The 72089-nt window shown below is 37.9% G+C and overlaps 4 protein-coding genes across 6 annotated transcripts; 1 reads left to right on the plus strand and 3 right to left on the minus strand.

Annotated features, from left to right (window-relative positions):
• Nucleotides 1-12918: 12918 nt before the first annotated feature.
• LOC132124042 (transcriptional regulator Myc-1-like) lies at nucleotides 12919-15437 on the minus strand. Its single transcript, XM_059534790.1, has 3 exons — nucleotides 15193-15437; nucleotides 14242-14858; nucleotides 12919-13902 (listed from the first exon to the last, which is right to left on the minus strand). Exons 2-3 carry the CDS (start codon nucleotides 14849-14851, stop codon nucleotides 13340-13342), a joined length of 1173 nt encoding a protein of 390 aa, XP_059390773.1. The 5' UTR covers nucleotides 14852-14858; nucleotides 15193-15437; the 3' UTR covers nucleotides 12919-13339.
• Nucleotides 15438-19895: 4458 nt separating this feature from the next.
• LOC132124332 (progressive ankylosis protein homolog B-like) lies at nucleotides 19896-35682 on the plus strand. The gene is made up of 12 exons (XM_059535328.1): nucleotides 19896-20341; nucleotides 24013-24229; nucleotides 24315-24433; nucleotides 24887-24970; nucleotides 28371-28541; nucleotides 28620-28754; nucleotides 28830-28922; nucleotides 29511-29603; nucleotides 33713-33842; nucleotides 33928-34051; nucleotides 34415-34514; nucleotides 35200-35682. The coding sequence occupies exons 1-12, from the start codon at nucleotides 20246-20248 to the stop codon at nucleotides 35326-35328; spliced, it is 1491 nt and encodes a 496-aa protein (XP_059391311.1). The 5' UTR covers nucleotides 19896-20245; the 3' UTR covers nucleotides 35329-35682.
• Nucleotides 35683-36869: 1187 nt separating this feature from the next.
• Nucleotides 36870-55336, minus strand: LOC132124330 (FK506-binding protein 5-like). 3 transcript variants are annotated; one of them, XM_059535321.1, is made up of 11 exons: nucleotides 55076-55336; nucleotides 47566-47984; nucleotides 45967-47061; nucleotides 43966-44136; nucleotides 42090-42380; nucleotides 41599-41684; nucleotides 40113-40219; nucleotides 39852-39995; nucleotides 38625-38756; nucleotides 37523-37796; nucleotides 36870-37425 (listed from the first exon to the last, which is right to left on the minus strand). In XM_059535321.1, the coding sequence occupies exons 2-11, from the start codon at nucleotides 47715-47717 to the stop codon at nucleotides 37214-37216; spliced, it is 2664 nt and encodes an 887-aa protein (XP_059391304.1). In that variant the 5' UTR covers nucleotides 47718-47984; nucleotides 55076-55336; the 3' UTR covers nucleotides 36870-37213. The 3 variants fall into 3 exon arrangements, with proteins under 3 accessions (XP_059391304.1, XP_059391302.1, XP_059391303.1); XM_059535319.1 differs by lacking the exon at nucleotides 55076-55336 and adding an exon at nucleotides 51316-51666 and having other exon boundaries at nucleotides 36870-37429; nucleotides 37527-37796; XM_059535320.1 differs by lacking the exon at nucleotides 55076-55336 and adding an exon at nucleotides 51316-51666.
• LOC132123903 (protein YAE1 homolog) lies at nucleotides 52857-55186 on the minus strand. Its single transcript, XM_059534596.1, has 3 exons — nucleotides 55076-55186; nucleotides 54704-54825; nucleotides 52857-53289 (listed from the first exon to the last, which is right to left on the minus strand). The coding sequence occupies exons 1-3, from the start codon at nucleotides 55184-55186 to the stop codon at nucleotides 52857-52859; spliced, it is 666 nt and encodes a 221-aa protein (XP_059390579.1).
• Nucleotides 55337-72089: the final 16753 nt, after the last annotated feature.

The raw sequence follows: 72089 nt of genomic DNA on the forward strand, positions 1-72089 counted from the left end.
ATTCGGGCCTCAAGAAGTGGATGAGTTTTCAATTGCAGAATTGGAGGGTAGGCTGGAGCCATCAGAAGCAGATGACTCAGCTGAAGATGCACTTCCGGGTGCTACATGCCAGTCTGAGGCTGACGCTGAGATGGTGACCGTGCTTATCTGGCAGCTGAGAGCAACTGGCTGGAGTGGACTTGCCCACTCTGCCCTGAGTGCTCTTGACTGGATAATTGGTTCCAGCCACAATCCACCCCAGTTCCTTTCTTCTCGGAAGTGCACGAGAAGCTGATTAAAACGTGGAAGGTATCTTTTTCTGCCAGATCGCTGTACACCGACTCCATTCTCACCAAACCCATGGCAGTCCAGCGAGATGGTATACAGAGGTCCCCCAGGTGGAGAGAGTGATTGCAGTGCATCTTTGCCTGCAAGATGCTGGCACCTGGCAGGCCAACTGAGACTCCCGTCCAGGGCTTGTATGTTTACTTTGTCCCTTGTGGTTAGAGTTTACGCTGACTCTGGACAGGCTGCATCCACCCTGCATGCCAAGTCTGTCAAGCCAAGGTGTTGTAAGATCTGCACGAGGGAGGTCCTCACCCAGCACAGGCTCTAGGGAGGGCAATGTCCTCATCAGTACTCTAGGAGCATTACCTGTGGCTCAACCTGACAGGGATGCAGGATGAAAAATAATTTTCTCGACACCTCCTTTCCCTAAGTTGGTCTTTTTTGTGACACTGTCGAAGCTTTTACTCTGCAATTCTCAACAGTTAAAAAACAGACAGAGGCCATTAAACACATTCTGCCACAGTGTTGGTTGGGTTCTACCCCTGGAACCCTGAAGCAGCAACCTCTGCCTGCTCGACACCAGGGACGAAAGTAGAGGCTGAACGATGGCAAACTGCTCACTGGAAGGTGGCATTGCCATCTCGTCATCAGACTACTAAACTTATTTTTTTCCAGGAGACCAGACAATACCAAATACATGTAAACAGTATACACATGTGGCATTTGGCCACATTTTGGTTTGCTGCTTCTACCAAACATTAATAAACCATAGTATATTTATTTAGATCAGGTGTTCTCAATTCAAATGTAATCAAACATAACATGACACATAGATATAGAGACAATTGTCATAAAATGACATTATATGCTGCTTTGCTAAAGCTATAGGACAGGAGTGTCAAACTCAATTCCTGGAGTTTCTGAGCCATGCATAGTTTTGTTCCAATCCTGCTCCAACATACATACAGTACCATGTAGTTTTCAAATAAGCCTGAAATACTTAATTGGTTTAATCAGGGTTAAATCTAAACTCTGCACTGCTCCGGCAGTATATTCCAATGTCATTTGAAAATGTTGGGAAGTTCAACCAATCTTAAGTATGGTGCATTGGTATAGTTTGTAGGGGTGATTAGTAAAGACCAATGAGTGAATCTTTTACAGTGGGTGCATGCTTAAATTGGATTGATCTGTCAGACTTAGAGCTCTTGCATTCTCTATAGAATTGGGCACAACTGGACGATCTAAACTCATCCACCAGGATCTTATTACTTATATTTACCAGACACTTTTATCCAAAGCAACTTACAAGTGCATTCAGGCTATACATTTTTTTTTACCAGCATGTGTGTTCCCTGGGGATTGAATCCATAACCTTTTATGCTGCTAATGCAATGCTCTACCACTGAGCCACAGGAACATGATCAGTATCGGACTATCACTTATATCAGTAGTTCCCAGCCCTGGTCCTGGAGAACCACCAAAACTACACACTTTAGATGTCTCCCTAACAAAACACTTGATTAAAACTAATCAGCTTATTAATAAAGATTCCAAGACCAAAAATATAGACAGATAAGAGAGACGTTATCTGAGTGGGCCAGTGCCATGTTGGCCTTTATGCCTTGCCACTGATACTGAGGGAAATACTCAATGTAAATCACATTATTTTCAGTATAAAGCCGCAGTTGTGTTCCGCAGCTGTCAGTGTGAAAGCACAACAGGAGTCTGCTGTTGCAGTTAAACTGCCGCTATGCTTAAATACTGTTACACACACTCCCTTAGCAGAAACTAATCCCACAGTGCTCACAGTCAGGGCATCCCCAGGTCAGGTAGTCTACAGCCTACAACATCAGACTCCTGCATATTCCTCAAACACCAATATTGAGAGTAACTAGTATGGTGGCAATATATTTAAAATTAGCTTTTGTTTAAAATAATTAAACTGCAATCACAAATTAACTTATATTTCCAAGCACTAGGTTTGTTTTTTCCTGACCTGATTTCTTATATGTGAATATAACTGTGGAAAATATTCTGTGGTACTGACCTCAATCTGTTTTATGGGCTGAAGGTAAATCAAATAATTTGCTTAACTTCAAGTACAAATAGTTCTTTGAAATTTCCATTTTGCCTGGAATCATTGCATGTGTGGTGTGTTTGAGTCAGTTTGAGCTACATACAGTACTATCATAAATGTTAGTCTATAGTCTTTTGCAGCTTATGTCTTCAACAGTCATCTCTTACACTCAGTTACCTATTACATAAACAAATGTCCTTTCATTTAAGCCCGAGACAGACATAAATAGTCTCTACTGTAGAGTACTGGCACATCACACAACACATAGTAGAGTGTATATAACAATAATTCAGTCTGTAATTCTGAAAACAAGCTGGTTTTTGGAGTAGAGCAGCTAACACAGAGTCTGACATCACAGTTTTTCTCAACAGCTGTTTGAGAAGGCGGGCATGTGCTTTTGTGCATGTACATGTCTGCATGTTTATCTTGGGGAGGTCTGCTTAAATATTCACAGAGGTGCCTTACACTTCCAGACTGTAAATGATCAGGCTTACAGGGGGAGTCCTGAACTTTGGTGGTCCGAACATGTCTCTTTAAGTGTGTAAATCTGGATGGTTTAGTTTTTCCAGTGATGTTTTTTATGCCTAGAATGCACTCTGCGAAAACCAGCTAACATGGCCGAGAGAAAGCAGAAAGCCTCTTGGCAGGTTGACAGCACAGGGTCAGCAGGTCCAGGCAAAACACAGATGCCGCCACTTCTTGAGACTCAAGAAAGTTAAGTTATATACTGCTTTTGTGATTAATTTCAGTAACTAATACAGCTTTAAAGTTAGAAAGTTTATTTCTGAGTCACAGTTAAAACTGTCCATTTCAACAATTCTTTTGCACAGTCACTCAAAATGGTCCTGTGTAGCAGTTTTCATATATTAAAATGTCTTATTTAAATATATTTAGATAGGTGTTGCTATTTCTTAATACTATACAGGATATTGTTATATTGGTGAAAATGTATTTAAATAACAATTTTTTAGGTTAAATTAATAGAAACCAGCATGTAAATATGCTAGAAAATCTATCATTTTAAATATATATGTTAATTTTACATAAAGCATCTGGAATCTAATTGAGTAAAAAGGTTGTTTGATGATTTTTAAGCCATTTCAGAGTAAGTTAAATAAAAAATAGAAATTAGTTAAATTAAAATAGAAAACTCTCTTTTTTTAAATAAATGTTACATTTCGAATTCTAATAATTTTTCACAATATTACTGTTTTTACTGTTTCAAATAAATGATCGGTAAAAATAAGAGGCTTTTTTCAAAAACATAACCACAAACTTTTGAATGTAAATAATGTATATCGATATTGTTTTACTATATCGCTCAGCCTAACATGGAACATGGAAGCAACAGGAAGAAGACAGAAGAAGAGATCAGAATGTGAGTGAATGACAACAAACAGCAGAGAGAGTGTGTGGTAATATGGTAAAAGGCAGAGTGAAAAGTGATGTCATTATTTACAGGGGACAGAGTTGGGGGGGGGGGGGGGGTAAAGAGGGAGACGTCAAAGATAAAGTCAGACAGTCCTGCAGTGTGCTCAGATCTCGCTGCACTGGTGACCTCCATACCAAACTGGGGGAGAGATTACATAACGCAAGGAAAACTATCCAAAGTACGAAAACAGGTCGGCCTCTGTGTTGGAGCCTGTTCCACCCTCTCTCACAGCCTATAACACAGCTGAATTTATCTTAGAGTCCACTCTCAGAAGTCACACCAGAGAGCCAGAGACCCCACACAGATTTTGCTTGTGTTCCAGTTGATCAGTGTGAATTTGTTGTGATGACCAGCAGAAAGCTGCTTGGTTTAAAGTGACTTCTGTGTGAGCACTGCTTCTTGCATCAATACACTATGGACAATGGACCTTTTTTTGCCTGTCAAATTTTGCTAATGTGAACACACCTTACTGTGCGTTCACACCGCCGGTGTCGAGAGCGTCAAAGTGGCCGGAAGTCATTTTTTACATTTTCAATGTAAGCCTGCGTCGAGCAGCGGCGAGGAGCGGCGCAGCACAACTTGGCCGTTGAGAGCATCGAGGAGAGTTGAAATCGAGGGAACTTTATGGTAATGAGCTATGACACAGTTGGGCAGCAACCAATCGGAACGTAGAAGTCCACCGCTTGAGAGGATTCCAGAGAACGCAGCTCCGACCACATTAGTTCCCAAGCACAATGGAGGACAGGTTGATTATTGCTGTTTCACGTTTGCAATAATCTATGATGTGTCCCTGTTTGCGTACAGGGACATAAAAAATAAATTAAAAGTGATACGTGGACCAATTGTTCATTTTCCTGGTGAGTTGCTGATATGATGGAATAATAATCTAATGATATAATAAATAATAGTACTGTAGTCCCAGTTTACTTTTAAACAAATTTCCCTGATTATACTTATATTAAGTAATGTTTATACTTGATTATATTTACTTAAGTAGCATTTTCAAATCAAGACTTTTATTTGCATCAGAGTATTTTTACAGTGCTTTATACATTATTAGGTAAAGGATCTTAATACTTCGTCCACAACAATATTTAATGAGGTTAACTTATAACGTTACCTTCCTTGTGGTTAGTCTGCATGAGATCAACAAGCTTGTTTGCTTTGCGGCCGCTTTGAATACAAAATAAGCATTCAGTCTACATCAGAGTGTCTGATCGCTCACAAATCTTTCTGAACCAGCTCTGCAGTTCCAGTCACGTCGTGTTTAGTTATATAGTGCTTTATACAATATTTTATTTTAAAGCAAGAAGCTGTACAGTGTTAAACATGATAAAACAGTGTCACTGTTTATTCGAATTACAAATTCAGATTCTGCTATCAAGCAACTCCACACTGTGTTGCTTCTGTTAAAGTCTGACCGTGTCAAAGAAAATGAAGCCTCAGAGCACAATTCATCATGGACCAATGTTATTTTGAAGATGTTTCTGAGCCAGAGTGATTTTTTCCATTTAGTTTTCTTTGGAAAGCTGTTTGGAACTCCTGGAATCACCTTTTTATGGTCCATCGGCTGAAAGAAGTCAGTCTGATCAAATAGAATAGTAATGGCACACCTTTCCTCAACAAGCTACAGGATTCACGTCATCATTAATGTCCATATAGCACAAAGCCTTTTAATATTTCCAGTTAGGTTTGTTCAAAGTTTGAGAAAAAGTAATAGTGCAAGTACTACTCTTCATTATGTTTAAAAGGAGATATTCAAGTGACGCACCAATACACTAAATGTGCCAAGTAAAGCAGGTCACTTGAAAAAAAGTGTCTGCCAAGAGGTATTATCCACTACTTTGAAAGTCTATTAGAATAGTGAATACTGGTTCCATTTGTGGGTTGCGATAATTATATAATAGCTTACTATTTCAGTCCTATATCAGAGGCCCCATATATTTACATTTATATTCATAGCAAAAACATTTGACAATGTTAAGCAAGTTCTTCTTTACTGCATCGTATACTTTTGTCTCAGACCAACCCTGAAGCCAAGACAGACCTTGACTGTGTGCTAGTGTGTGGTCTACCTCCCTCAGTCAGACTTGTGCTGTCACTGCCAAGGGGAACCATGTGAACCTGGATGGGTCAGGCCAGGGGAACCAATTTCTTTTACTGCTTACAAGCAGCTGCTTACTTGTGCTGTAATAGAATACTTATGAAAGAGCCTTAAATGTATTAGATTTGGTTTTGCTTTTGCAGTCAACTTCCATGTATACAACTATGGAATTACATTTGTTTCAATAATAATGAACGAAACTTTATAAAACTGAACTTAACTTTTTCAGAAACTATCAAAAATATGCCATTACAAAAGAAGAAAAAAACAATGAAAACGAAAAAAATGAACTCAGTCGCACAAATTTAACAGGCTCTTCAAATATGCTTCATTCTTTGTTAATGTTTTCAAAGATTCGTTTTCGCTAATCGTGGATTCTGAATTCATTGCCACAGATTTCGCTTACGTTTCGCAGTTTTTCGTTTAGTGTTTTGACACAAACCTCTCGTGGGGGCGGGGTTACAAACTGTTGCACAGTAACACAAGCTTACTTCAAGCTGCCTGAAGGACAAGCGGAGGAGGAAGATGACGCTGCTCCGTGTCACCGTCTCCTGAAAGCTCATCTTCACTGAGACGATCGAAGGTCAGATATTATTGATATATTTAGTAACACAAGGCACGACGTATTGCATACAAATCACCGCGAGAGCTTTTTTTTTCTTTTTCTATGTTTATAAATGCAGAGAACAAAAACATACAAAGGTATAAACATACATCACATAATATCCACCACAAAAAAAAAAAAAACATAAAGAATAAAAAGAGGGCCAAAATCTAAACAAAATTAAACAAGGAGATCAAAGGCAGAGCAAATCTAACAGTCCTTATAGCTTTCTTATTAGACACTGAGATCACATTCAAATAATTTTCCATTTCTTTTAGGAAAACAGAAAAGATAGGTTTACAGTTGGAGAATTTGCATTTGTGAATGTGAAATTTGTTTAGGAATTTTTTTTTTAAATTAATAACAAAACTGTTATTTTCGTTAGTGGGGTCAGAGTCATAATACCCAAATATAATGTTTTTCATATGTGCTGAGAAGCCTGGCAAAATCTTACAGTTGACAAACACACCAATATCATCCCAAAGTTTCTGAGTGTAGTGACATGACCAAAATAAGTGTACAGTTTCTTCAGAACTCGAACAAAAAGAGCATGTAAGATCAATGTCATATTTAAATTAGGGATGGGCATTTTCCACAAATATCACATTCGAATATTTGAGCTCACAAAAAACGAATATTCGAATATTCGTTTATTTAAATTAAGTTTAATGAGTCAGACGTTATTTTTCAGCAACATTTGTTTTCGTCATTTTGAACAAGCTTACAATAAGCTTGAACATTACACATTGTGTTTTGTAGCTGAAAACCTTTAACAATGCGTGCAAACAAACAAAAGTACAGATTAAAAGCAAAAAAAAAAAAAAAAGTGAACAAAGACAAAACGTAAAGCAGCCTGCAGCAATTAGGCTATTGTACAGAATGTAGCTTACACTTAACTTTTAAACTGTCAGCAAATCTTTTTTGCTTTTTTTCTATTGTTTCAAATGTTCTTGTTAAGAAATACGGGCATGTAAACATGATTGGGGGAAAGTCGGCTCCTTAGTCTGTTAACAATAAGGCCGATCACGGAGAAAACGCGCTCTGACGGCACAGACGTTGTCGGGACTCACAAATAACGGTGTGCTAAGCGAATACGTTTTGTGAAGCGCTTCGTGTTTTCGTTTCACCACTGAATGGGATCTTCATCTGGTGGAATACATGGCTCCAGCAAGAACTGTTCCCACTCGTCTCGGCTGGACTCTCTGTAATCATCGCTGGAGAACATCCGCACCACTCGCATCAAGGAAAATGTTCTGATAATGTTCAAAAAAGTTTTTTTTTTCTTACTTTCGTTGCTTGAGAGATGCTGCAACAATGTTCTTGGATCACTTTCTGTGATTCTCCACGGCATATTTGAAGTACTGTAGAAGACCGCAGTTCTTTTAGGGGGCGTTCACATATCGCGTCTTTTGCATGCTCAAGTTCGTTATTTCCAATGTAGGCGAGCGGTATGCGCACTCATAATGGAAGCGACGCGGTCGCGGTGCGCACGCGGTGCGACGCGGTCCCGTTTTTTCCAGGCACGTCCGCACAGCATCGAGTTAAAAACATCTCAACTTTCAGAATGCCAGAAGCGCACCGCTGGTCATGTGACAAGAACTAAACATTCAGCTTTATCCTTTCTTGTAACAACGTTGAAAGCTCAGCCAAGATGAAGGAACAGCTGATCATAGCTGTATATGGATTGCCATTTTGAAATAAATTTAGTAGCAGAGCTACAGAAAGCGATTTTTTTTGTGCTGCAAATCCATTTATCCTTTGCTGAAATTTCCGCGTCTTCATAGAGAGAACGCGTCGCCTCAGGAGCGCTTCTGCCCGAGCGCTTTGGAAAGAAGGAGAAAGCGGAGCGCATAGCCTTTTCCACGCCTTATTAGGCGCGATATGTGAATGGCCCCTTAATCATTCATTAATTATTTTTTGCTTGCATACACCTTCAAATATGCCGTGGAGAATCACAGAAAGTGACCAAATTAGGTTTTATTGTGAACTTTTTTTTTTTTTTTTTTTTTTTTTTTTGCGAAATTCGAATATCATTTTTATTTATCGAATAATTAGAGCAGAACGAATATTCGAATGTTCGACTATCCGTGCACATCCCTAATTTAAATCTTTGTATACACTTCTTTACAGGGTAGAACCTATGAGCTTAAAATAAATGTCTTTCACTTTATCTGTGAAAAAGAATTTTTTGTGGTAGAGACCAGATTTAATCAGCGCGAGAGCTTTCCAATATGTGCGCCACTGGGTGGTGTCTGTACTTCAGTCTGTACGGTCAGAGAGCATCTGTCCATCAAGAGCTCACTATCCAATCAGAGTAGATCACTGTTAACCCCGCCCCCACGAGAGGTTTGTGTCAAAACACCAAACGAAAAACTGCGAAACGTAAGCCAAATCTGTGGCAATGAATTTAGAATCCACGATTAGCAAAAAATGAAGCATATTTGAAGAGCCTGTTAAATTTGTGCGACTGAGTTCATTTTTTTTTTCATTTTCATAGTGTTTTTCTTCTTTTGTAATTGCATATTTTTGATAGTTTCTGAAAAAGTTACGTTCAGTTTTGTAAAGTTTCGTTCATTATTATTGAAACAAATGTAATTCCATATACAATGGGTGTTTAATATTGCATACATTGCATACTGAATATTAAAATGTGTTGTACATACCAATCTGAGCTGACCTGTGCCTTAGCAATGTACAGCTGTTTGCAGAAAAAAAAGTCTCTGCATACATTTGTCAGGTGACAATACAAATGAAAAAATAAAAAGATAGCCTGTTCGGGTGCATCCTATATGTTCTGCAGAAATATTATCCCCTGGGCTGGAGACGAAACATGCTTTGTTCATACCTTATAAGACATATATTTACCAATGCAGAATGCTTTCAACCATTTCTTGCAATAGTTGATGCATGCCTAATAAAGGTATAAGTTAGGAAGGTTTAAAAAATAAATAAAATCTGCCTATTGAGTTGCTATTGGAATAATATTTTAAGAGAGGGTGGACCTTTTATATAAAACATTTAAGGTGAAGTGGAGCAACGTGGCTGCACACAATCTCTATGTGAAATACAGACAAAGGAACTCAATCTGAGCGAACTCATTGCAGCTGTTTTCTTAAGAACAATGTGTGCATGCATGAATTATGGCAGTTAAAAGATACAAAAGTACTTTTAACATTCTATAATATAGACAAGATGATACGTAATGGATTATACAGTTAATTCATCAAATAGATGAATTACTTGATGAATTACCAGACATTAGATAACATAAAATGTAAAATAATAAGATAAACTACATTTCAAATATTGTTACCAGAATAATAGCCTTTCTTTTATATTTGGCAGGTGGGAATATAACATTGTTCTTTGTTTCTATTCAAGCAGACTTACATTATTACTTGATTCATAAACGATGCATTCCTAGTTGCAATCTGTGAATAAGCATTATAAAGCCATTAACGTCAGCATATATGTAATATATCTAATACAATGCACATATGCCCTATTGACAAGGCATCAATTTTATGCTTCATTAATAAGATGAACACATGTGTTTTTCTAAAATAAAATCAAAATTATAACGCAAGGTAAGGAAAAATAATACAACACCTACCCCCTTTACTCCAGATTTGAATAATTTGTTAATGATATTCCATTTCAGGTGTGGAGTATTTCTTTGGGCACTTCGTCTCGAGCCCTTTTCCATGTGCTCAGAGCACGCGCTCCGCGGCACGCGCTGCGTACAGTCACTTACAGTCCATGACGTCATATTGCCCTAATACAGCGGCGTCGGGAAATATCACAGCTTTGTTTAGTAGGCATGGAAATAGATTCGTGCAGAAGCCAATCAATGCATTTAATTGCACTAAGCACTGAGTATTTTGAGTAGACAAAACATGCAAAATGATTAAATGCAAGAATTGTCGTTTGAATTTGCAAAAAATATCATAATCACATATAATGTAGATTTAGATATGATAGCTATAATAATGATATATAATGGGCTAGTTATAGACGTTTAGATCAGCATGGGACTAGTAATTCGCTATTAAAAACACTTGTGAAGATGTGTCCACACAGAGTGTCTGACCAGGCTTGAACAGATCCCCCAACGGAAGTCAGTATAGGCTATCTATCTATCTATCTATCTATCTATCTATCTATCTATCTATCTATCTATCTATCTATTTTTGCACATATGCATGCCCTACTTTACCATATGCCCTATTTTCAAAGCATCAATTACAATGCTGGGTAATGGAAAATAATACCATGATGCGATTTCTGTTCGTGATGTAGGCTAAGGTCTACAAAATGTTAACAATGATTAACGAAAATGTGACGATGAAAGAAAGAGGCAACCCAAAGGCCCACTTGGAATTTGTGCTCCACATTTAACCAATCAAAGTGCACACACACACAACAGAGTGTTGAACAAACACACACTCAGAGCAGTGGACAGTCTTGCTCAATGTTTTCACATCAGTCATGGTATCAGGGGGTTTTCTGCTTGACCTGAGACTCAAACCCACAACCTTCAGATTGCAAGTCTTACTCGCTAACCATTAGGCCACGACTGCCCCAATCCAATACACGCGCATCTACCATGTTTGTTTGTTTTTTTAATGCTTTTTATTCAATCATTCGACAAAGCACAATGGATTGTGGGCAATATTAGCCATTTAGAGTGTGCACGGATCCACACTTCAAATATCAACCTGAAATAGTAGACCATCCAGGGTTTTTTGGCATAGCCTATTTTTTCAACATAACATGCTTTGGGGGACACCGATGGACCCTTTTCACAAGACTGTGATGATGCACTTAACGGTCATCAGCATCATAAATCCTCAAAAGTTTTTGGTAACACTTTAGAATAGGTAACACTTGTTAACTATTAACTACAACATTTCACTCAATAAATTCTTAATTTGCTGCTTATTAATAGCTAGTAAGGTAGTTGTTAGGTTTAGGTATTGGGTAAGATTAGGGATGTAGAATAAGGTCAAGTAGAATTAGGCATCAATATGTTTTTAATTAGCCCTAATACATGGCTAATAGTCTAGTAATATGCATGCTAATGTTACCAAGTTTTTCATATTTGTATATTTGAAAAAAGATATGTACATTTATAACACTATTATTTGCATTAAATTACGTTTGCATCAAATGACTTATATATATATATATATATATATATATATATATATAAACTAGTTTACGCTAATGTGCAGGTGTTTCTAATACAGTGTCTATGGGAGGGACAGTAAATTTGACATGGTTCTCTCAGTTTTTTCCCTTTTATTGAAAGACAGGAAAACATGATCATGGCATTTTTCTATTGCTTTTTGAGCAAATGGGAATGCAAAAAATATATATATTTGTGGTACTCTCCCATTCACTGCTCTTCAAGTTAACCCAACTATGATGACTTGCTGAGAAACACAGAAATGTTAAAAAGAGTTAATTTTTTACCCCAATGTCTTGAATTTAAGGGGTTTGCATTCATGGAGTTGTTACCCTGCATCGTGTTTGTCAGTAGTCAACTGTAGGAAATGTAAGATAATGTAAAGGTCTGGGGATGGGGCCAGTGCAATAAACACGTTAAAAAATTTTAATCGCGCTATTTTTTTAACTAATTAATTTAGATAACGCGTTAAACTGACAGCCCATATATATATATATATATATATATATATATATATATATATATATATATATATATATATATATATATATATATATATATATATATATATATATATATATAATATTTGTATAACTTTTTATAGCTTTAACATATTGGACCCTTAAAAATTATTTGAAAACACACCCTTAAATTCTAAAAGCAATTGTATAATTCAAGTCAACAATATACCTGATACTACACTGATTTCTGAGTGGTTTGCTTCTATGTGAACACAGCTCTATGAGCAACATGAGCCCAGCATCTAGACTAGATTGAGGACTGAGAGTCATCACTTATAAAAAAAAAATTTGGTATATCACCTGAAAGTGTATCTTTTGCTGTCAAAATCCCCTTTGTTGGGTTACCTGGCAGCGGTCCTCACAATAACTTTGCAATGCCTATTATTTTTGGGCAATGCTGCTTATTATCTCAATGCCAAATATGAAGGAGTTCAACTTTCATCTAGATGGGGATGCAGTTGAGCATTTTAGTCTTTTCTAAGCTTTTCTTTACTGATATCATGAGATAAAGTGCAATAACAAGCAGTTGAAAACTCAAACTGAAATCTACTGGGAAAATCCCTGAAATAAGTACCAGTTTGTCAAAAAAAAGTAACAGTATCATGCTTCCTGGACTAACAAGCAAATATCAGATTTTGCTGAATATTCCCCAAACTTCTTTCAAAAGTGTCTAATCTATATGTGTTAGGAGCTCAGTCCAAATAAACCAAGAGACCAGAGTCAAGTTCAGAAAGAAATTCATTTATGATTTAGTGAAAACATGAAGAAAACCATATGAAACCGAATATGGTTTATGAGAACATGTAGCTGATACAGATCCAAAAATATCTTTCTTAGGAAATATGAATTCATTATGTACAAAAACATACAAAAATGTTTTACTTTAGGGTTGTGCAGCCCTATTTTTTCTCATTTTATTAATAAAAATAAACAACTTAAATACAAATTATTTTAACCACCTTAAATTTTAAACTGTGGCAGTTTCAAACATGAAAAAAACTGGCAGTATTCAAAAGAGAGAGAAAAAAATGCATTGGACATGCAACATCAACAATACACAGCAACAGTCTTAAACTTGCATAAAAAAGCAGGGGGAGGGGGTTTCTTAAAAAGTTTTTTCACTTTGACTCTTGTGTAACAGATCCATTAATGTGAACTTCGCAGCAGCTGCAGCTTGTGTTTTAACTGTTCACTCTTTCGCCTCAGGTGTTCTTTGATGGACAGCAGTCTTTGCTCATCCAACCGCATGCTGCGGATGCACTCTGTCGCCTTTTTTAGGATAACCACTTTAGCAGCTTTCTCATTATTTGCAACTTCAGGGATCTCATCCCGTAATGCAAAAAAGCTGAGTTTGAGTTCGTTTCTGCGTTGGCGCTCCAGCACATTGTGAGTCCTGCGTTTATCATTGTCCTCAGAATCCGATGTCCGGGGACTTGTGCACTTGCGTTGTTTCACATGCCTGCTGCTGTTGTTGCTGCTGGCCTCCAGTCGTAGCCTCTTGACAGCCGGCTGGTCATGCCGTGTAGAGGGGTGGGCGGCGTAGTTGTGCTGGTGGGTCGAGACATGACAGCGTTTCAACACCAGAGGACTGGGGTACCTTGAATCCGGCACCTCCGTCTCGTTCTTTTTCTGTCGCCTTTCCACAGTCACCACATCAATTTCTTCCTCTTCCTCGTCTTCATCCTCCTCTTCCTCCACCTCTTCTTCTTCTGCAATTGAATTGAAACAAGAAAAATAATTAACTTAATTAAAACATCAGCTCATTTGACAGCTACTTTCCTCGTCAGATGATATTTGAACATTGCAGTTTTTCATACAGATCTGACTAGGGGCAAGCAGAGGGGAGGTGGAGGGAATTTTGTACAACTACAACTTGTTGCAGCAATCAGTGCATCAAGTTTACGAGGATACAGTCAGGTGACTGGTACTCCACCTCACACCGGTGTGACAAGTAAAGGTCACTTAAATAAAGCAAGCACTTGCACATGTAGTAACCAGATAAATCAAGATAATGCATGTCATAAATAACAAAATAATTCATAACATACCAGAATCGCTGCCACTGCTGCTGCAGCTGTTAGGTGGAGTGTCCACGACAAGCATGGGCTCTGATGGACCAACCTCACTGGATTTGCCGGACTCAGGGAGGGGATACGGGAAGACCACAGAAGGGTCTATGCATTCTGATGCAGAGGTGCTCAGATCCTGCAAATAACTTGAATTGGGTCGATTTGAGCTGCTATCAGACATCAGTTCCTTCCTTGCAGCGTGCAGGGACGCTAATCTCTCAGAAACCAACTTGGCAGCAGCGGAGAAGCCGCTCCACATGCAGTCTTGTATGATGATGGACTTGATGAAGGACTGGGAATAGTCCGCGTCGCAAATGAAGCTCTGGTTGACCACGTCGTCTCCCAGGAACTCGCTGACCATCTCCAGCTGTTCGGCGGTGGAGAGCGACTGTCTCCGGCTGGGAGAGAGGGGCGGCGTGGGCAGCAGCTCGAATTTCTTCCAGATGTCCTCGCTGGGAGCTGGAGGTTGAGTCTGTCCTTGCTGATGGTGATAAAAGTCCTCATCGTCGTTGTCGAAGTAGAAATAGGGCTGCATGGAGTCGTAGTCGTAGTCGTAGTTTTTATTCGCCAAACTCGCACTCACCAGCATTTTGACACTTGTGAATAAAATACACATCAGATTTATTATCGTGCATATGCAACGTCTAACTATACATCACAACACAACGCTTTACTTAAAATGCACATATTTAAACTATGCATAACATGCATGAGGTGGATAAAATAGTTAAATAGTGGAACTAAGTTATATGACAGCATGTGTAAAAACGGAGCGATTAAACCCCAAGGCAGGGTTACTGTTAAAACATTAAAAAACAGCCCTGCTTCAAGTGTATTCTATGAGCGTGCAACATGCAAACTCCCATTTAAAAACAAAGAAATTTGCATTCATATTAAAGATTCATGCAGCATCAAATGCCGGATCCTTACCGTGTATTTAACAAAAGCAGTTTCAGAATGATTTCTTTCGAGACGCAATGCAATGAAAAGAGAGCAAAAAATAAGGAACAAAAAGTATAATCCAACAGTTTACTCCGGTCTCTTGCAGCATAAGTGGGATCGGAGTCCTGGCCAAATGGAAAATGATAGAAAACGTAATCGACGCTACACACTCGTGCAGCCCTCGGATGCTGGACAGACTAATAGCCTGTGTGTCAGTGTATGACGAATATATTCTGTAGCTCCCGCGAGTTGAAGCAGCGCCCACTGATAGTATGACTGCGCGTCTGATGTTTCCCGCTAAAAAAAAAAAAACGAAAAGACGCCACCGCCAGGCTCACACATAAGAAATAAAAACACAACGAAATATTTTAAACTATAATTAGTCTTTAGTGGATTAGCACACATGTTACATCTATTTTTCTGCATCGATACATGTGGAACTATTTTCTCGCGGATGCACCGGTTTCTGTTCTCGCCTGAGCAGAAACCGGTGGGCGGGGATAACTTTTTTGAAAAAGATTAATTTTCATTTTAGTAAACAACGATACAACAAAATAAGATCGTTCATATTAATGTATGTCTTATTCTTTTTAAATAGGACAAAGATAAGCAAAATAGGTTGAAAGAAATCACCCTTTTATTTAAAATATTATATATATTATAAAATATTATTTATATGTTGTTGGTTTGAAGAAACCAAACCAAAGCAATGAGCACTGTTTTAATGTGAAAATATATATCTTCTTATACACTTGTTTGTTTATATTTCCTTTGTTTATTTTTATCTTATATTTTCTGACTAGAAATTATTTCTGTGACAAAGCATATAAAAAGACCAGTGACAGCATTGATTGTAGAAACCATGTTCGAAGAAATCAACAAGTTTATAAGCATGCAGACGTAGGCTATGGATTATGCTATTGGCAACAAAACAATCAAGAAATGTAACCATCATCAACTACCAACTCAGCACGTCACAAAATGTAAATCACCCAGAGCAGTGTCTCTGAGCCAGGGGCCCGGGATCCACTAGAGGGCCTCAGTAAACATCCAAGGATGTTGCAAAATGAATTAAATTATTAGGCTATATCATAAGAATACAAAACAATCCATTACTGTCATAGAAAATGTGTGTCCTTCTAGACAAAGAGTACAAAACCAATGCACTATATACAGTGTGTGAATGAAATTTGTTTCAAATAAATGAAATAGGCTAAATGAAATAAAATAAAGTCAGTAATGGGAAATAACTTTTGGGTTTATGCCTAAAAATTATAAAGTTAAATAATGCGAAGACTATTATGAAATGTGAGAGTGATTTCTAGGTTATACATTCAGACTGATTTATGGTGCAATTTTTTTTTTACAGAAATTATAAATTAGGATTTTGTTTTCAGAAACCATGATCATTTAGGAAAAGATTACATATGCTTTAACTTCTAACTAATATGATATCAAAGTTTTAGTTTGGTATAGTGATCTGTGGATAGAATAACCAGTTGGCTATAATCGGGCTACAGAAGGTTCTTAGGATTTTAAAAGACCCCACAACAGGACGGTTGGTATAATACGTTGGTATGTTGCGCCATCTGCTGTTAACTACTATTTTGAACACAGTGATCAACTTGATAATTTAATAAATGAATAGTCTCCTTTGTTTGAATAGCACTTTATTCAATACAGATTGTCAACGCAGCCTTACAGTGATAAACAGGAAAATAATGTTTCAATGTTGCAAACAAAATTAAATTCTGCTGTAAAGAAGCTCTAAAAATAGGATAATAAACGAGTCAATTCAGTTCAATTAATAACTGTGTCAAGTCCATCAATTATGGACTGATTTCAATTAATCTATAAAGCAGCTGTGTAGAAAACAGTGATGTCATCCAGCTCAGTTTAGCTCTCGTCCAATAGTGTCCGTGTAGTCAAGTTAATAATATAGGCCTACCAAAAGTCCCCAAAGAAGCAAGCCAAAAGGTAACAGTGGCAAGGAACCCAAACTCCATCAGTGGCAGAAAAAAAAAAAACCTTGGGATAAACAAGGGCCAGGTCTTGTCTAGTTCCTGAGGATTTGTGCCAATGACCATCTGGTTGATAAATATATATACAATCTATAAATACTTGTTTTTGTCTGAAATATTGTTAATATTCATTGCTCATAATTTGAAGGAATATATGCTGTAGGTATATCGCTGTCCAATAACATGTTTGACAAAAAAACAAGACATTTCAACAAAAACAAAAAACAGTAACCACTGTAGCACAAAATATGTTTACAGATTAAATTCTGAAGGGTTACAGCTGTCAGAAATTATTAGGAAATGTAGAAACCCTTGCTTTTAATGACAGCACATCTGCGGCTGCTGGACATCACTATTTTCTCACACTGCGCAGGTGTGATCCTGGTCCACTCTTCTTCCAGTCTCTTCCATAGTTCAGTAACTTAAGTGGGTTTCTTAGCCATAACTTTGCCACTAAAGAATTGTCCAGAGATTTTCAGTTGGGTTTAGATCAGGATTCTGAGCTGGCCAATTCATTATTTCAATATTCTTGACTTCAAGGAACTGCTTTATCCCTTTTGCAGTGTGACTATAAGTACCTGTATAAATGACACTTGGCATTATTTTTTCCTCTTGTGCACTTGTCTAACATGGACAACCAGCCCTTTGATACTAGAAAGTCAGATGTCAGATGTCTAGATGTCAAAGATACTAGAAAAGCTAGTCTCCTCAAAACTATGTTCTTTCTTAGAAAGAAAAAAATGTCAATTTGACGATTTCCAGTCAGGATTAAGAACATAGTACAGACTACTTTCATCAGAAATTACCTGCTCTTATCATCGAATAATGGTTGTATCTCTCTATTAGTGCTACTGGATCTTAGTGCTGCATTCCACTCTATCGACCATTCTTTTCAATAGACTAGAAAATTTTGTTGGGATTTGTGGAATTACATTGCCATGGTTCAAATCATACTTATCTGACCATCATCAATTCACAGTAGTGAATAAAGAAGTATCATATTGTTCACAAGTGCAGAGTAACACAAGGCTCAGTACAAGAACCGTTGTTTTTCACGTTTTACATGCTACCCTTGGAGGATATCATCAGCGTTCACCGTTATGCTAATAATATTGAGCTCTATATTTATTCGTAAAACTGAATGCATAGTTGATATAAAAAAAACTTGATGACTAATAATTTTCTACTGCTTCATTATGAAAAAACATACAACCCCCCCCCCCCCCCCCCAAAACAAAACAAAACAAAAAACAGATGTGTTAATTATCAGACCAAAAATCTCTGCTCTGTGTGTTATAATCTAGAACACTATCTAACACTTGATGGCTGTGCTGTTCATTCTTCATCATCAGTTAGAAACCTAGGTGTGCTATTTGATAGCACCCTTTCATTTGAAAGTCATGTTTCTAGCATTTGTAAAACTGCAGCTTTCCATCTTAAAAATATATCTAAATTACGACCTATGCTCTCAATGTCAAATGCAGAATTGTTAATTAATTTGTTCATGACCTCAAAGTTAGATTATTGTAATGCTTTTATTTGGTGGTTACTCTGTGCAACTGATAAAAATAAATAAATAAATCCAGCTATAGTCCAAAATGCTGCAGCTAGAGTTCTTACTAGAATCAGGAAGTATGACCATATCAGCCTGGTTCTGACAATTTTGCACCAGCTCCTTATTAAACATTGTATACATTAAAATCTTACTAATTTCTTATAAAGCTCTGAATGATTTTAGCTCCTCAGTATTTGAGCGAGCTCTTATCACATTATAATCCTTCACATGTGCGATCTCAAAAATCCACCCATTTGATAATACCTAGAATATCAAAATCAACTGCGGGCCCAACCTGGAACAATCTACCTAGCATTGTTCGGGATGCACACACATTCTGACAGTTTAAATCTAAATTAAATACCCATTTCTTTAAAGGGGTGGTTGACTGTTTGTTTGTTTGTTTTTTTCATAGGCTTAATTGTGTTTATGGGGTGCAGTGTAACATGTGTTAATGCTTCGTTTAATTTATTTTTCACATTGTTTATGCACAAACAGCTTTATTACAAACTAACTAATGTTAAAACAGTGAAATTTCAATCAACCACCCCTTTAAACTTGCATACAGGGGCGTCGGACTGGGGGTAAAACCAGTACTGATTACCAGGGCCCCAAAGGAAGAGAGGGCCCTTGAAAAGTCTGGAATATATATTTTCAAGGGGAGGGGGGCCCATTAGGACTGCCTATGCATAGGGCCCAGGATCTTGTGCAGCACATACTTGCAAATGCTGTAATAAGGGGACTATGCATTAATTCACTTCTATGATATTTTATGAAAATGTTGAAGGTACTGAAAACCTTCATTAGAACATCTAGGCTGTGTTTGCTTACACTTGGGATGGCAGGTTGATTTATAGTTGTCTATGAGTTGCCCCAGTCTGTCTCTCCACATAACATCCAGAAGATGGAAGCAGAGATTAAAAATAATATACACATAACTTTTCATTTTAACTTATTAAACCATTTCCGTTGACATTATAAACCATTATTCCGTTGATATTATAATAACATTGTGTTAAGACGAAGACAAACTGATGTTCCATAAGAAACAATGAATCAATCCTCATCATTTTTGGTTCCATCCCAGCAGACTGACGCGAACAGCTGGAGAAGGGAGAAGGGCTTGATGTTGTGACACCCCACGTGTGTTCTGCACGAGAATAAATAGCACACACTGGAGAGAACATACGGCCGAAAGCACTTCAGCCTGTTAGACACCAAAATGCTGAATTTCAGCGGTTTCCTGCTTCAGCACTTCGTGTCAGTGAGATTTGATTCGCGGGTGACTGACATAATGATATAATGCGAAATGTCTGGATGACCTTCTCATCGGAAGCACTGGGAATGACAAGGTCTCCAGTTTTCCAGTTTTACTTCAGGCAGCTGGAATCCGCAAACCATTAAGCGACTCTTAGGTGCAAACCGACACGGACGAATGCCTTAAACATTATTGTCATAATTTGTCATGATGGACTGTCTATCACGCAGTGCTTACTGGCCTCTTATTCGCTTTCTGCTGCCGCTAGCCATTACTAATATAGCCATCGACTTCGGAGAACAGGTGAGTTATGATGTCTTTGAACCTGAACACTCTCATATTTTGACCGCTTTTTTGGCACGAACACCAGTGAAATGTTTGAATATACACGTCGGGCGTGTTTAAATAACCATGGTTTTATTATAGTAAAACTGTAGTAACCCATGGTTTTTTGGCGTGTTGACTACCATTTGTATAACCACAGATTTACTACAAATACCATGGTTAAACCATGGTTAATATAGCAAAACCATGGTTAATTTGTGGTTACCATGGTTTAACTATAGTAACCATGGTTTTTTGGTTTTATTTGTAGTAAAACCATGGTTAATTTTCGTAAGGCATGGATGTCAGGTTGAGTAGCCTACAGGGTTAGTAGCTACTGATCATTAATCTTAGGGTGGCATGGCATAGCGGTGTACTAGTCTAAAGGTTTTAGGTTCGAATCTTGCTAGGTTTGATCCGTGACGTGTCCTTGTTTCCGGAGTAGGTTTTCAAAGTTGATCTGTGTTGGTTGTTTTGTTGTTCTTGTAGCCTTTGTTATCTTGTACATTTGTATTATTAATTGTTTTGTCCTTGGTACTTTAGCTGAATAGCTTACAATCTAGAATTTTGAAAGTCTAGAATTTCCCTAAATGCAGCTGGTTTCAAGTCTATTTTTCTTTGACTTAAAAACATACCATGATAAATATGAACTTGTTTAAAAGTGTGACAACTAGCCCAGGCCTCCCATAAGTTTAAGTTGCTTTGAAGCATCAGCCAAATTATTAACCAAATTGACATGTTGTCCAGATGCCTTTTGTCAGGAATCATTTGGCACTTACTGCATGGATAACCATTTGCTTTAAATTATTGATTGAATTTCTCTGAATGCAATGGGCTTTAAATCATTTTTAGTGTTCCTGTAGCTCAATTGGTAGAGCACTGCGCTATTAAGCACAAGGTTGGGGGTTTGATTCCCTGGTAACACATGTTAGGTAAAAATTGATACCCTAAATGCACTGTATAAGTCACTTTGGATAAAAGCGTCTGCTAAATGCATAAATTTAATTTAATAAGTCATTTCTCAAGAGCGTCATCTCTGTGTATGAGTATTCCATTTGCATAACGTTACCAAGACTGCCACTCTTTCTTAAAGTAAAACACTCTAAAATACAGGTTACGATCTGGTTATTGAGTCAGAGGAAATACTTGTGCTTAGAATAAAAACCAGTTACAGTAGATTCCCTAAGTGAAGTATGGGGTCAAGACCGACTTTTATCTTTAAGGGGTGTGTTTTTTACATGCATTGATTACAAAAGAAAATTCAGGTAACAACAAATACATAGTGCACAAAAATATACATGCATATATATATATACGTACATACAAACTTGCATACATACATACATTATGCATAATCTTTACCCTTTTCAAACTACAGTTAACCCTGTGATAACATCATTTTGAACCTGTTGTTAGGTCCATAAATGACACAAACTGTCCTTGTACAATGTCACTACTGTTAAACCACCATGGAAATATGTGGAAAGGCATGTTAGGAGCTCTGTTATGTCTTTGATTATATAGATGCCACAACTAGATGCTTCTTGTCATACAGTAATTTACAGTGGGCCATATTTAACTGAAAGACTGTGTAGATAATCTCTGGAATTTTTTAAAGATGGCCCAGGCATTCAGTATTAGAGGATATTATTTTTATGCTATCAAGACGTTCTGCAGATATACACTGAATGGTTAGCAATCAAAGGACGGTTCATCAAGTTCATTTGGGTGCAAAGCTCAACCAAGTTGGGTTTGATAAATAGTTTCAGGCAATATTTTATTTTTGCTCTTTCAGTCTGTGGTACACATTGAACTTAACCATGTGTCTAGGTTTGTGTCCTTTAGTGTTAGCAAAGTGACAGTCTTATAAAGTACCTGTGTGTGTTCATTTGAGCGAGGAGTAGACGGGGTAAGGATTAGTCTTATGTAACTAACGTGTGAGTGTATTTATAGCAGCACTCATTATCTCTTTTGTTCTTGCTCCGCTATAGGCAGCTACACAGATAAAACTGAACAGAAACTGTTTTCCATGAGTTACAATAAAATTTGAGTTTTTATATATACACTGCTCAAAAACTTAAGGGAACACAAGATTCTCAAATTGAATCTTGATTACGAAAGAAATCAAAGTATTACACTGTGTAATTTGTTGAGAACAAAATTGTGACAATAGTCAGTGTAAGCCAAAAACATTAACCCATTGAGGGCTTGATTCAAAATCACACTGAAAATCAAAGTAAAAAGTTACAGACTGAACCAACTTGAATGAATTTCATTATGGCAACTTAAGTCTGTATTTTTTTTTTGGCCGTATGTGTCTGCAGTATGCACTCCTGATAATGGCTGGGCATGCTCCTGGTGAGATAGTGAATTGTTTCCTGCAGGATCTCCTCCCAGACATGGATCAGGGCATCACTAAGCTCCTGGACAGTCTGTCGTGCTAATTAGCAGATTTGGATGTTCCAATACATAACATACCAGAGGTTCTCAGTTGAATCCAAGTCTGGGGAATGTGAGGGTCATTCAATGCCCTCGTTATCCAGGAGCTGCCTACACACTCTTGCCACATGAGGCCACATAAGATTTGACAGTGGCTCAAAAACATGCACACAAGTAGCCAGCTGGAGGTCATTTCAGAAGGCTGTGCTCCTGCTGTTCCTTCTTGCACAAAGGAGCAGATACTGGTCCAATCGCTGTCCTGCTCTCCTTGTGTAGCAGCCTGTCTCCCGACTCCCGGAATTTCCTCCACAATTTCTTGTGGGCATTAGTTATATTATTATATTATTTATATTATTATTAGTTATATTGCTGCCATAACTGCTGTAGAACTGCATTTCTTTTAACTACATGCAATCCTGCACCACCATGGCCAAATAATAATAAAGTCCAAAGTATGTACAATGTTGGCAAAGATACATTGTTGGGTTTTCTCAGGTAAATGTTTTGTTAAGACTGTAACACCGATGAAGGTATTTTATTGACCTATTTTATTTTTTTTCCAAACCATTGATTGATCAATTACATGAGACTTGATTACATTAATTTTATTAAATTGTTCAGATTTTTGTCAACATGCCTGATATTCATTAATGTTTATTTAGTGCTATAACTAGTAGAAAAGAGGAAAAGATGATTGATTCACCGCTTGAGATGAGGTGAATACAATGATCTAAAAAGCATTAAAACACATTATTTGTTTGTAGTTTGTGATAAAATTGACAGAATTTGCAATTTTTGGGTGGCTGACGCACTACTAATAATAAATGGATTTGAAAAGGTTAAGTATTATTTCCAGGAATTTATATTATCAATAATACAGCTTGTGTCGATAATTTATATACATAAAATACATAATTTTCCAAAGAAAAGACAACAATAAGCTAACTTAAGTCAGGAAGGACAAGAAGAGGGCAATTGTCTGTGACCACCACCTGCAAAACCATTTCCTTTTTATTGTCTTGCACCTGTTGTCATTTGCACTAAAGAAGATAAAACTGATTCAAAATCACTTCTGCTTCCTTTGCCTGTTTAATTGTCTGGTGTTATACTGTGATAATTAGATGTTCTCTTAATTTTTGAGCTGTCGTTGTACATGTACACACACACACAGGAATGAAATGTACCCTTTCTCTTTCTCATGCCTGATTCAGGCACTAAACAGGGGCATCGCTTCTGTGAAAGAGGACAGGGTTGAGATGTTGGCCAGTTATGGTCTGGCATACTCGCTTATGAAGTTCTTCACTGGACCCATGAGCGACTTCAAAAATGTGGGACTCGTGTTTGTCAACAGTAAGAAGGAGAGAACCAAGGCGGTTCTCTGTATGGTTGTGGCTGGGGTCATTGCCATCATCCTCCACATCCTAATAGGTGTGTCTGTCCTGTGAATACAGTTTCTAGATTACTAGGTTTCGTCAATGGAAAGCCTTTATTAAAAACTGTCACATGTCTCCAGCTTACACAGATCTGGGCTACTACATCATAAATAAGCTCCACCATGTGGATGATTCAGTAGGAAACAAGACGAGAAAGGCATTCCTGTACCTCGCAGTATTTCCATTATTAGATGCTATGGTGAGTATGAACTTCATATTATAACTTTAATATGAGATTCAAGATCATTGTTTGGATTAGAATTGGGATCATTTTTTCTGCATAATTTGCTTACAGACAGTTATTTAATGAAATAGCATGGGCTATGCGAAGATAATGATTTGTTTGATTCGTGTAAAAATACAGTTAATCCTGCAATCAGAGGTGTAACAGGAAGTGTAAAAATGGCAGCTAATATTACTTTTTTAATTATAAAATGCAAACGGAGGGTCACATTGAGTGCATTGCATTGTGGTATAGAGAATGTTGAGTACTATATTGTGTATACTGCAATTGTTGGCAATTTTATTATAGTATAGTTTTCATGTGGTATTCCATGCAGGCAGATAAAACAGAGTATGCACACTGCAGAAATAATCAAAACAGAATGGTGCATACTTTTTTAATTTGTCCTAATTTGATTTTGCTCCAAAGGCATGGATTCATGCTGGAATCCTCCTGAAGCACAAGCACAGCCTGCTAGTGGGATCTGCCTCCATCTCTGATGTTGTTGCACAGGTTGTAAACTCTATAAATGTTTGTATGCTAAGTTCCTGTCATCACCCCTTGTGACACAATTGAAAAAAAAAAGTGTTGTACTGAATTTTTTAATTAAAAAATTTTGGTCTGATATTTAAACGTTAAACGTTTATTAAGTATCTTATCATAAGAGAGGCAGAGAAAATGAATTAACTTTTATTTTTATATGCTCACACTGCAGAATATAGTTTCTCATTGTTTGCACATAATAACCGCTCTCCTTCATGGTTTATTTATTTGTTTATTTGCGCACACATCAACCCAATCACTTAATTTAGCGTTCATGTAAACACTACATTAAGATTCATCAATCAGAATGAGTCAGATTGAACCAAAAATTTTGCATGTAAAAGATCTCAATGGCTTTATCAATGCCTAGAAGCATAGTAAAGTTTATTATTAAGAAGTATAAGGTATTTGGTACAACATAGACCCTCCTTACAACATAGAAACACACCTTGAAGATTCTGTGGCAGATGAGACTAAAATTAAATTATTTGTTCTTGACACCAAATAATATATATGGCGGACATCCAGTACAGCTCACCATCCAAATAACACCATTCCTAAAGTGAAGCATGGAGGTGGTAATATCCTGTTATACAGTGTTCCTCTGCAGCAGGGACTGGAGCACTTGTTACGCCTGTTTCACACATACTCCATCTGCAGTGCGTATGCGTTGCGTGTTTTTTTACGCACCCATGTTAACGGATTCCAGCGTTCACGCTGCACACGGTTGCGTTGCATTGCGTTGCGTTGGATTTATGGTCTGTGCGTTCCAGGAGCAGTGCATCTGCAGCAGTGCAGCGATCGTTTACGTTACGAGTCTATTTTTGCTGTGCTGCACGCGCTGAATTAAAGTGATAGCGCATTGTTCGCGGTATAAATTAACATGGATTGACACGGATTGAAATTTTTGAGGAAAATCTGCTGCCCTCTGCCAGAAAGTCACCAATGAGAAGAAGGTTTTTACCTTCCAACATGACAATGACCCAAAGCACACAGCAAAACTAACCACACAGTTTTTGAAGGAGAAAAAGGTGAATGTTATTGCATGGTCTAGTCAGAGCCCAGACTTAAACCCCATTGAAATTCTGAGGACTTGAAGACTGCACAAACAGTCACCATGAATTTTAACTGAATTTTGTGTAGTTCTGCAAAAGTCTAGATGTGTAAAATTAGCAGAGACAAATCCCAACAGACTAAAGGCTAGAATTAAAGCAAAAGGTGGTTCAACAAGGTGTTTTTTTTTTTTTTTTTTACTGGTATGTTGATGTTTAATCTGTCAGTTGGATGATAAGTTGCACTGAGTAAATACAGCTGGATAAAACAAAAACTGTTTCCATCTTCAAAATGTGTGAATCAACAAAATGTGATTATTTTGAAGGGGGTGATATTTTTCTATTACTACTTTCATATTTACAGAGCTCAAAAGAAAACACATACGTTTAGTCGTTTTAGCTTTTATATATAAAAAATTATTTATACAATATGTATACAGCTGAATTAATTTAAATGCAAAGTTTAATATTAAGGGTGCTTTCACACTTGGTTCGCTTGCTTGGTCTGAAGCTGAGTGCGATTGCTCCTTCCTCCCCTGCCCACACTGGACTGGGTTCATATTTTATTTGGAACCGAACCGCATTTCATTCGCATCATCAAGCCAGCAGCTGTTTACCCCCTTGCTTAGTAACAGCAGGAGAAGGCGGCAAGTGCATAACATTTCTCTCTGCACTTTTATATATTTTCGTTTTTTAACCATTCGTTTTGTCTACAAAGCACACTAAAGGCGAACAGAAAAATATATATATATACAGCACTCTGTTTGCAGCACGTCAGTCACGCTCATCAGGAATCGAGTGTAAACACACGGGTGCACACCCGAGTTCGGAAGACAGCGTTCACAATATCCAAATGAACCGAATTCTGATGTCAGTTGAATCCGGGTGCGCACCAAAAGTGTTAGTGTTAAAGCACCCTTGTCATTTCATACAAATGAGTTATTATAATTCGAATACCATAGATATTATAATAAATAATTAACAGCAAAAGAAGGGCAATTTTGGCTGCGTTTACACTTGGCATTGACATGCAACCTGTTTTCGGATATTGTCCACATACACATTGAAAAGACAAGCGTAAATGTGCTTCTAATCATAATTTTATAAGATCAGCGTGTCCTGGTCCAGAAGAAGTCAAGGACGCATTGTGATCAGATCTCAGTGAATTGTAAACTCAATCCAGCCGGTTGGATGTCACACAAAACCCCACCCCCTGTCTTGCAAACTGTCCGAAGAAAGACATTGAACACCCATGTGGAGCACTAGTTACACTCCTACAATTGTCTTAGATTTGCAGAATGTCCCGCGACTGAAAATGCTTTTCAGCAGAAAACCCATACTTCAGGTATGCAGGCTTATTTAAATACTGCGTGGGAAAGACAGATCCGAAAGGTTATCTAGATAGAGAAGTCAGCTGATGTTGCCAAGTGTAAACGCATCGTGTTCTGATTGACTGATGATCCGATCTGCTTCATCAGATAACGGTGATCGCATGTTAATGCCAAGTGTAAACGCAGCCTTTGTCTCTAAAGTTCTCTCACTGTAAACTGCTTTAATTTGAAGCTAAATAAAATATAATTTATTCCTTTGATAGCTAAAACAGTAAAATATTTATCATCCATTACTTCAGTCGTCAGTGTCATATGATTCTTCCAAAATCATTCTAATATGCTGATTTAGTGCTCAAGAAACATTACTGTTATTCATTTTGAAAAACGTTTGCTTAAGTTGTTGTTAAATTCTTTTGTAACATTATTAATGTCTTTACTGTACATTTTAATGCATTCTTAAGTAGGCTATTCATTTTAAAAAATTATGTACTGACCAAACTTTTGAATGGTAGTATAAATAAGTAAAAGTTCAAATATGACATTAGTTTAAAAAATGGGTAATTGTAAAAACAAAAATGTAATACGACAGCAAAATACGCACAACACAAAAACAAAACAAAAAATAAGACATGGCATTGAAACATTTTAATGTAATGTAGCGTAGCTTAAAAATAAAGATTATCAATAATACTACTTAACCAACATTATTTAATTAAACTAATATTAAATAGTTTAAAATACATCTTTTGGCACATCATGTATATGCAAATCTGGCAGTATTTATTATTTTTTTATGTAAATGTGCTACTTGCCAAAGGGCTATTTTGAGCACTCATTTTGCATTGCAGATTTGCATAGCATGTAGCAGCAACAGTGTATCTCTTTTTTAACTATTGGATACATAAATATTTGTGCAGGTCATGCCTTGAAACGTACTTAAACTTGCCCATTTTTTAATTGATTCTTGACTCTTCTGTTCGCCTGCAGATAATATTAGTGGCGATTCTTCTCCAGAGTAATCTGGAATGTTTAGAGCCTCTTCTTATTCCCATTCTGTCTCTGTACATGGGAGCTCTGGTGCGGTTCACTATCGTGGGACTGGGTTACTACTGTAATGTCCATGACAACATTCCTGAGTCAAGCAGCCTCGAACAGGGAGTATGTTTATCAAAAAGATTTTTGCAGACAGATCAGAAAGTTGCTTCCTATATTCAGAGTACTTTTGGTCACTTCCAGGGCGATATCACCATAAAGAAGATGCTTAATTTCTGGTGGCCACTTGCCCTCATTTTGGCCACTCAGCGCATCAGCAGGCCCATTGTCAATCTGTTTGTCTCTCGGGATCTCAAAGGCAGCGCCACATCAACTGAAGTGAGTACTGGTGAATTACAGTATGCACTACAACACACAGCAGCCAGTTCTAACCAAATAGTTTGTGTTTGCTAGGCGGTAGCAGTACTCACAGCAACATATCCGGTTGGTCATATGCCCTATGGGTGGTTAACAGAAATGCGTGCCATCTATCCAGCTTTCGATAAGGTAGGTGAAGGTTTTGACTAGCAATTGCATAGCAGCACCCTGGCAACCATCATGAATGTCACATGTTTTTTTTTTACAGACAAAAATAAATAAAGAATGTGTATGTAACTATAGGTCCTATCCAACTTCTTAATGTATATTATTCTCTTTTGTTGTTTGGTAAGATATTTATGTAAAACCTTAGTAGCTTTTTTTAGTTTGGTTTGTCCTGAGGCTTTGGAATGTTTTTTAGTCAACACCCTATGGCTAGATTTCACAATAAAATGCCTCGTCTTCCAGATAATTATGTATCATTCAAAGACCTCCAACTGTCAGACTAACATGTTTCGGATTCAATGTGAGTCGTTTTTGCTGATGCACATAGTTGTGTAGTGAGTGTGAAAACATCTTTCTCGTTTTCGATGGCTTGATGGATGGTGCCAAATTAGTTTTTTAAGTATGCATTGAATGTATTACATTGTCTTATTTTTCAATTAATTCTTTAATTTTTTATTCGCTATAATTTTTAGCATAATGGCTTAGCTTTATTACCTTAAGCTGTATTACTTGGAAGATAAACAATATTATCTGTATTTCTTTTTTTAACAGAATAACCCTACTAATAAGTTAGCCAGTGGTCTGACTGTCACCAAATCACATATCAAGAGGTTCACACTTTGCTGTTTTCTCCTCTCCTTAACGGTAAGATCTATTAATCTTTGAATTAGTCATTACAAATATATATATATATATATATATATATATATATATATATATATATATATATATATATATATATATATATATATATATATATATATAATATATATATATATATATATATATATATATATATATACACTAAAGTGCTCAATATCACGGCACAGTGGTCACTGCTTAAAAAAACAACTAACAAAAACAAAACAAATACTGAACCTGAATTACATGTAGGCCTACTCAGAGGATATTTTCATAATGTTTTGCATTTCAATTGGTATGTCAAGTCTGAGTCTCTTCAGATGAGCTGCTCAAGTTCCAACATAAAACATGGATTCTCTCCTGCACATGAAAACAGCGTGCATTTTTCACATTCCATACAACCAGTAAACACTGTTTTCAGTTCCCACGTTGGTCGTAAACCCATTTTTCTTCTGTTTACTTGTCGTTTTCGGATCTCAAGACCTGCAGACAAAACAAAAAAAAATTAAAAAACAACAGGTTAAAATGAGTCACAATTTATGTACTGCAAGTCCAGCGATTTGTGTCTCAAAACACCAGCAGGTTGGTTGGAAAGCAGATGTCAGGCATATGGTGAAAATTTTACTTTATCACAGACAAAAGATTATGTAAAATCAAAATTATTATTACTTTTTTAAGATGCAATGAGAATAAACAATGTATCCATGTTGGAAAGCAATTCTCAGAAAAAAAGAAACTGACAGGCTTGGTTGGACAGATTGCAGATTTTACCATTTGTTTTTTTATTCCTTTCACATGATTTATAGGTGTGTGTTGTGTAATTATGGGTTAGAGTAGTGATCCTCAAATCTGGCTAACGAGATCCATTTTTTTTGCAGAGTTTAGCTCCAACCCTAATCAAACAAACCTACCTGTGATTCTCAAATGATCCTGAAGACACTGATTTGCAAACTCAGGTGTGTTTGATTAGGGTTAGAGCTGGATAAGAGGAATGAAAAAAATGTTAATTAAGAAAAATATGTGGGTAGATCTTACACACCCACTTTTGTGAATGGAGATGTTAACACCTGTGCCACCTGAAGAGCCTGAAGACAGTCTCAAAACAGCCTGAGGATCTTTGGCAGCTTTCCTGCTTTTGTTTCATAATGACAGTGGAGAAAACAACAGATCAACTCACAATGTTTGCATGTTTGTCTTTATAGCTCAGGTTGAGTATGCACTGATGTGCTGGTCCTTGTCACATTACACATTTTATTGTTTTTGACAGTGCAGAAACATCCCTCCACACATCCATCACCAGTCCATTCAGTAAGATTGGTTTGGATTTCAGTATAGAAGGCAGAGAAAAAAAAATAAAAGTACTAAAGTGTTTGTGGCTTGGCCTGTGGTGATGAGTAAGCAGTGAAGGTCAAATCCAAGTGTACATAAGATGACTCAAGCCCATGGCCTTTAACTTGGTCAGATGTGGAGGATCGCTGTAAACAGGCATGCTAGGCCTTTGTCAGACTCTATTGTTCCAGAAAAGAGGAATGTCTGTAGGCAGGGCATCAAGCGTGAGACAATTACATAATCTGGTCTTGCTGGAATTTGAAGGATCTCATAACAAAGACACAGTCAAAACTGACTGGCACATCCAAGATTAAGGATAAGATATACTAGACGTAATGAATATGGAATGATATTGCGGACTTTATTCAAAAGGAATTGCAAATTGTATTTGCAATTGCGTTTTCAATTTGTGGACGCATAAAATGTGACATAATCCAAACGCAAATGCAAATCGCGCATTACCATTTTCATTTTCGATTAAGTGAATGCACAGTGTCTGCCAAATTTAAAATGGAAATGCAAAGTCTGTTTGCAATTGTGTTTCCCATATCTTACAAGCTATGAGCCTGTCATATTTAAATAGCAATATTAATTACCACATTTGCCTTTTCACTCTCTCTGCACTGTGCATGTAAACTGCCAAAACTCAAATGGAATCGCAATACCTTTTGCATTTGAATTTCCAACGTCTACACGGAAACCTGTCAATCAAGTGACAGGGGTGGGGCCATTTTATTGGGCGTGTTTGCATTGGGAAGTGACGATCGTACTAAAATGTACCATGTTTTTACTAGGGTAAATATGAGTTAACGATAGTGTTTATAATTAAGCCACAGTAGCCACAAATGTACAGTTGTCTGAGACGTTATGAAATGTTCTTTAACATCATGAACCATAAAATGTAGTCAGTGTTCTGCTATTGTTTATTTTCATAATAGGTAAACACAGGCCACAAGTTAACACGGTCACATTTCCTTGATTCAGCAGCTGCACGATGTAAAGAGTCCTGTGTTGAATCTAGACATCTGGTGCTAATTCAGTGTATCTTGGTAGCTCAGTGGTTAGTGACTGTCATCTCTCACGGCATACTGTCTTTTAGCGCGTGTTCGAAACCCGGGCCAACACAGACGTTCTTTATTTTTTTTTGTTTATCCTACTAACTTCAGCCGCCAAACGGGCAATCATACAGTGAGGAAAATTGCAGTAGTCAAGGCGAGCTGACATGTTATCAAGTACGCTGCTGTTTGCAGAATTACCGGACCTGCGTCCTTGTAGACATCACACTCCCGAGTCGAATGCACAAAGTCTGAACTACTGAGGATGCAAGTCCGAAATCAGCAGCTGAAGTTAGTAGGATAAACAAAAAAATAAAGAACGTCAGTGTTGGCCCGGGTTTCGAACACGCGCTAAAAGACAGTATGCCGTGAGAGATGACAGTCACTAACCACTGAGCTACCAAGCTACACTGAATCAGCACCAGATGTCTAGATTCAAGACAGGACTCCTAGCTGCTGAATCAAGGAAATGTGACCATGTTAACTTGTGGCTTGTGTTTACCTTGTGCGTTCACTTAATCGAAAATGAAAATGGTAATGCGCGATTTGCATTTGCGTTTGGATTATGTCACATTTTATGCTTCCACAAATTGAAAACGCAATTGCAAATACAATTTGCAATGCCTTTTGAATAAAGTCCGCAATATCATTCCATAAATGAATATGATGGTGCACATCTCAAATAAGCATACTATATATATATATATATATATATATATATATATATATATATATATATATATTTATACATACACATTTCAGTTTCTTTTTTTAAATTTAGAAAATCAGATAGGAGTTTAAATGTCAATCAAACATATTTTCAATACACACTTTTCAACAAATATGAAAGAAGGCATTTTATTTCCCTATTTCCAGGGTATCAGCAGAATTAAAAAAAATTAATTAAGGCAATTTATGACCCATTTTAAGAGCTGCACAAGGAAAATGAACACCGTATGAATGGTGTTGTCTATAGTAACATACACTATTGAGCCATAAAATTATATGATTTATAGTTCAGATACAGATTTTCACAACAAAAAAAAAATCCTATACAACAGAATTTCAGCCTTTATACGTTTTTTTAAGGGATAAATCAAGCATATAAATTATGTCAGTTTAAAACTTAAAATAAATATTACCGTCTTAATTTTTAGAAGGCACATTTAACTTCTTTCTCATTTACAGCTCTATGTGTTTGCTGCGTAAAAACATGAGCTGATATTTGCATTGATCATCTGTCCATAACCATATATATATATATATATATATATATATATATATATATATATATATATATATATATATATATATTTCTATCATGACAACTCTCAGAGGGATTGGTATGTAATGAACATGACAATGTCAATGTATTTGTTCTTTGTGGAATAAATCTGCTATGCTGCTGCTGCTTCCTATGGCAGAGCAAGTACCGAGACTTGCTACTGCCAGTAAATCCACAACATGCTGCTGTGAGCATGTACGAATATGCTGCTGTAAATATAACATACATGAATCACCTCGTAGCAGATCTATAGGTGGAGCTGGGGAAGGTGGAGGTTTTCTGAAACAAGCTGCACTTCTTTGGCAAGCTGTAGTCATATTTGAATGCTGAGCAGCGAGCTCATTGGCTACCAATACAGGAGAGACATCTATCAGACTGCACCATCAGATTGTCATGCCAGAACTCTGTATATATATATATATATACCTGTGTCTGTTTTCCAGATGTGTTTCATTGTATTCTGGACCCCTCATGTTTCTGAACGCATCCTGGTGGATGTCATTGGGGTGGACATGGCCTTTGCACATCTCTGTATCATTCCACTGAGAGTCTTTTCCTTCTTCCCTGTGCCTGGTACCATAAATATTTTCTTTCATATGACTTTATATGATTTACAGTGCATTATATCTATGTGACCTTGTGTCTGTGTTGCTATCAGTTACAGTTCGAGCTCATCTGACAGGCTGGTTAATGACGTTGAAGAGAACTTGTGTGCTGGCACCTAGTTCAGTCCTGCGCATCGCTGTGCTCATCACCAGCCTTCTAGTGCTGCCGTACATGGGGTTAGTAGTATACAGGAGGAATATACAAATATGCTAAATACATCTCTTTTAAATATCTTCTGAATGTACTTCTCTGCTCAGTATGTGATCTGTGAAGTAATTAGCTCTCATGCTGCCTCGGAATTTTTAGTGAGTCTAAAAATAAACCATTTCAAATCCCTGTCTGCATTTTGTGAATGAATTATGACTCCGCTCCTCAGCTAATGCAGACTGCTGCAGCAACTTTTAATATAAGCTCAGAAAGTAGTTATTTAATGGGTGTTTTGATCATAGCAACACTGCGCTTCAACTGTACAGCATTAAATTCAGTTGGTATTATTTTGAAATCACATTTACCATGTTGAGGGTTTTGTCTATGTGCAGAGTGCATGGTGCCACACTGGGAGTGGGGTCTTTATTAGCAGGATTCATGGGGGAGTCCACCATGGTCGCAGTGGCTGCCTGTTACGTATACCGAAAACAGGTGAGGAGCCATCGGACTGCAGAAGTCAACGGTTCTGCAAAACTATTAAAGCTAGTGTCATATCTACCCTATTTTTCAGTGTGAAAGTAAGCTATTTTCTGTGAATGGGCAAGACTTCAGATTCATCAGGCTCTATACATAAATAACCAAAAGAATAAGTGCAGTAAACATAATGCTGTTTGCTGTTTACATGTTTATGATAATAACAAGTCAGTCTGCAACATCAAGCAGCATAACGGACTAAAATATCTAAAAGCAGATGACACTGGACGCCTAACGCATTCAAGTTAAAAATTTCAACAAGATGGTTATATTTGTGTGTGGATTTTGCGATTCTCTTAATACTAGAACAATTACTTTAGAATTACAAATACTTTAGATTACACATATTCGCTATTAACTATGAGTTTTCCCTCAGTGAAATCCAAATTTTCTGTTAATTGATAGGAAGATAGTTGTTGTTGTAATAATTGTGTTTAGGGTTAAGTGATCTAGAATATGGTTATGCAGAATAAGGCTATTATGTTCTTTATAAGTATTTATTACCAGCCAATATGCTAGTAATATGCACGCTAATAAGCAACTAGTCATAATGAATAGTGATCCCTAATATAAAGTGTTACCAAAATATGCCTTTTGATCTTTAAACGCTTCGTATCTATTCTGAAATGCGGTCTGTTTTCAGAAGAAAACCCCAGAAGCAGAAATGGTTGTGGAGGACAACTCTTCCCCGATGAATGAAGTCACCTCCAGGACAGAGTTAGATGTCATTGAAGAGGCTGAGAATGAGCAGATGGAAACAGAAGATGAATGAATCTAGGAATGAAAAAAAAAAAAACAAAGTGGAAGATGCACATTTTCCTTTCATTTGCAGTACAATGTCTTGGTTTTTTGACAACGAGAGTCTAACTAGTACTAGTACTTTATCATTATATAATTATTATTAGTATTTTTTTCTACAATCTCGCCGTTACCCCAGTGGGACTGTCAGATTGATCGATGCTTGTTTGGGGTAGTAGAAGCAGATTTGCATGTCTACATGAAATGCACTCCTGCAATTTTTTGCACTGAGGCATATTTACACAGATGTCTTTCAAAGATCCTGTTCTGCAGCCTGTTAACATTTTTGCCAAAAATAGACCCTTAACAATCAGAAAAAAAAAAAAAATTCTAGGACAAAGAATGCACCAATAACGGGCTTGAAAGATGTTTTAATAACTGTACTGTTAACTTTTACCCTAGGAAATACCATCTGCTTCCTCTTGCCTTGAGACGCACAATGAATAGTTACACTTTGAGTGTATTATAACTTGTTCACAAAGAATTAATTTTACTGACTTTGGGCACGGAATAGATTTGATTGTAAATGTCAGTTGATTTATTTTTGTATTCACTGCACAAATTCAGGGTTTGTATACTTTGCAAATATCATTATGGAGACATTTAGGTCTGAAGATAACTTTTATATAATATTCCATATTCTAATCAGATCTGATGTGATCCAGTATTTTGAGCTGGGACCACATTATAGAATCCTTTTTTTTTTTCATATCTTAGAAATTTATGGAACGCTTCACTTTTAATGTCTGTTTTGCAAATTACTTAATGGAATGTAGTTTTGGCAGTTTTTAGGTCCTGTTTATTTTAGGTGCTCATTTTACTCAGTGCTTGTGGTCTAACTGAATCTCAGCACATACAAATAAACCAAGCACATTAAGAATACATTATGGCTATTAAACAAATGTTGTGCTAAGATATTCTTTTAAGTATTTCTTGTTTTTGCGCATATTACAATGAAAGGCTGAATTGAGTCATGTAATATTTTATTCATATTTCCTCAAAAGATTTTGTCGTCCAGTTCTTGAAAAATGTGTATTAAACATAACCAATACTGTATAACATTGTATGTTTGGCAATAAAGGAAGTCAGTGTTAATCTGTCGGTCATAAATACAAAAACTCAGATGAGCAGAAAAAAAAAATAGTTTTGCTTCACTCCACAAAGAGCTAAATATGAAGCTGTCTTGAACTCTTCTTGGCATCTCACCAGTAAGTTACTCTGACTTCTAGAGTCTAAGTGCTCTAATTTTAAAACTGACAGTAATGTGTTCAGAGCCTCATTTAAATATTATGGCCAAAAAAATATATATATTTGCCATATAAAAAATAAAAAATAAAAAAACAATGCTTCAAACAGTGCCCAAGGCTATTTTCTAGACGTTTTATATTTAGAAACAACATAAATTTGATGTAACGAATTAACTCACAGTGAGTAGACCACTATCTTATTTTCCCATACTATACCCACAATACATTCTTTTGAATTAAAAATTCTCTGAAGTTATTGTTATTACTCTTTAGTATTTTTTTTTTTTTTATATTGGCAATGTAGATCAACACAATTTCCAACAGTCCATAATACAAAAAAATAAGAGGGTTAAAGTAAAAAGGCAGTAAAGGTTGTTCTTTTTTTTCCCTTTCTGAACCAGTGTTGATCACAGAATTTCCTGACAGTCTGATGTTAGCTCTGTGATTCATTTAGGGGAAAAACCTGAGCTCTTCTGCTTGTAATTTGTTCTTTTTGTAGATTGCTGTAAATTCCCTTCCTCTTATTTTTATTCACGGGATGACCAACAGATCATTATCGAAAAACAAACATCATGCCACTTTGTAGATCAGATTTGTTCTCTGCGGCCTCTGTTAGGTTATCCTGATATCTTCTCTGTGCTGGTGTTGAACGCTCCTCCTGACAGGGACGTTATAATGGCGATCGTCCTCTGTGACGATACACACGCAGGGCCACTCCTGCTTGTGGTCGTCTGGGTAATGTGTCACAAATTCCTCTGTGTCAGTCATATATAGACGGAAGGCTTGAATGGTGTGCTTTAAGGCATAGCCCAATAGAAACATCTCTACCTAAAACAAAGCAAAATATATATATATTAAAGCAGGAGTCTTCAAATTGAAGAATAGAGAAACCGAGTCGTAAGTTTGTCAATGTCATCATACTTGCCTGTTCTACCCCTCCACTGAAGCCGATCTGGCTCAGGTGATTGGCCAGAAGGGTTTGGGGGTTTTCTGATGTGTCGCGGGCAAAAAGAAGCCAGCAGAACACAGGCACTTCTTGATCTACCATCATGTTTTGATGAAGCTCAACAGCTTTGGCCAGCATTAGAAACTTTAGTGCTTCCAGAAGACCATACTCCTCGTCCCCACCTTGAAACACACACTCACACAAATTGTGCTTCTCCTCTGGGCTCTCACAGGCCACTGCTGCCTGCCACTGAAGAAAAAGCATATAAAATATAAAAATGCATGAAAACAGAAATTATCATATTTTCTCTAATTAAACTAAAAAGAAACATAATTTTACTTGGTAGAGGACAATGTACACTAATTGCTGTAACTGACCAACCACTACCAGCTGTGTAATACTGTAGTGTATATGTAATAATACACTACTGTTTATTTACTATTAAATTAATATTTTATATTATTGCCTATCCGATGCAACCAAGTGATGTCTGAAATCTGTATAATACTAAATCAATAATGAATCATGAATACATTTTGACTTCAAATAAATGAAAGAGGAGTTTGATTTTCTTGAATTTGGTAAACAAAAGGGACTGTATCAATTACAAAATCCATTTCATGAACAACATATTCATTTTTTGAAAGTAATATGAGATTGCGTGCATTCCATTTGTGAATACAACATGGAATGGAATGTACAAAATGTCCGAAAACTATTCTTGGGCGTAATGCATTTGTGATACAGACAGACCCTTTTTCCATGAAATCAGGCACCCTTCAAAATATATAAACAATATAATTTTAGAATTGCCAGATGTTAACTCACAATGGTGAGCAATATAAAGTCAGAATTGTGAGCTAAATGCTTTAATTACCTTTTTCCATGGTAGAAACTGGCTTCCATAATAAAGTTTAATACGTTCAAAACCAGCATTTATTTGAAATAATATATTTTTATTACCAATATTTTAAATGTCTTTACTGTCACTTTTGATTAATTAAATAGAAAATTACTCATTTTGTTTGAATATTATATATTTAATGTACGTACAGCACAAAAAAAAAAGAGATTCACCTTCTTCTTAAGGAGATCCAAATAACATTTCAGTCTCTCCACAGAACTTTCCTTTTCATTCTCTGGCTTGCATTCTGAAGGAAACACCCATCTAGCAATCAAATGCTCCTGAGCTTCAATCTTCTCTGGTAACTGTGAGAATAATCAGCAGCTGTTAATCTGAGCTAGAAAACAACACACACATTAGCTACATTTACACACATCCAAATAATCTGTTTCTAATCAGATTGATAGCTATACTATATCAAAAATATAGTACCTGTGTCACAATGTGTGTTTACTTACGTTTTATGTTATACAAACGTGTTCATTTATGTTTCATGTCTTTTGAACTGCTCAAGTTCATGGAACTTAATATTTACTAAACATTTGTCAAAAAAAAAAAAAAAGTTCACATATTCATCAGCTTATTTTTTTTTAGCTTTGTCAAGGGAAAAGCTCATGTTCACATTCACTCTGGTGACATTATATGGTGACCTTCTCTGTTTCTGCATGCAATGACTGGGCAATACGCATGCAATTTAGTTTTGCATGAAATACAAGTAATGCACATGTAAACGAATATGTGAACCGGATTGCAATGTTTACAGTTCATATAATCAGAACTTTAAGAATCAGAACTTTAAAATCAGACTGGATTTATTCTGACTGATGAAAATTGCATGTTAACTTATCTACTGTCAGCTTATAAAACTTAGTTTGGATAAAAACCATAACGAACAATCAGTACTCTTTCTCCATGTCACCTGCACCCAGGTTCAAGTTGCTTATTTGTCAGCTAAAATCTACAGAATGTATTGCAGTCCAAATTCAAAATATTGGAGAGGGTTTTGTTCACCCGGCCCCTCCTCCTCAGACTAGATGCGTACACAGGTTGCAGACACCAACAAGAACGAGCGCACTTAACGATGAATGAAATGAAATGCACTGTGTTTTCCTACAACTGGCAACCCGGGGAGCCAAAATACAATTGGGTAAACTGGCAGTGGGCGGGTTTCACAAACCAGAACAAAATTCTGGCCCGGAACGCACATTTTCAAGGGAGAATAACTGACTGTAGCATTGTTTACTTAGTATGTTTCTTAAATATCTGCAAACATATTATGGTATTTTTTATGCTTTAGCAGTCAAAAACATACATACAGCACCTTTAAAGTCACTTTAAAGTCGACTTACATTTGAAATCTACTCTGACTGAAGTTATTACAAGTACAGAGGTCTCCTCACCAATAGAAAGTCTTCATCCTGCAGCCAGGTGGGCATATTTGTGCTGTTTGCCAGCACCTGAAACAGTGTGGCTCGTAGTGCACAGTAGTTATCGCCTCTGACTCTTCTCAGACCGCTAAAGCTACGGGACATCTCACTGTAGCCCTTAAAGAAACACACTGAAGCAAGTCAGACTTCTTAAACAAGCATGTCAATTAAAATTGCAATAGCATACTTTAAACACATTTTGGGGGAAAAATATGAAAAAGTTAGTTAGGTCACCTTTCTGATGCGAGTGCTTTTGGTTGTGTTTCCTTTCCATTCTCTCTCACTGTAGGCCAGTATGTCCACAGCTGGTGCTACGCTACATTGGGTCTCTACACCAGGAACTAGACAAGAAGAAAAACAAATCATGACAAATACCCAATGAGATGTTCATCTGGATGCAGAGAACCTTTGGACCTTTCACATTTTCATTATGATTTGATTGTCTGTAATCCAATTACTTGAAGTGATAATTTACAATAGCTTGTTTGCAATCATGTTTTTCTGATGACACGTGAAATTCAGAAATTCAGAGGGCAGGAAGTGAAAAGCAGAATGGATGAGATGGAGGAAAGTACTGTACTGGTTTAGACACTATTACAAGAGAAAGGTATAAACAGAAAATCACAACATATGTTGGACATGATCCTTATGTTATGAAGAGGAGACATTTTTTCAACTAAACTGAAATACTTGCCTGCCATTGAGGCAGTGGATACAGGCCAAGCAACTAACCCTGATTGCAAACAAGATATTTCTAAAGTGAATCCCGCATTTATACGAGGCATGCAGGATATATGTCACTCCTGAAACTTTGCTGCATGTACAGGTATGTGGTTCTGTTAACAACACATTTTACAAAACAAAACTTTTATTCAAATTCTGAATTGATTATAGCATAGAAAGTTAGCGAATAGTGCTGCTTACATATAATCATTAAAAAGCTCACTCACTTGTCGCAATCTCACTATGTTCTGCTTTCTAATCAATGAAGCTCTATAAGCTGCACATACTGTATAATATCTAATTTACATCGCGTCTACGTGTGCTGTTTAGCATTGAGTATATTCTGACTGTCTCATGCTGATGTCTGAGAGTTGACAGCCCTGTATCTATTTATATATTTCTTTATTAATATCTTATATTAACCATTTGCACACACGGGCATTATCCTACTCGGTTCCTCCCAACTGCAGACGCAGGTTTAAAAGCCACTTTTTCCTGCATTTTTCAGTTAATTTCTCGCCTTTCCCCTCCCTTACGAACAACACATTTTCACATTATAATATGAAATATATTAAAATATATAAAATAATTGCATTTAAAAAAAATCAAATAAAAAAACTGTTTAAAACTGTAAAGCTGTTTTAGCACAGTCTGTATTGTATAAAGCACTATATAAATACAAGTGACTTACTTGAAAGTAAACGATAGGGTGAAAAAACAAAAAGTACAGATGGACCCAGAACTCCATTTGTCAGAAAAGTCTGTATTGCTAATAAGAGTATCAAAACTGCATTACACTGATAAGCCCATTTTTAAGGAATTCAGCTTTTGTTTTTTTGTTCCAAAAAATAAAGAAGGGTATATGGCATTAGATTAACACCAGGGGTGAATAAATGATGACTTCATTTTCAGTTTTAGGTAAACTAGTCCTTTAACAGCTATTAGATGCGATTAGATGGTATTGATACCATGACATAAACGAAAAAATCATGAATACTTATGAGCTCCAGCAGTGGTTTGGATGGCTTGTTATTGCTGGCTCCCATTTCAATCTCCTCAGCTCCCAGATATAGGTCTGCACTCCTATGGGATTAAGAGGAACTATCATGCATATGATGTTAAGTATGATGAATAGTCATGAGGAGTCTAGCTGGAAGAGCTAAAACTGTTATATTAACGTACAACATCCCAGATGATAATGATTCATCATGCAGGGCAAGTCTTACTGGACCTAAAGAGGCTTTGTGATGATTCTTTAGCTCTTTTATGTCAGTTGTTCACATATCTTTTGTGAAAATCACACTATTATAAATTTTATGGTTCGATTATTGTAAATATAATTCTGGTTGAAGGGGTTGCAAGACTAAGCATATTCCTGTCTTGTCATTAATTTGTCTAATTAACAACTGATTCTGGTGTCCAAATGCTTTGACCGTCTGCTTTCCAAACTAAAGATATTGCTGGCAAAAAAAAAAAAGATACACATACTCATCCAATGTCTCGTGCACTTCCTCCACACTCTCTTCCGTATCTTTCTGTATCAGCTTCACCTCTACTGTGCTACTGCTGAAAAGAATCTCTGATTTTGGGGTGGCAGAAGTGTCTTCTTTTCCTTCGTTTATCTGTGCAACACTAGCTTCCTTTTCCTGCTGCTCCTTTTCATCTTCTGTTTGTTGAGGACGAGTTTCTGCATCATTTACAACTTCCTCCACTAATTTTGCCTCTCTCAACACGGGAACATCACCTATGGCCTCAGTGTCTTCTACAGCAACTGAATCACTGTAAACGAGAAATGATAGAGTGGTTATTGGGCAATTCTGACATATATGTGTGTGTGTGTGTGTGTGTGTGTGTGTGTGTATATATATATATATATACGTATATATATATATATATATATATATATATATATATATATATATGTATATACAGTACAGACCAAAAGTTTGGACACACCTTCTCATTCAAAGAGTTTTCTTTATTTTCATGACTATGAAAATTGTAGAGTCACACTGAAGGCATCAAGCGCTATTTGACCAAGAAGGAGAGTGATGGGGTGCTGTGCCAGATGACCTGGCCTCCACAGTCACCGGACCTGAACCCAATCGAGATGGTTTAGGGGTGAGCTGGAACGCAGACAGAAGGCAAAAGGGCCAACAAGTGCTAAGCATCTCTCGGGGAACATTTCAGGTGACTACCTCTTGAAGCTCATCAAGAGAATGCCAAGTGTGTGCAAAGCAGTAATCAAAGAAAAAGGTGGCTACTTTGAAGAACCTAGAATATGACATTTTTAGTTGCTTCACACTTTTTTTGTTATGTATATAATTCCATATATAATTCCACACGTGTTTATTCATTGTTTTGATGCCTTCAGTGTGAATCTACAATTTTCATAGTCATGAAAATAAAGAAAACTCTTTGAATGAGAAGGTGTGTCCAAACTTTTGGTCTGTACTGTATATATATATATATATATATATATATATATATATATATATATATATATATATATATATATATATATATATATATACACACACATACACACACACACACACTTATACACATTATGTATTCCTTAAATGTTGCTTTCTTATTTCAGTCTTAAAAATTAGGCTCACAATGCTTTTGGGAGTCACGATTTTCTCTCTAATTTCAAAATGAACACAAGCCTTAGAAACCTCTACAGAGTGTGTGTAGAGGCGTCATTAACCTAGAAACTCATCGATGACCTTGATGGTTCCAGGCTTGAAACTACAGTCACATCCTGTAGCAAACTCTGGTCTCTACCGTTAGTTTGATATGACGCTTCAGCATGAGCTCTAAATGAATAAATATATCTGGAAATAAATACATGTTGGGAGTATATATATATATATATATATATATATATATATATATATATATATATATATACACAAACAAATTAACTATATTTGTTTTTATCAAGTCATGTATTTCTATATTTACTCTCGTGTTATATTATCTATCTATCTATCTATCTATCTATCTATCTATCTATCTATCTATCTATCTATCTATCTATCTATATATTTTTTTTTTATTATTATTATTTCTGTAGACTTTGAAAATTTTAACCACTGGCCCTTAGCATTGAGCCCTGTAAACTTTGCCAAAGGTCACCATAATCTAAAATCATAAAAGTGTTTCCAAAATAAAGTTGAAACGAATGTTGTTCAGACAGCAATTGTCTTGAAGAATTGCTTGAAGAACTTCTGCATAAATGCAACTTAGACATGATTGACATGATACACCATATATATATATATATATAACTCTGTAATGAACATGAGAGTTTTGCACCACCTAACGGTAATAATAATGTATAGCAGGAAGTACTAACCTTGGTTCAGTGAGTCTAGTTTTCTCAGTGGGGCTTGATGACACTGAGTGACTGGAGTCCAGGCCATTCTGAATGGGTTCTGAAGTCTCGTGCTCTTGCTCTGCAAACTTTTCACTCTTCTCTAGATCTTCCACAGAATTCATTACTTCAGGTTTGTCCATATCAGTAGTGCTTTATTAGAATTGAGAAATTAACTAGGGTTATTAGTTAACTAACACTAAAACCATTATTTAAAAAAACAAACAAACAAACAAACAAACAAAAAACTTATTTAAAATAAACTGAAAAATAGTTAACGGAAATAGAATAAAATATAAAAACCTAAACTTATTTTAATTCACTTAGTTGCCAAAGTAACATCTCTCATTTTCATTTAGATTATAAATAAAATCAATTTAAAAATCCAAATAAAAATAATAAAAAATATAAAACTAAAACTATAATAGTATCTCGATGATAGTAAAATAAGACATACATATATGCCATATAAATATAGTCCGACCCGACTCGACTGCATTTATTTTCGAACCCCACTTCACTGGACCCGAACGACAAAGGTGCAGTAGTAGATCTTGGAAAATGCTAACATTAGCCTGTTAGCGCTGAAAGCAAACGTCCCATCCTCCCTGAAATCGCTGTCCAAAGCCACGCCCCCTGAACACATTTATGCTTACAGACCAGAATACCAGAGACAACATTACTACGATATGCTACTTCAGCGGTTCCCAATTCTAGCCCATGTTCCAAAGTGAAGTAAATGCTCAGGGAGTATGGAGCAATGAACACGGCGTAGGGATCATATCAATCGGAACAAAGTTCATTCATATAGCTCACTTCTAACAAGTTGCTAATCTAAATTAATTAAGTGGGACATCCAAAATGTGTCATTCACCCGTGAGAAAACTTTACAGGTACTACAATACCAGGAAGGAAGACCGGGTTGTTGATGTTTGTCTGCCATTCTAGCATTTTGATTGGATGTACATTTCTTGGTCCTACACCTTCCACAGAATATATAAATACAGATAAATACATTTAGACCACTTAACTTAATGATTGCTATTGGGATGTGAAGAGACTTTCAACCAGCATAACAAAAAACCTTTCTGAAGACAATCAACTATTGCACCTTTAACAGGAATGTGGCCGTTGCAGTCAGTAAAGAAAAACCCTGGTGTCCTGCTGACTGATTTGGCAGCTTCTCCATTAATTTTATTTATTTAACATTTATTTAATTTATTATTACTTTAAGTTATTGTCTACCTGAAGCCGCCTTTCCACTATCTCTGACAAACCATCGACCAGAAGTCATTCATTTCCAATAGAGAGTAGTGCGGGAACTGCGTGGACTTCCGATGCGTATGTTGAAAATTCTGATCCAATTTGAGATTTGGATGCATTTAGCTGCCTTTCCACTGCACACGAACATTCTGACACAACTTTTTGCATTTCTCCCCCTAGTGACAGTCGCACAGAACTTTCAAACTGGTTGTGCAGCAACCGTTACCACAGCATATTCACCATTGTAAAATTAATCATTTTAATGAATATAAAAAAAATGCACTTAACACCAAATTGCGAGAAGTAGCTACATTAAAGTGATTGAGTCTTATCTTAAAACAAACAAACAAAAACAAAAACATTTATTTTAAATTACCCGAGACACAAGGCAACTTAATACCAAACTCAACCCGTGTTCGAGGCATTTTTCGAAGTTTTGGACCCCAACCCACTAGGGTTTCAGGTCAGACCTCAGGTTTTCGGCTCTAAGTAGCCCCGTAAAGACATTTATGCAGTACTTCAGTGTCACATGATCTAAAATTTCTACTGGTTGCTAAATTTCTTCTAGTTTTTATTGTGTCTATCTGTATGTCGCCCACCCCTAATATGGACACTCAATTCCAGATCTATAGAAAAATTCTGTGGAATTTTCCAATTTTATTTATATTTTAATTTCATTTGCATTTAAATAATTAATTTACTCATTCATTCAATCATTACCTGTCAATTTGTGTAGAGGGTTTAGATGACAGTTGCTCTTGACTCTCAGTTTCCAAGGCTTCTTCATTCACTTCCTGGACTATGTCTTCTTTTTGAGGCAGCTTTTCCACCTCCATGACACCAGCATTCATTTCGTTCTCAACATTCAGACTCCCAGGGTCCTTCACTAGACCATTGTCTATGGCAGGAGAGAGTCCATTCGTAATATCTACATCTGGAGATGAAGCTTCCTGTGAATGTTCCTGAGTTTGTGAAACTTCAGATGCCACTTGTTTCAGCTCTGTCATCTCAGAATGAGTATCATCTGAACTTTTGTCCTCTACTTCATCTGTTTGCTCAGTGATGGGTTCCTCAGCAGTCACTTCCACTACGCTTTTCTCAATAACATCCGACTCATTAGACTGACCTAAACTGCATGGGTCAGGTTCTGTGCTGCTGTTGTCCATCAGTGAAATATCCCTAGTGTCATTAAGACCAGCCTCTTCATGTGTTAATTCATTGGTGTCATTCAGATTTAGTTCCTCATTACGGATCATTTCCTTCTCATCTACACCTATCATCTCCACAAGTGTTTCTGGCTCTGGTTCGGAGGAGTTCTTCTCAGATTCTACCTGAGCAAGCGTCGTTGCCTCTTGAACAGGTGCTTCCTTAACAGGTGTCTCCAGAGCAGGTGCGAGTGTTGAGTCTAAACTTGTTGGGGTAGCACCTGCATCATCTGTCAGAGCAGCTGTGATGTCTAACTCTTCAACTGACTTGTCTTGACCCTCTATCTCCCCTTTCACTGAGGCAACATTCTCCGCAAGTGCTTCATCTGGAGATGCTTCTGAGACTTCGGCTGCAATGTTCTGGATTTCTTCAGTGATTTCAGTCTCTGTTTTTGGTGGTTCTGTAGCTAAGATTACAGTTTCTGTTGGAGCCGTTTCAAGAGAAACTTTTTGATTAACTTCAGCTGCAGGAGGGACTTCAGTATTTAATATTGACATTGTTTTAATTGTTTCAGAGTAAGAGCTCTTTGGTTCAAGAAGTTGGGCATTTGCATTTGGCTGTTTGGTTATAACTGATTCACCCAGCTGTGGTTTTGTTTCATCTTCATGCCTGTTGAGAAATTTGAAATGCATTTATAAGTCAAATGTGGATGTTATGGAAAGAACATGAAAAACAGGATTTACTAGTTTGATGTACAGCACTCAAACATTCTCAATGAAATGTTCTCTTTAGCCCATCTATGTAAAAAATAAGGCGTAAAATTAGTTGCAAATGTAAATAATTCAGAATTTGTTGGTACCGTCGTCAGTATTACGAGGACATAACTATATGACTTTTGTGTTTGCATATAAATACCTATTCAGAATTATAAATGTTGCCCATCCAAAAGAACAACAGCACAAACTGCACCAAGTGTTTAGCTTAGCTAATCAAAAGTAGTCAATTACATATAGACGTCTTAAAGCAAGAGTACAAAAGCACCCTGCTTAATTCAAGGTGTCAAAGTGACATTGTAGTGGACTACAGGCAAATGCGTGATCCGGGATATTTTAAAATTAAACCATCCACAATAGTTCTGTTTCATGCCACGTTAGTTAAAAAGTAAATCATTACCTGTGCTCTTCATCTGGAGTTGGACTGGTGCAGACATCCGTTCCTGCCTTGGTTGATGTCTTTGATGCAGAGCTATGCAGTAAACCTTTAGTCTCGTCTTCTGTATCGTAACAAGGGTTTTTTTGTCCACAACAATCCCAAACGCTCCCCATGCTGGCATAGGCTGAAGTGATAGCTTTCAATAAATCCACTTCTCTGGGTTTAAGTTCAGACCAAAGGATGTGCCGTTATCTAAAGCAAGCCGCTTCCACTTCCAGAGGGCTAGCCATATACAAATATTATTTCTCCAGACAAGATTCTATATACCTCGTACCAATACATGTGAGCAGTTTCTGTAAATATTGTGTATCTGTAATGACTTGTTTCTACATGAGCTGACCATAAACTGCACTTCGGAGTATCTGGTCATCTGCTCAAACCTGGAGATTGAAAACAAACACAAAGTCCCACATGAGTCTTAAACATGCCATTTCTGATCATCTAAAGCAGCGGTCCCCAACCTTTTTATCATCAAGGACCGGTTTAATGTCAGACAATATTTTCACGGACTGGGCATTAAGGTGTGAAGCATAAATACAACAAAATAAAATGATACGACTGGCATAAAAACTGTGGTATATTGTAAATATAATAATAAACATGAAGCCACTGTGTATTCGTATGTAACTTTATTAGCAGCATCCTCGTAACATCGCGCCAACATAACATGATTAATATATAATGAGTGAGTACATCATGAATCCATTTTCCAAACAGTGTTTTTGTCTTATCCTTAATCACTGTGGTACACCTATAATAAGTGTTTATATTCGGACTATTTTAGTCTGGTTGGGGTCGGCAATGCTGCAGAGTAGTGCAGTACCTGCGTGACTCGCCATATATGTAAACAGAAAGAAGTAGCTCTGGCTACAATGTTCTTCCGCTACACGTGAGCACCAAAAGTTACCGACTGCAGCTTTAATGTAAGTTATTTATTCTTTCTTCAGCGGCCCGGTACCAAATGAGGCACAGACCGGTACCGGTCCGCGGCCCGGGGGTTGGAGACCGCTGATCTAAAGACACAAGTTGCAGGAAAATCAAAAAAATGTGTAAAACTCTAAAAGGTTCTTACATTTAGGGGATCTTATTTTAACAAATTGTAATTTTACAGTTTTAACAATAACTGTAGTAAATATGGAGACTATGTTTTGGTCGAACAGGTGTTGTTGAACAAATCTTTTAACTGAACATATCCTTGTTGTTCACTTCCATGCATTGATTCCTTTTTCATTCACAGAATTCTATTCATTTTGATACTGTTTTATAAGCCAACTATTATGAATTGTTTTATCTTCACAGACAAAGCCTACAACACTAGCGAATAGCATTCATGGCTTAATTAAAATCCCTATTGGATTTTTTTCCCCCAAAACCAAGGCAACTGAAAAGTTGACAGGCACTTTTGCACTCTGTAAAACTTGTTTCCATTGACTCTGGATTTTGTGCCCTATTTGAGTGGTAAGCCATTAGTGGTGGTATCCAAAAACATAGTGGACATTATTGAGGCACCCTCAGTCAATTTGCTGACTCACACTCACTTCCAAAACATTAGTGCTCCTCTTGCTGTATCTGTCTGTTGCTTTGGACAGTTAACCACCAGGCCCTTCAGGGTGTCTCGGAGGGGTGAGATGTCTAAGCCTCAGCATCTAACTACTGGGGTGCCTCAAGGCTCAGTACTTGGACCAATTTTCTTCTTCATCTACAAGTCATCACTTCAATCTGTAATTCAGAAACATGGCTTTTCATATCACTGCTATGGTGATGACATAACTCTACTTTTCATTCCAGCCCAGATGATCCAACAGCAGCTGCTCGCACCTCAGCCTGCCTGTAAGCCATTTCTTGCTGGATGAAGGGCCATAACCCTCAACTCAACTTTGCATGACACAACTGCTTGTGGTATCCGCCAAACCCAACACTTTTCCACAACTTCTCCTTCCAAATAGACGCATTAACCATAACTCCTTCCAGGACAACCCGGAACCTTGCAGTTGTAACTTGTGATCATTTAACTCCTTGTCCAAGCTCTTGTTCTATCCAGGCTGGACTATTGTAAAGTAATCATTTGTTTTATGTTTCATTAAGTTGTGAGTTCATATTAACGGTCATGTTACTCAAAGAAATGTTTGCAAAGAATCGCTAATATTTGCTAACGTCATATCATTACAGACTGCATGATAGTGCCACAGCATACAGTATGGTAGACATTGATGGGGGCTAATCCCCCCAATAATTAGAAATCGCTAAACCATTTTCTCTAATATTACCTATTCGAGAGAGAGAGAGAGAGAGAGAGAGAGAGAGAGAGAAATGGAAGTTGCGTGTATTCGCGTCTGTGCGTTTATCTTTTTAGAGTGAGTTTACTTAAAAACAGCTATTGTATCCTCTCGTCGCTGGAAAATATAATGTAGCGATTCAGTATTTAAACTGTATTTAATAAAAGTCGTGGGGCAGCATTGACAAGTTTATTTTTTCCTGGATGTGAGAGCTGCACGATTTCTGATACAGTATGTGTGTGTGTCAGTAAGCAGCTCATTAATACAGAACGATAATTAAAGGCTCTAATGCACACCAGCACACCAGTATATGTGTGTATTGTAAGAGCTAGACGACGAATGATGGCGTGTGACGTCATGGTAGTGGTGCCCCAATCCTTAGGGGAATATTTTCTCCCCTACCCCTTGACACTCTGTTTCAAGGGACAAAAGGAAGGGGTAGGCGGAGGGGTAGGGGAAGGGGAAGGGGTATAAAATAGAATTGGGATTGGGCCTTGGACTTGTCACAGCACTTACAAATTGTTGTCCTTTTGTTTGCTTAATTGCTTCTATTATCCTCATTTGTAAATTGCCTAAGATAAAGGTGTCTGCTAAATTATTACATGTAAATTTCAAGTTAAATGAGTTAGTTGAATGAATTAAAATCCCTAGTAATGTAAATTTGTGAAGAGTGAAGAGTTTCCATTCTTTGCTGAATTTATTTGAAATACTGTAACTGTAAAATAACCCAAGAGCAAATTCAAATTTAAGTTATTAGCTTAAATACATATTACAAAATATTGTACAATGTACTTTCTTAACTTCAGTAGGTATATTATTTTTATAACAGTAACTGTGTCATCCTTGCACAGCTCAAGAGTCACTCCATGAGCCAGAATGACACGAAATATAAACAGGCCATTTATATCAATAAGGTTTGTAGTTTTCTAATTGACTTTGATTACTTTTTAAAACCTCCAGTATACTACAGCTATTTCAGAAGGCCGTTCGCAACACAAATTGACTTTAAATTTTACGTAGATTTTAACACTAGATGTTATTTTTCCGTGCCGTACAATATATTAATCTTAGTTAATGGTGAGTTATAGTTTGTACATTACGCATGCGATTTAAGTTGTTTTGCGGCGCAAGGCACAAGTGTCCACAACACTCAGAATTATGACATTGTTTACCACAGATACTATTGCAACACTCTGTCTGTCCAACATGTATCTATATCCAATAAAGCACTGTTATTTCCCTAAAAGAAAGGTCCACAATATTCCTTTAAGCAAACAGAATGTATTTAACTTAGATTCCCAAGCTCAGCGATTTTTAACAAAATCCAGCAAGCACATGTGAACTGTCAACACACTGCGTTAGATTAATTGATACTTTAGATCGCCAACATTTGTATGGCATGAACTTTGAAATACTCTAACATCATAATTCCTACCTAAATGTGAAGAGTTCTCCATTTGCTTGTCAAGACAGACGACCACTTTTTGCGTCCAGGAAGATCGACGTGTATTAATGGACGTCTGCAGTTTCACTTTCGTCTAAGAATATACTCCCCACAGGAAACCGTGAACGTCAAGGTTCTCTACTGATAATATCGTTTCTTGTCTAATAACGTGCTTTGAACCAAAAGAGGGGCGGAAAAGTCAAGCCAGTTCTTCCTTCATAGCACTTGAAGAGGGCAGTGCATGGTCTCAGATTAACGGAATGTAGTGAAATCTGATTCTAGAGGTCTCCATATCCATTAAACGGACATCTACACAGTCCACAACTGTCTTGAACTCGCATTAACCCAGTCTGTCTAAACATAGCTAAGTTTATTTATTTATTTTTTTTTTTTACACCTTTGCATACTTCTGTTAAAAAAAAAAAAAATAATAAAAAAAATATTCTTAGTTCAGAATTAACTTAACTGGAAAAACAAGTAAACTTCAGTGTGAACACACATGCAATGTTTTTGGATACTTAAATACACTTAATTGTTTTTATTTATTATTATTTAAATTTCAATGCAATGACGTAAATCACAACAAAAGATTAAAACAATCATATAAAATGTACTTAAACTTTTTAAAAGTGTATATAACTGCCATGAAACAGTCATAAAAGTATACTCTTAAGTACACTTATGCTGTTTTTTATTTCATTAATATAACTTGCAAGTACCTTTTTTTATAACCTTTAAGATTTTAAGCACACTACAAGTGCAAATTCAATACAATTACACACATTTTTTTTCATCAGGGCAGCCCACTTGCTCTGAATGATAACAGTTCTCAAAAAGTTGCATTTTGAAACATGCAACTTAGTAGTTTACTCATGATTTATAACAGAGATAAGATAAAACCATTACAATTAAACACATTAGAAACGGTGTGCCTACTTAGTGACATAACATCCGAATCATGCCACGCTAAAGCTTCATTATGTTTACATTAATAAATTGTATTTATCTAAATGGCCCAAATTAACTTCAAATAAATATGTAACTACATAAACTGATTAAATAAATAGCTTTTATTTGGGGATAAATGGTAAACTCACTCAATTAGAGTCTACAGTTCACTATAGAAAGTAAATGCATTTTATTACAATCATGGTAAATGTGTGATAAAGTTTGATTAAACAAAAAATGGATAGAGGTACACGGTAAAGAATAAATTTTTGTTTTGAAACTCAGTCATTTACAATCAAAAACAGGTGCATTTGGATTCGATAAGTGGCATAGGTACACTTTAAATTATATATTATATAAAAGGGTATGAATATGTACAGTGTTGTGGAAGAAGTACAGCATAACTGCAGTTCAATAGAATCACAGCAATGAAAAAATAATAATAATTAAAAAAAAAAAAGAATCCCCTTAAATACACTATCAGTTTGAGTCAACTAATGCACAGGCTATTTTCTTTCCTGGAATATGCTTGTTTCCTGCCCACACAGGATGTTATTCAGACACTCTGCTGCAGTGGATCCACTTCAAGTGTGTATGAGCTGCTGAATGTGAAGTTTTAGTTCTTCAGGAAGCCCCAGTTCTGTTATCAAGTCCAAGCAGCACTTCAGCAGCTGTTTCAGACTCTCTCCTGTAGACGAAGAACTCTGGAAAAGAGCTCTTGGTGAATCTTCACTCACATCTCTGACATTTCCACAGCAGTCATTATTCGCTCCATCTCTCCCACAACAGTTCCCATTGTTTGAGTTCCTAGATTCTCCCTCTTGGTTCCTGTTCTCGACATTTAGGTCCTCCATGTCATCCACCATCTCAGTCACACAAGGTGGAGGCCTCAGCTGGGCTTTCCTCATGGCCTCCACAAGCCCGTCCTCATGTGTCTCCAATTTCTGAAGCAGACTGGTAACTGACTCTAAAGCTGGGCTTCCAGGCAGATGAACCTGACACCAGCATCGAACAGCACTGCGGAAGGAGAAGACAATATGACGATGGTCAGAAGGAAGATAGGACACATGGGCTTTAGGATTCTAATCAGGTACAGTGGCCCAAAAAGGGACATTTTTAGATTTAATTTAAACATCACAGTCCTATTTATATAGGTGAATGTATCATGTCAGTTCTTCTGGAGCACACACAGGGATCCTAGCAGAGTAAACACAGGTTTAAAGCAGAGCTATTTTAATTAGGCCGGTCACGATAACTAAATAACCTTCTAATCATGATAATTTGATCTAACTGCAGTTGTTTCAGAACACAATGGGGAGTCATACACCAAAAGAAACAGAAGAGTTCAAGATATCATCATAATTATTTACTGAACCCTTAAATTAATCACAATTTTATAATGAAAATCATAAAAAACAGACAATTAATCGTGATCGCCAAAGCCCTAAAACAGACAATTAATCAAAATAACCGTGACTATTTTTAGACAATTAATCGTCAGCCAAATTTCATAATCGCAACAGCCTTAATTTTAAAATTATTTAATAGTTTAAAACTATTATTAATATTTGGAATTCTCTATTATTTTTCAGTTTTCTTTTTATATAATTTTATTCTTAATAAAATGTTATTTAATTCAATTCATTTTTTTAATAGCTTTAAGTTAATTAAAACTAAAATATTTCTTAACTAAACAACTGTTAATTATTATTTATAGACTATTATAGTATTTATTAAATTTGCATTAGCTTTCATAAATTTTCAATTTTAGCTTAGGTCTCAGTAGTTCATTTTGTGCTTATATCAGTTGTACTAGTTTTGTTTTTTAAATATTTCTATTTGGCTTCAATGCAGTACATACAGTGAATCCTTAATCCTAACAATACTGCTTGACAAGCAATTTAAAATGGTCTTATTTTTGTCATTTTTGTTTAAAACAATGCCACTTCTTTTGATGTTTTGTTGTATAATGCCATGAATGCCATTCTTTTTTTATTACCAGAACATTCTGATACTGTTAGTTTACATTGTTAAGATAACCCACACAGAACACTCCTAGAAAGCTAGTAATTGGTTTCCAAACAGAAACCATACATTATATACAAACCATCCGTGGAACATTCTGTGTTTACAAGTACTGTAAATTAATTGTATTATCATATTATAGTATGCATGGAGCAGTCACGTGATTGTCCCTAAACTTTGTACATATAAGGCATAATTATGAACATTGTAAGTGTTATACCGACAAAATACCTATATAAATGGAGGTTAACTATATATATATATATATATATATATATATATATATATATATATATATACACACACACACACACACGATTCGTTCTTACTGTTGGGCGTATTTTGCATGGGTTTCTACTAAAAAGGCCCTAAAATAATGTCAGATAAGACAAAAGCACCTGCTTACCTCATGATTCCTTTAAGCTGACCGATGACCGTCATTTTAGTGACTCCTTCTGTGTATCCCATGTTAAAACCAGTCTGTAGTGACGCTTCTTTCCCTGCATCACTGCCATCTCTGTAACCATCCTGACAGAAAACCACATGGCAGTCGTTTCTAGACTGCGCTGCTTTCACTAGCTACGTTATACACCCATGATTGTTTCTTTTGTATGTCACCGGTGTTTTAAAAAAAACTCGTAGGTGCATGAGCGATCTAACGCTCATTCAGGTTGGAATAATAATAATACATTAAAAAAAGATATAAAAATATTTCAGTAGAAGCATGTTTATGAATGTGAATGAAAGGTTCAGCATTAATAAATGAATGTTCAGGTACCTTTGTGCGTTTTTCCATGTTGTATTTCCATTCTTTGTTCTGCAGACTAATATCATCCACATCCTCGTCGAACACATCCTCACTAGACGCCACTGATTTCACCCACGACATGTTTTCAAGCTATAAATCGCGACAGTTAATCTCACGGAGTGTGAATTCAACGTGGAAACGTGTCTCGTGAGTAAAAGACGCTTGTTTCGGCCTTTGACAGGATCCATAAAACACATTCACATCCACGTGGTCATGTGACTGATGTCTTCAGATGCAAATACAGCTCTTTTCTTCATCTGGTTGCTTCTGGGCGTATTTACACATCATATCGCCACCTGCTGGTCGACATGTAACCCAAACAATATATAACAATGTTCTAGAACTAGATAATTAGATTTAGTAAAGAATATTAACATTTTATTACCTGCGCAAATAGGGAATTTGTTTGACTAAATTATGAATAGCTACTACCCAATGAAGACGAGCCGGTACAAACGTATGTACGTAAGGTAGGCTACGTATTTTGATATATATCTATATATATATATATATATATATATATATATATATATATATATATATATATATATATATATATATATATTAAATTAATGTAGTTCATTATTATTATTGTTATTATTATTATTATTATTATTATTATTAGTTAGAACATTCTGTGCGTTTTTCTTTCAGTTTTGATGTATTTTATGTGCACAAGAAAAAAAAAACCTTTCCGGAGTTTGCGGGTTGTCAGAGGAAAATCAATTTAATATTGTAAGATGAAAACAGTAAAATAACAAAATTCGAAATAAACAAGTGAAATATTAATTATAAAATGAAACGCTAATTTTATTTTATATTAATAACAATGTGAAATATTAATAGTGATAGTGCACATTCATAGTACAAGTATGTGTACCATAGAGTAAGTCACCGCTAGATGCCGCTAGATTCACATTAAACTGTGTCTGGTTTCAACAGACTGATTTGAGTTGATCCTCGTACACTGTCAAGTCCTGCGAAGTACGGTCAGTGTGCAGTGAATCGAGTGTAAAGAGATATTTATTCATGTTATGTAATTGCATTTTTACAGGGAAATTGATACAAATAGTCAGATAAAGGGATTATATACCGAATCGTATTGAGTTTAAACGGCTCAAGATACTGCCAACAAAGGCTACCGTATAGCCAATAATAATAATAATTAGAGTAGGCCTAAACACTTAAATGAAAATGAAAGGAGCTGACAAAGATTGTTTTCCCCTGGTATTCTTGAACAAAAAGACAAAGTGAAAGGTGGAATATTTTTTTTAGATTACCGCAAGCCTTATAAGATCAATACATTAATTAGAATGCCAACATCACTTAAGAAACATGACTTTATTTCTCAAAAAGAGCCATGTTTAATGAGGAGTCTAATTAATCTGACTAGTCTAATTCAAAGTATTATGTTACATATGCTAAATAGAGCAGTATTGTAATGTGAAGAGGATGAATCCACCTCATCAGAACTGTGACCTTTATAATTATGCTAATTACTGTAAAACACCTCATATATCTTCACTGTTATTTCTGGAAAGGAATAATTTTTAGGTATGCAACTTTTAAAATGAGCTCTACGTGAGTCATTTGTCATCCTCAAAGGTGCCTTGCACGGTTGTGAATGGTACTTGATCCCGGTTATAAATTATGTCTCCTAATGGGCCCAGTTTTTACAAACCCATGTGATGTTCTGACAGTGAAGTGGCGCAGCAGGTGAGAGTTTTATGAGAAGAGAATCATCCTCTATTTGCCCAGTGGGTAGAAATGTATCCATTGAAGGTTCTTTTCCTCACCGTTAGCATTTTGTTCAGTTCTGATATCAGTGTGGAAAATCCAAATTCATCACTGGGACTGGGAACCCTCAGGAATCCACGGTGAAATTTAATTGAAAAACCAACATACAGTGATTTTACTGCTTAGACTCAATAGAAAGTTAAACAGCTTAGCAAGTTTTTAGCTCACAATAGACTTTCACAATGGAAAACATACATTTCAGCAAAAATCTAAGTTGAAATAATTATGAAATGTGCATATTTCAGATTTATTTGAATGCATCCATCTATATTTACAGTAAACGTACAAATCATACAGTTAAGCATGTAATATACAAGAACAATAACTTAACCAAACTTAATAAATTAACCAATAAATAATCATTCAAATATATATCTTTTTGGCTAACAGTAGACTTTCAGAACTGAAAGTGTACTCAGGTACCTGTAATCATCTAAGGAGAAATAATTATGAAATTAACATGCATGAAATTAACAAGTACAGTACAGTAATTATGAATGTAAAACATAGATAGATAGACAGACAGACAGATAGATAGATAGATAGATAGATAGATAGACAGACAGATAGATAGATAGATAGATAGATAGATAGATAGATAGATAGATAGATAGATAGATAGATAGATAGATAGATAGATAGATAGATAGATAGATATAACTTTATATTTATTTATTTAAAAATTATTCATACAAGTTTTAAAATAAATAAATGACTTTAAGTGTTAGTACTGCTCTCTCTCTCTCTCTCTCTCTCTCTCTCTCTATATATATATATATATATATATTTATATAACTGATATATAAATATCTGACTTTTTAAAATAAATATATAAATATAAATCAAAATAAAGAGATAAAATTAATATTACTGAAACAAATATATTTATTTTATTGGCTTCTTTCATTTTAACACTAGTTACAGCACTTTATACTGCTTTTAAAGCATGTTATTTCTTGTTTTTCTTGTACTCATGTGCTGGAGATATGCTACAAGTGATGTTAAACACATTACTCTCATCAATATTGCATTTTCCCTTTCTTTCGTCCACACCACAGAGACAAAGAAAAGAGGTCCCTGCTTTATTTTAAGATGGGCTATTCTTCATCTTGCGATTTGTGGGAACACACAGGAGAGACGCAGCCAGTGGACAAATGCATTTCACCTTCCACAGAGTGCATTTGCAGGAGCCGGACAACAATGGCCCAGAGAATACTCCGGAGGCATGCGGCGAAGGCCTGAAAATGGATTCTGAGGGGCCTGTGGATCCAAGGCTTTTTGCCACCACACCTTCCTCCAGAGCTGCGCTTTCCCCCTCACGCGCTCTCTCTTCCTCCCTCGCTCTCCAGGAGAGCAAAACAAGCAGCCGGGGCAATCACCTGACACATTTCCATCCAATTTCCACTGCCGAATGTGTTCATTTTCGGCCCTAATGGCATGTCATTTCAACGGAGCCTTTGGTCAAGAATTAATCCTGGAATCAAAACAGATTTTCCGGGGAGCAATCTTCCATCAAGTATTGATTTTTTTACACTCACAGAGCCTGTACTCCCTAATTTAACCTGACAGCACACTGCACAATGGACTAGAGAGCACCTTGGCGACTCTCAGAGGGAAATCTCTTGCGTTTTCTCTATCTCTCTTGCTCCCACTTTTCACCCTCTCACTCCCCCCACCCCCCACCCAGCTTCTTTAGAGCATCTTTTCAAAAAGTCAGAGAGAAAAGGAGAATTTTGAGGAGAGAGGTTTAAAAACAAAGGGCTTTGCGAAGAATAATGGGAGATACAGTCACTGTTTTACCTCTAATTATGCTTTCAACCGCATCATGTCCTAGACGTGTGTAGGACAGAGAAGGGCTCTAGGAAAAGAAAAAGAAGAAAATTAAAAAAGAAGAAGTAGAAGAAAAGGTGGGAAATAGAGAGGAGTGTTTTCCAGGGGCTATCAGGTATCATTATGGGCCTGTTGACATCCAGGACTCTCTGTGCAATGCACCTCTAAGATTTTCTCTTCCTCCTGCAGCCATTTCTTTCCCTGAGTGGGAGAAAAGGGTTTCATCAGGGGCTGGAGAGGAGGAGAGGGGGCACAGGAGAGTTTGAATGTTCAGGCTGCAGCTGACCACTAATGAGTGGACCCTCCTGAAAGGGCTTCCAAAAGCCTCTACCGTCAACCTGTCCCCTTGCAGAGGGTTTCCAGCTCGAACTGTCTCTTGTAGAACAGAAAAAGACGAGTTGCCATTGAGAAGTCTTTTAAATCAAGCCTCTGTCTTAAACAATTATATATGTATATTTTGTACATTTTGAAAACAAAGAGATGCATGGGAAATTTACTTAAAGTAGTATTTAAATAAAATGAAAATAGGACTCTGTAATTATATTATCATATTGTGAACAATACATCTATGCATCACACACACACACACACACACATATCTATCTATATATATATATATCAAAATGTAATAACTGTTTTCCAGTGAAACATCAGATAAACATTCATAAACCGAAGTAATGGGAATTGTGGTTTTTGTGTATATCTGTAATTACACGTGTAGGAACAGGATGTGGTCAACCAGGAATATTGTCTTCGACTGTGAAAGAAATTAAATAAATAAAAAATAATAATAATAATATCCCTATGACCAGGATATGCAGGGGGAAATCTAAAAAGATTTAGATTTAGTTTTGTTAATAAAACACTAAATAAAGAGACAGTAGTGACAGACTGTTAAAATGTTAAAATAATTGTTGCAAATGTATTTAGTTTGTAAGTTAGTACTTACTGTTTGTTTAATTGTGTTAATGTACTTTTAATTTTATTTATTTACTGTATAGCTCTTTCTGATTGGTTGGTTTGTTTGTGGTAAACAATCAATTTTTAGCGAAATCCAGCAACTGACACTAAAAGATGGGCCCATGAGGTAACATGAAACAGTAATAGATTATTCATTAGCACACATTTTTGCACACATTTATTTATTTATTTTAGCAGCCACATAATATAATATAATATAATATAATATAATATAATATAATATAATATAATATAATATAATATAATATAATATAATATAATATAATATAATATAATATAATATAATATAATATAATATAATATAATATAAGTGTACATTTATGCACTATTCTGCATTGCATCCCAGAGCCCATGCAGGTTTGTTGTTAGTCTCACCTCAGAGTTCTCCTAAATGCTAAAACGCCACTTTAACTGCTAAAGATAAATGGAGCGGAGGGCAATTGGATCTGTTGTCCCAGTCACATCTCCATCAGCGTCAGAGACGCTGCTGATAATGGACGGAAGAGTTGGACAGAGGGAGAGGATTGGGATGGTAGCCCATCCGCTGACACCTCAGACAGGCTGTGAGCATTGGTAATTGCCCCTCTGGAGGCAACAAGGTGTGCACAAACAGCAGAGATGCCTGAGTGGCTATAAATTTGTGTATGCGCCTCGGAGTGTGCGAGGGGGACGCGTTTGAAAGATATGGCGACAGTTCATTTTCCTAGAACATTGTCCCGCCACACGTCCACTGCTGAGGAGATAAGCCAAGAGAGCACCTCGCCACTGATGGAAAAACAAAAAGAACAATTTAAAAGCATCGGCATAGCGCAAACACGTGCACATTCACCTACAGCTGAATATTCTCTCTCACTTTCCTTTTCAGAGTGTCTTGACTGATACTGAACAGCAATCCATTCGAGCTGCTGACATTTCATAATGTTTTCTCCTCTCTTGTCTTCCTTCTCTCTTTCTGTCTCAGGGCAATTTCTGACACTTGGAAGTTGAGCAGAAACGTGTTCCATTGAAGCAGGCAGTAAATATGAGAGGATTCTGCTTTTGAAAAACAGCGTGAAGTCTAGCGTGAGCATAATTATTGCTTTCACTGCCCTGAACAAATCGATTGAGATACGCTGCATTATAGAGACTTCTGCTTTTAAGAGAAGTTGGTTCCCGACCAAGGATGCACTTCTGTTTTTTTCATAACGGATGAGAAAACATTAAGAAAGCAGAATGAAACCATCAGTGCAGTCTACCTCATCTTGTGCTGCAGTTCTTAGAAATCAGCTAGAAAAATATACAGTTCGCAGTCACAGGTTTGTTTCATAAAATGTTTGCCAAAAACACACTATACAGGAGTTGTTTGTACACATAGGCTATCTGTATTGTATTAGACAGGATTTATGTCCATTTAACTAAGGTTTGTTTAGATGACTGGCAAACTGTACATCATCTCAGTTATTGTGATATAAACAAATAAATGGATGTGAAGATCTGAAATAATAATTTGATTTAATATTTTGTTATCTACAAGAACAGAACATGTGACTACATGACTTTTATATGTTCCTGGAACAAAGTTTAGTAGTCATTATACAAAACGATTTGACCACAGAATACTGCATTGGACCAATGAGAGACCAGTATTCTATCAAGACTTTCATGGCGAAGAAGCTCCATTGTACATTGTTAATAGTGCAGTGAAGTATAAGCACACCGCCTTCACAAAGGCCAAACCAAAGCAACTTCCAAGCAGCCAACAAGGGAAATGTGTGCCAAGACTCAACTAAATGTATCAGTGTGTATTAAAATTCAACAAAATTGAACATAAAGTTAAATCTGGAAGGGGAAATTTTGAAAGTGAACATTTAATTCCTATTGAGGTGACAGCATGTCACCAGTGGAATTATGTTATTGGAAGGTAAATGACTGCACCAACCTGATAACATAAGAAAATTTATCTATTTTACAAGTTGGTATTTTCGTATGAATCTTTTGATTTGATTCCTACAAAAACAATTTCAAAAACAAATAAATAAATAAGCATGAAGTTTCACCCCTGACCGTTCCACTAAACCAAACCTCAGTGGGTCATAAGTAGACTGAACAAATTTATATGATTTCACCACAGATTTACCAAATTGTAAAATAGTTACGATTTACCACGAGAGTGTTGAAACATGTCTTTCCATGTAGTTTTGATCAAAAAGCAATGCTTTGGTCAAGATGAATCACTGTGGTGAAATAACAGCAAAACAAACTAAGGTCCAAATGCGTGATATTCTATGAGTGATTCAAAATCTAATCTAAATCAAAAAAACAAAAACAAACTTGAAGTCATTTCGGGTTATGAAATTTTGAAATAATATTGGAGATATTTTTTATTACATTTAATAAATTTTTAAGACACATTCTTTCTTCCTTACATTGACATTTACATAATGCTTGTCAGATCATGCTCAAATCATGCTGATCACAAATTTAAAGCAAAAGGAGTCAAACCAAATACTAAGGCCACACAGCAGTATATGGTTATCAGTCCTGTATTTGAGTCCTTAATACGGTTACATTCACACACAGTATGATTATATACAGGCGTGACAACAGCATTCTGTAACCAAACTCACAACTGTAAATTTTCAGGACTCACAACTGCATTCTCAGAAAACGCGCTGTGTGAAAGGAGCAGGACAACTAGGACTAGTTAACTAGGATAACCGCATTTTTTACTTACAGGTGTGAGTCTCGAAATGTCACATTCACACAGAAACTTACAGTAGCTTCTCGGATACTGTCTGCATGAACATGCAATGGTAGTTAAGTCCATATTCCTTACCAGTTACCATTGTGCCAGTGACCAAAGTAATATAAAAAATGGCGACGTCCTTCAAAATGAAAGTCTTATCATTTTCTGACACACTTGGTCTCATCTACGAAATGATTGTAAGACAGAAAATTAGGCGTACTGTCGTTTCAATGCAAAACTTGGAATGTATTATTATGGACGTAAGTGGTGTCTATGTATCTGGTCTCAGTTTGTGTATGCAAGTTTTTTAGTTTGCATGAAGATATGCTTTATCCGTTGTCTGAAAGATAATAACTAAGATGGCTTGTGTTTTGTTTTATTTTTATTTTTTTTCTGAGTAGTTTAACAAATGATTAGATTAGATTATGTTGCGATTTGTAATTTTTCATTACATTAATATTACACTATTACATTAACCTTTTAATATAAAATAGGCCTACATGTAAAACAAATTAATTGTTTGAAATAATGTGGTTAACAGGTGTTTTGGTGTAAGATCGATTTCTCTTTCATGACATTGGCCATTAGATAATTCCAGGCAATTAGAATTAAATAGTTCAAAGCCTAGTCTTACCTATTTGCAGGGAGATAGTTTAGATGATTGTTATGCTACCTATTTACCATGAAACTTTGTCATCAAATCTCAGCAATGGCAGATCTGGCTCTGTTGGAAGACCTCCATGCGCCCTTAAGATGTGAAAGGATTTTTCAGGGATGTGAAAGGATCTTTTTATGGAGAGTGATGAGTGGCTTTTGAGTCACTTATGTCTTCCAAGGAATCTCCTTGTAGAATTATGCCACAATTTGGAACCTCTGTTAAGGAGACAAAACAGGCGTTTGAATGCTATTCTTGTGCCTGAGCAGGTGCTCTCCACATTGGGGTTTTTGGCTACCAGGACCTTTTAGCGAGAAATAGGGGATCTGGTATTTCTCAGCCAACTATGATCAGAACTATGCCAGCAGTGTTGGCAGCTATCAACATCGCTATATATAAAATTTCTATACGACAATGCTCAGCAAACTGTGATTAAAAGAGAATTTTATGAGACTGCTGTTGGTGTAATTGACTTCACCCATGTGAGACTGAAGGCACCGTCCATGAATGATTATGCATTCATCCATTAGAAAAATCTTTACTCGATAAATAAAACATACAAATTATTTGGGATATGAGACTATCCCTCCAAAGCATGGTAGCCCAGTGGCCTGGGGCGGACACACTTTCATTTTTCAGAATAGTAGTGTAGGGACTTTGCTACAGGAGGGCGCACTGCAGGACCGGAGTCACCTCGGTGAGTACATACAAATGCTGGTCATATAATTTGAATATCATCAAAAGTTGATTTATTTCACTAATTCCATTCAAAAAGTGAAACTTGCATATTATATTCATTCATTACACACAAACTGATATATTTCAAATGTTTATTTCTTTTAATTTTGATGATTATAACTGACAACTAAGGAAAATCCCAAATTCAGTATCTCAGAAAATTAGAATATTGTGAAAAGGTTCAATATTGAAGACACCTGGTGCAACACTCTAATCAGCTAATTAACTCAAAACACCAGCAAAGGCCTTTAAATGGTCTCTCAGTCTAGTCCTATAGGCTACACAATCATGGGGAAGACTGCCGACTTGACAGTTGTCCAAAAGATGACCATTGACACCTTGCACAAGGAAGGCAAGACACAAAAGGTCATTGCAAAAGAGGCTGGCTGTTCACAGAGCTCTGTGTCCAAGCACATTAATAGAGAGGTGAAGGGAAGGAAAAGATGTGGTAGAAAAAGGTGTACAAGCAATAGGGATAACCGCACCCTGGAGAGGATTGTGAAACAAAACCCATTCAAAAATGTGGGGGAGATTCACAAAGAGTGGACTGCAGCTGGAGTCAGTGCTTCAAGAACCATTACGCACAGACGTATGCAAGACATGGGTTTCAGCTGTCGCAATCCTTGTGTCAAGCCACTCTTGAACAACAAAACTCCATCGGTGACAGAATGGAGAAAATAACCTTGGGAGAAACCAGCTCAGTTGGGGGGCCAGTTCTCCTCTGACCAGATGAAACCAGCAGTTCAATTCCAGGCTGCAGCAAAGTCAGATTGTGCAGAAGAATCATCTGTTTCCTGTGGTCTTGTCCTGGTGGTCATGTGAGACAAGGTCTTTAGAGGGGATCTGTATCTGGGGCTCTAGATGTCCTGGTCTCCGCTGTCTTTCAGGGCTGTAGAGGTCCTTTCTAGGTGCCGATCCACCATCTGGTCTGGATACGTACTGGATCTGGGTGACTGCAGTGACCCTCTGATCTGGATACAGACTGGATCTGGTGGCTACGGTGACCTCGGAATAAGAGAGAAACAGACTATTATTAGCGTAGATGCCATTCTTCTAATGATGTCGCAAGTACACCGGGTGTTATGGGAAATATTCCTGGTTCCGGTTTACCTAATTAATGTAGCCTAAAAATCCTTTAACGGATTTGGATATTAAAAGCATATTAGTATGTTATGTGTAAGCCAGCTTAAGAGATGGGTCTTTTATCTAGATTTAAACTGCAAGAGTGTGTCTGCCTCCCGAATAATGTTAGGTAGGTTATTCCAGAGTTTAGGCGCCAAATAGGAAAAGGATCTGCCGCCCGCAGTTGATTTTGATATTCTAGGTATTATCAAAATGCCTGAGTTATGAGAACGTAGCGGACGTAGAGGATTATAATGTATTGTTTGTATTGGTCTTAAGTATTGTCACAGCCACGCCATCATCTTCACTCGCTCCACCCTCTCGTTCACTCTCCCCTGAATTCTAATCACCCTCACCTGGCCATCTCATCATCTCATACCCTTTATAAACCACTCTCACTCACCAGTCATCGTCTGGCCTCGTCAATACCACTGACAACAGACTCACCCGCGCTACTCACCTCAAGAGTAAACCACTTACCTTCAGAAGCCTTCATTCCCGTTCGTCAGCCGTCAGCCTACCGTCCTCCTTCTGAGAACCTTCCCGCACTCTTCCTCCAGCTCCTAAACCAGAGACTTGGGTTACCTCTCAGTTAAGTCACAGTGAACGTTATCAACTTCTTCATTACTCACCTTTGCATCCCGGTTCTGCTGCACTTGTAAAAATAAATCACATTTCAACTCACCACCCGTCTGCCTCTTGTGATTACCTGACAGAAGGCCAGACCGATCACAATGCAAGCTGCATCAGAACCCGAGGATCCGCCGCAGCGGGACACATTCGCTGAACTGGTTCAAGCCGTCAGTCAAGCCATACTAAAAAATCCTCCTGTCATCGCTACTGACCGCCAAGATCCTAACTCACCTTCACTTCCGCAAACACCCTCTGCTTCGGTAGCTGCCTCTGCTAGTCCCATGGCCCGACGAGCGACATACTCAGGCGAGGCGGAGAACTGCAGCGGCTTCCTACTCCAGGTTTCTCTGTATTTCGAGATGCAACCGCATCAGTTTCATAATGACTCTGCCCGTATTGCTTTCATTATATCTCTGTTATCTGGCCGCGCTCTTCAATGGGCCGAATCTATATGGAACGCTAACTCACCCATAACCCAGTCTCTTTCCAGCTTCCTTCGGTGTGTCCGCTGAAGAACTCTCCATTCATGACCAGCTCTTCAATCTTCAACAAGGATCATCTTCGGTATGTGACTATGCTCTCCGATTCCGCACCCTGGCGGCCTCTAGTGGCTGGAATGAGACCGCTTTAATGACAGTGTTTCGACACGGCTTAAATTCGAAAATCCGGCAATTAGTGGTTGTTTATGATGACTCTATGGGTCTCGAGAATCTCATCCAAAGAACTATCCAAGTCTCTCAACGTCTCACAGCCTGTGGTCATACACCATCAGCCGCTGCCAGTTCTCCGCTCCCAGCACCCTCTCTCGCTCCTCCAGCACCAGAGCCCATGCAAGTCGACTCCTATCATCTCTCCACCGTTGAACGGCAAAGAAGGATTCAGAATCACCTGTGCTTATATTGCGCTTCTGATCAACATCTCCTCAGTGGCTGTCCTGTGCGTCCTCCGCGCACTGCGGTAAGCACCATTCAAGTCCCTCCTAAAATTGAAACTCTCAATCGTACTATGGTCTTACTCCTAACCCCTCGTCTTTGTGACTCAGCGCAAGCCCTATTCGACTCCGGTGCCGAAGGGAACTTCATCTCCTCTCAACTACTCGAAAAATTTAACCTTCGAAAACTCAAAACTCACCGAGATCTCCGAGTACAAACCATCCAAGGCAAACCCCTGGGTCGAGGAAGGATTCGTCACTTTTCCCCAACTATCACTCTTCAGATTGGATGTCTTCATACTGAAAGGATCTCGTTTATGGTGCTGGAGGAGTCAACTGCCGAGCTCATCCTGGGACGCCCCTGGATGTTTCAACATCAACCCACATTCAACTGGAGGTCCGGAGAGATCTTATGCTGGGGTGAATATTGCTTTTCCAACTGCTTGTCTTCAATTAAGAAACCTTCACCTCCCTCTTCATCTAAGATTGAGCGCTCGTTCCGAGTTAGTTCAACCACCGTCGAGAGTCCCGAAACTCAACAGTCTGTAATGATTCCCTCTGAGTATGGGGCGTTCCAGGATGTATTAAGCAAGCAACTTGCAACCAAACTACCACCTCATCGGCCATGGGACTGTGCTATCGACCTACTACCTGGAGCCACCTTACCTAAAGGACGCGTTTACCCTCTGTCCATCCCGGAGCAGAAGGCCATGGAGGAGTATGTGGAGGAGGCCCTCAGTCAACAGTTCATTCGGACCTCAACCTCCCCTGCCGCTTCAAGCTTTTTCTTCGTGGGTAAAAAGGATGGAGGCTTGCGGCCGTGCATCGACTACAGACATCTCAATTCTCAAACCATCAAGTACAGCTACCCCCTTCCTCTGGTTCCAGCAGCCTTGGAACAGCTGCGTGGAGCTCAAATCTTCACCAAGTTAGACCTTTGTTCAGCCTACAACCTCATTCGCATTAGGCGGGGTGACGAATGGAAGACTGCGTTCGTCACCCCCTCCGGCCATTATGAGTACCTCATCATGCCCTTCGGACTATCCAATGCCCCAGCAGTCTTCCAGGGATACATGAACGAGGTCTTCAGGAACTACCTCAACAGGTTCGTCATAGTATATATTGACGACATTCTAATCTACTCCTCTTCACTCTCTGAACACCGCAAACATGTCATCCAAGTCCTAGAAAAACTGAGAGAACACCAACTGTATCTGAAGCTGGAGAAGTGTGAGTTCCATATTCCATCCGTACAGTTCTTGGGCTACATCATTGACCAACACGGAGTACAAATGGACCAGAGGAAGGTGGAAACTATTCACAACTGGCCTCAGCCCACTTCGGTAAAGGAACTTCAGCGCTTTTTAGGATTTGCCAATTTCTACCGGAGATTCATCAAGGGTTTCAGTCTCATCACTAATCCATTAACTTCCTCTCTGAAAGGCCGGCCGAAGTCTCTGTCCTTGTCATCTGAGGCCATCCAAGCATTCCACGACCTCAAAGATGCGTTCGCCACAGCCCCTGTACTGGTACATCCCAACCCCGATCTTCCATTTATCGTTGAAGTCGACGCTTCATCCACTGGAGTTGGTGCTGTATTATCTCAGCGGCAGGGTGAGCCTCCTAAACTCCATCCATGTGCCTTCTTTTCCAAAAAACTGTCCCCGGCGGAGCGGAACTATGATGTTGGTAACCGGGAACTTCTGGCTATCAAATTAGCACTGGAAGATTGGAGACACTGGCTGGAGGGAGCTAATCATCAATTCGAAGTCATAACCGACCATAGAAATCTGGAATATCTGAGAGAAGCTAGAAGGTTGAACCCTCGTCAGGCCCGTTGGGCACTCTTCTTCACCCGATTCGATTTCCGGGTCACCTATCGTCCCGGTAGCAATAATTCCAAGGCTGAAGCATTATCTCGTATTCATCAAGCATCCTCTGATGAAAACCCTCCTGAACCTATCCTCCCTCCAGCCATCTTCCTCAACCCCATCTTATGGGACATTGATGACCAAATCGCCCAAGCTAACAATCTTCAACCCGCTCCGCCGGGAGGTCCAGAAGGCCTCATCTTCGTACCACCTCAACTCCGTACCAGCCTTCTGGACTCAGCACACTCTACCCCGGGCTCTGGACATCCAGGTAGTAGGCGTACCCTCTCGCTCCTCCTTCAACGGTACTGGTGGCCATCCATCTCCCAGGATGTCTCACGTTACATCAAGGGATGCTCAGTCTGCGCCGTTACCAATACTCCCAGAAGACTACCGGAGGGTAAACTCGTTCCTCTACCCATTCCTCAGCGTCCGTGGTCCCATCTTGGGATAGACTTCATGACAGATCTCCTTCGTTCCAACGGAAACACTTGTGTGTTCGTCGTAGTGGACCGGTTTTCCAAGTCATGCAAGCTGATACCATTGCCCGGATTACCTACCGCATTCGAAGCAGCCGAAGCTCTCTTCACTTTCGTCTTCCAAAACTTCGGCATCCCTGAAGAGATTGTCTCAGATCGTGGACCACAGTTCGTCTCTCAGGTATGGAAAGCCTTCTTCAAACTTCTCGGAGTCACGGTAAACCTTTCCTCTGGATATCACCCTCAGACTAACGGCCAGACTGAGCGGAAGATCCAGGAGATTGGACGGTACCTCCGATCCTATTGCCAGCAGTACCAAGACAGCTGGAACCAGTTCCTCCCCTGGGCCGAGTATGCCCAGAATTCCCTCCGCCAGAGCACCACTGGACTCACACCTTTCCAATGTGTTCTAGGTTACCAACCTCCTCTCTTCCCTTGGTCTGGTGAGCCGTCTGAAGTTCCTGCTGTCGACTACTGGTTCCATCAAAGTGAGAGGGTATGGGACTCAGCTCATGTACACCTTCAGCAGGCAGTGCGGAGACACAAGAGACAAGCCGACCGTCGTAGAACCGAACCCCCTCAATACCATCCCGGGCAGAAGGTATGGCTCTCGACGCGGGACAAACGTCTCCGCCTGCCCTGCAGAAAGCTGAGTCCTCGATACATCGGACCATTCACTGTGCAGAGGCAGCTCAATGACGTCACCTATCGTCTCAACCTTCCTCCTGAGTATAAAATTGCACCATCATTCCTGTATCCTTACTCAAACCTCACACTGAACCTGTCACTCCTCCCTCCTCAGGTCCTGCCCCAGCGGATGAACCTCCTCCTCCCATTCCTGTTGAAGAGGAGGCCATCTACAGAGTCCGTAACATCCTAGACTCTCGGCGACGAGGTCCCCGGTTGGAATACCTGGTCGACTGGGAGGACTATGGACCTGAGGAGCGCTCCTGGGTTCATCAAGATGACATCCTTGATCCTACTTTACTCACCCAGTTCCATTCTGACCATCCGGACCGTCTTGCACCTAGAGGTCGCGGGAGACCTCGTCGCCATACTCGTCCCTCTTCTCAGTCGTCAAGAGCCGCCTCGGGAGGGGGGGTACTGTCACAGCCACACCATCATCTTCACTCGCTCCACCCTCTCGTTCACTCTCCCCTGAATTCTAATCACCCTCACCTGGCCATCTCATCATCTCATACCCTTTATAAACCACTCTCACTCACCAGTCATCGTCTGGCCTCGTCAATACCACTGACAACAGACTCACCCGCGCTACTCACCTCAAGAGTAAACCACTTACCTTCAGAAGCCTTCATTCCCGTTCGTCAGCCGTCAGCCTACCGTCCTCCTTCTGAGAACCTTCCCGCACTCTTCCTCCAGCTCCTAAACCAGAGACTTGGGTTACCTCTCAGTTAAGTCACAGTGAACGTTATCATCTACTTCATTACTCACCTTTGCATCCCGGTTCTGCTGCACTTGTAAAAATAAATCTCATTTCAACTCACCACCCGTCTGCCTCTTGTGATTACCTGACAGTTATATTCTAATTTTTTGAGATACTGAATTTGGGATTTTCATTAGTTGTCAGTTATAATCATCAAAATTAAAAGAAAAAAACATTTGAAATATACCAGTATGTGTGTAATGAATGAATATAATATACAATTATATAAAAAGAATAAAAAAGTTTCACTTTTTGAATGGATTTATTGAAATAAATCAACTTTTTGATGATATTCTAATTATATGACAAGCACCTGTACTGCTTGAGTATCTTAAAGGCATTTCAATGACTTAACATTTTGGTTTGATTAACTAGGATATAGAGGTTATAGGATACTCACACTCTGTCAGAGTTCGAGGTTTTCTGGCATTATGGATACAGTCCGGTTTGTGTGCCTGGGAGCTGTACATGACTGGTGCTTGGCTCTGACTGATCTGAAAGAGGTAAAATAAATAAATAAACACAACTCTTTAATGGAAAAAGAAAATGGAAAAGGGCGTGACGTCACAGGCGGAGTGACATAGTGACCAGGAAGCTATAAAAGCACGTGCCGTGCAGCTGGCTTCAGCTTCGAGTAGGGAAGCAAGCGCCGGCAGGGGTGTTGGGAGTATGGCCCTGCGACGCAGCGTTTCGTTCCTTCAAGGAACCAGGGTTACATACGTAACCTTGAGACGTTCCTTTTCAGGAACTCGAGCTGCGTCGAACGCTTTGGGGAATGATGTGCCCACGCTGTCAGACTTCCAAATCCCTGCCTAGTGTGTATCCGAAGAGCACAGCTAAGGCGAGAGAACAGAAGTGGCTCGCATGTCAAGGTCATAAAATCTGACAAATGTAGAGGGCTTGGACCACCCCGCAGCGTTGCAGATGTCCAAGAGGGACACACCTGCTGAGAAGGCCTTAGAGGCTACCATACCCCGAGTAGAGTGAGCCTTGGCTCCCTAAGGAAGGGGAAGACCAGAGGACTCATAGGAGACCTTGATAGCCTCGACTATCCAACGACTTAGGGTCTGCTTGGTGGCAGGAGAACCCTTTTTATGAGGACCGTAGCAAACAAGCAATTGGTCGGATTTTCTCCACAGGGCAGCTCTGTGGACGTATGCGTCCAGTGCTCGCACTGGACACATACAATTTAGCTTTTCCTGGTCTGGCTCCCGAAAGGGAGGAGGACAGAAGGCCTGTAGTACGATAGGTTGTGGTGTAACAGAGGGAACCTTCGGAACATAACCCGCTCGAGAGTATAAAAATGCTTTGGCCATACCAGGGGCAAAGTCTAGGTAAGTAGGGGCTACCGAAAGGGCCTGAAGATCTCCAACTCTCTTTAGTGAGGTGATTGCCAGTAACAGGGCAGTTTTAAGTGTCAGATGTCTATCTGAGATGTCTTGTATTGGCTCGAATGGAGCTTTACAAAGAGCCTCTAAAACCCCAACCAAATCCCAGGGGGGAACACGGGATCATATTGGAGGTCTCAGCCTCAGCGCACTGCGGAGGAAACATGTAACTAGGGGGTGTCTACCAACTGACTGATCATTGAAAGGGACATGGTAAGCAGCTATGGCCGCCACGTACACCTTTAAGGTGGAGTGAGTTAACCCCGCAGAAAGCCTGGCTTGGAGAAACTCAAGAACTGTACCAACTGGGCAGTTAACAGGGTCAAGCTGGCGGTCTCTGCACCATGAGGTGAAGAGCTTCCACCTCAGGGCGTACAGTTTCCTCGT

Source organism: Carassius carassius, chromosome 42, assembly GCF_963082965.1.
Source record: "Carassius carassius chromosome 42, fCarCar2.1, whole genome shotgun sequence".
Lineage (NCBI taxonomy): Eukaryota > Metazoa > Chordata > Actinopteri > Cypriniformes > Cyprinidae > Carassius > Carassius carassius.

Bases quoted from the DNA above. Each gene is read 5' to 3' on its own strand.
- LOC132124330 (XM_059535321.1), bottom strand. From the start codon at position 47,717: ATGGGGAGCGTTTGGGATTGTTGTGGACAAAAAAACCCTTGTTACGAT. The intron at 40,220-41,598 runs GTATTCATGATT...CTTCTTGTCTAG, and splicing joins ACCACTGCTGGAGCTCATAA to TTCCTGGTGTAGAGACCCAA. The intron at 37,797-38,624 runs GTGAATCTCTTT...CTTTTTCTTCAG, and splicing joins TGGATCTCCTTAAGAAGAAG to TGGCAGGCAGCAGTGGCCTG.
- LOC132124332 (XM_059535328.1), top strand. From the start codon at position 20,246: ATGATGGACTGTCTATCACGCAGTGCTTACTGGCCTCTTATTCGCTTT. The intron at 28,923-29,510 runs GTAGGTGAAGGT...TTTTTTTAACAG, and splicing joins TCTATCCAGCTTTCGATAAG to AATAACCCTACTAATAAGTT. The intron at 33,843-33,927 runs GTACCATAAATA...TGTTGCTATCAG, and splicing joins TTCCTTCTTCCCTGTGCCTG to TTACAGTTCGAGCTCATCTG.
- LOC132123903 (XM_059534596.1), bottom strand. From the start codon at position 55,186: ATGTCGTGGGTGAAATCAGTGGCGTCTAGTGAGGATGTGTTCGACGAG. The intron at 54,826-55,075 runs GTACCTGAACAT...GTTTTCTGTCAG, and splicing joins ACATGGAAAAACGCACAAAG to GATGGTTACAGAGATGGCAG. The intron at 53,290-54,703 runs GTAAGCAGGTGC...CTCCTTCCGCAG, and splicing joins CAGCTTAAAGGAATCATGAG to TGCTGTTCGATGCTGGTGTC.
- LOC132124042 (XM_059534790.1), bottom strand. From the start codon at position 14,851: ATGCTGGTGAGTGCGAGTTTGGCGAATAAAAACTACGACTACGACTAC. The intron at 13,903-14,241 runs GTATGTTATGAA...ATTCAATTGCAG, and splicing joins CAGCAGTGGCAGCGATTCTG to AAGAAGAAGAGGTGGAGGAA.